The sequence below is a fragment of the Brassica napus genome, unplaced genomic scaffold, assembly GCF_020379485.1.
Source record: "Brassica napus cultivar Da-Ae unplaced genomic scaffold, Da-Ae ScsIHWf_262;HRSCAF=435, whole genome shotgun sequence".
NCBI classification, from domain to species: domain Eukaryota; kingdom Viridiplantae; phylum Streptophyta; class Magnoliopsida; order Brassicales; family Brassicaceae; genus Brassica; species Brassica napus.
Genome location: NW_026015929.1, coordinates 288 through 58,549, shown reverse-complemented (window position 1 = coordinate 58,549; position 58,262 = coordinate 288). Strand labels below are relative to the sequence as shown.

Sequence of the window (58,262 nt, the reverse complement as noted above, 5' to 3'; positions counted from 1 at the left end):
GATCAGGAATCCAGGATCGTGCATATTAGAGGCCAAATAAACTTTCAAAAAATGAGAACCTTTAACCCACGTGAAACAAAATAAGACATCTCAAATGTTAAGCAAGAAAAAAAGAGACACGCAGAAATAAGTAAGTGAACAAATATAATCTATAGTGGTAGCGGCCACGACGATGACAATAGAGATTTGAGATCTTGCTCGAGATGACAACGTTCGAATAAAGACGATACCGTTCCACAGTATTTTAAATACAAAAAAAGATATGCTGGGCATTTTATCAGATACCCGAACCAGTATCCGAACCCGATCCGAAAAAACCGAACCAAAATAGCAATATACCCGAACATGTATTAAATTATGAGAGATTGAATATCCGAATCCGAACGAGTAATATCCGAACCAGAGGCGGACGGAGGTAAGAAAAGGGTGTGGCATGAGCCCCACTCTAATTTTTTTTTAAAGTGTTTTGGTACAAAATTTGTTAAATATCTTTAATCTAATTTGTTATTGCATTATGTGCCCCACACTTTTACTTTAGATATCCTTATACTAACTATTTATAACATTTTGTGCCCCATGTTTTCTAAACTTCTGGGTTGCCTCTGATCCGAACCCGAATGGATATCCGAAGACAACTGTACATATGTATACTTAATTCTATATTTTTAAGTTACTTCTCTTATTTTATTTAAAATATTTATATTAATGATGCACATTGCTCAAAATCTGACAATATACATATAATTATAGACAAAATCATAGCAAAAACGAGTTTGTCCTAGCTGCTTTTTTTCCAAGCACGACTATCGAGGTTACTCGTTCTCCACTTTTCTCTGGCACCGGAAGAGCTCGTGCTCACCGGCGTCGGGACCTATTGTCACATTTTCGATTTATCTTCTTCAGTCTCGTGTTTTATCTCCTTTTTCTTCTGCTGTCTGTGTTCCGTTCTTCTTGGAGGCGTGACTCCATGGTGTCTCGACGGAGCTGCAGTCGGATAGAGTATCCCTCGAGACTCTTCATCCTGTTTCTGAACTCATTGAATTCTTCAATCACCTCTGTTCTCTGTTTCCTGGTTTCAAATCCCGCTGCAAGCTTTTCAGGAAAGAATCACATTTCTTCGCCGCTCATGACGGAGACGGTCTGTTCTGTCAATTTCGCTGCTCTCTTTGTCACCACCGGATCTGCTCAATCTGAGTGCATGCTCACTGGATCTACTCGGCTATCCACCGCCACTAAGCCTCCGCTTCCTCGGTTTAGCGTTTCTCCTCTGGTTCGTGTCAAACCCTAACGAGGAGACCTCTCTTCACCGCGACAATTTGTGTCTTCTTCAGACGAAAGGCCAGAACAGAAGCCTCACCGTCGCACCAGCGAACCCTCACCAACTGGACTATGCAGCTCCGCCGCCGTTTCTGAGCTTAATCCCAACAGATCTTTTGATGTGAGCTTTCATTGTGTTGTAATGGACTTGTGGTCTAGCTCAGGTCTTGATGAGAACTATGGATCCCAATACGGTAATATCGGAGTTCTTTTTCTTAGTTGGATCTCAGTTCGCTTCCCCCATGGATAATAGTCAAGAGTATTGTCTCACCTCGCCGTCGTCTGGATTTAGTATATAGGGTTCACCTCGCCCAAAAATGTGATGTTGTACTTAATTTAAGTCCAATCGTTTTTCATCCATTACAGCTATACTGGAATCCTATTTCCAATTGTAGGCGTCTATGGTATCTATTCCACGGTTCCGTCCGACAACTCCTCTGACTATGCCAACCATTCTGTTCGGGTCAGTGCAAATTCAACAATGGTTTTGGAGAAGAAAATAAGTTCAATTGCCTCACCATCTTGCTTGCCGATAATGTTGCTTTCCGGGTCAATTGAGATTCACCTAATCTCCCGGGTCAATATAATCGGTTTTAGAGCTGATCTCATTTGTTTGATGGGTTCTTTAGCCTCAATCGGCTTCTCACCCCTCTTTAGAACCCTTTCCCCAGGGTATTTCAACGTCGTTTCAGGCTATTTGAAGCACCTTTCGAGTTGTGGGTTCAAGGATACAAGTGAAGATTATATGCAGATCTCTCTACTTTGAGCAAGTATCTCCTTGAAACACTTATATCCCAAGTTATATTGTTCTACTACTTTTGTTGTTCATCTTGCTGTCGAGCATAGCTCCGGTTGTAATCGTGCCTTAGACTTTATTTAATGAAATTTGTGTTACAAAAAAAGACAAAATCATTTGCTACTCACTTAAAATACATATCAAACACTTGTTTCTTGTGTTAACAAAAGTTGCATCCAAATTTTCAAAACCATGACTAAATTAGTATCTTTCTATTTTTAAAGTCTTATCTCCAAACCTATTAATAGTTTAATCTATTAAAAATTAGAAAACCAGTTAAGTTAAAGTATATTTTAAATACAAAAAACTTAACAGTGAATACTTTATTTATTTTTATTCAAACTTTAAATATCTGAACCCGACCCGAAATATCCGAACCCGAACATAAATTATCCGAACCCGACCCAAAGTGTAGAAATACCTGAACGGGTTCTATACTTCTATACCAAAATACTCGAAAATATGAAATATCCGATCCGAACCCGAACGGGTACCCGAACGGGTACCCAAACGCCCACCCCTAGCTCTGAAGGACAATGAAAAACAATCGATTCAGCGGCATAGATCCATAGAGGAAGTCCAATTGATATACCGGAACCAAGAGCAGGCCCAACGCGTTAGATACTTAAAAGGGTATAATAAATAATATTTGTTGATATAAATAGATCAAGTAAGTAAATTTTAAATGATAAAATAATCTTAGCCGATAAAATAATGACAGTTGACAGTAAAATTTCTGATGGATTTCTTATAGTATTTCTTTGAAATTTTGTTTTCATTATCTTCCATCTTTTATGGTTGGTGTTATACCTTGTTCTGAAGAAGGAAAAAGTTACTTGTCCTTTGATGGTTTAGAACGGGTTGGTGTCTTGTGGCTTAGCATGCGTCTGTGTTTGGAGCTTAATAACAAAATTCACCTGAGCAGGAAGCACATGAGCATCTTCATCTCCAGAAAAGTACTTTCTAATTCTACCTCTCTTGAGGCAGAAGCGCATGAATCTTAATTGATTCTAGCAAAAACTGAAGAGTTTTTCCTGTTCAAGATATCTCATATAACTAAGATACAATGGGGTGACAGCAATACAGCTTGCTATCACAGGCTCATTAATGCAACGAGGAAATCGATTAACCATATTCATTACTTGATAGACGACAACAATAGCCGTGTGGAAACTCAGTCATGGATCTTGGACCTTTTTCTTCAACACTCACCAAGATAATGGCTGAGAATCAGACACCTCCTTTGTAAGATGCTGCAGATTTGTCCCTTTTCATGCCTTATCATTGTTCTGAAATCCAGAAAGATACGTTAACAAAGTACTTCTCGAGGCAGGATATCAAGGATGCTTTTTAGCATTAGCAAGAAATAAAACAAGTGGCTCGGATAACTACTATGCAGAGTTTTTCACTGGCGCTTGGAGTATTGTCGGCTCTGAAGCAACGGACGCGATCCTTGATTTCTTCAAATCAGGTTCTATGCTCAAATAGTGGAATTCTACATCATTGATATTAGTCTCCAAGGTCAAAAATGCGGAACTGGATACTGAGTTCAAACCCATTTCTTGCGTTAATATTCTCTACAAAGTAATTTCCAAGCTGTTGATTAAGAGACTTCAAGAGATTCTGGTTCAAGTAATATCGCCTTTTCATTCTGCTTTTATAAAAGGAAGATTATTAGCTGAGAATGTGCTCTTTACTATTGAAATGGTCCATGGGTACAACATGAGAAATATAACCAAGAGAGAAATGCTAAAAGTGGATTTGAGAAAGGTATTTAACTCAATAAGATGGGACTTCATTCTATCCAATCTTTGAGCTATAGACTTTCCAAAAACATACATCAGTTGGATTTCTGAATGCATAACCCCACCAACCTTCTCAATTGCAGTTAATGGTATTTATGTACCTCTTTGTGTTGGCAATGGAGGTTTTCTCTCATCTGTTGTATTCGAAGTTTAATTCTGGGTATATCACGTATGATCCAAAAGCTTTAGAAACTGGGTCATCACACTCGATGTTTTTCTGATGACGTGGTGATCTTTTTCTGATGGTGGGTATACTTCTCTCCATGCCATCACAGAAATGCTTGATTATCTTGCAGGCTGGCCTGGTCTCCATGTAAATAGAGACAAATCTGAGCTATTCTTGGTGGGTCTAAAATAATCTGAGACAACCAAAATAGCAAGGTATGATTATCGTCTTGGAAAGCTGCCAATTAGGTACCTTGGTCTGCCATTGATGCATAGGAAGTTTAGAATCTTTGAATATGAACCTTTACTTCGTAAGCTTGGTATTATATTTAAATCATGAGCTGTTAAGATGCTTAGTTATGTGAGTCGCCTTTAGTTAATGTCCTCTGTGATAAATAGAACAATAACTTTATGGATGACCTCTTTTATCCTCTGTGATAATATAATACTATAAGAAATTATATTTAATTTATGACTAAACTTGTTTTTTACAACAAAAAGACATTCTATTACTCATACTTGAGTTGGTATGAATAATCAAATCAGAATAAAATAGCCAACAAAAACAAAATGTTCCTATGAAAGTATCTCACTGTCCTACCTAAGTGATCTATTCTGTTATGTCCACTTGGGATATAGATGATCTTGAATTCTTTAATCCTGCTCTTGAAGTCTTGAATTACTCCACTGAGAAGCTCAGCAGCCATGACTCAAGATCCTTTACCATTGTTATTACCTCTTTGCAATCTGTACAAAGCATTGACACGTCGAATAATGCATCATGTTATCCACAGCCCATCGAAGCGCTTCTAACTCTGTATGCAATAGAATATCTATTTGTCTTATATTTCTTCTACCAATGATCTGTGTCCGTCCATCACCATCAATCCATGTCTATCCACATCCACTGTATATGGAAGAGGTCCAAGAACCATCGGCCAAGCAAATACTCTATAAGCGTAAGACTTGAGGTGGTATCATAGTCTCAAGCTGTGAAGTTGTGGTTACTGCATTAGCAGTAAACCATTCTTGACCTTTTCCTTCAGAATATCTTATCAACTCCAATGGGTCTCTGTCGATTCCTTTAAATAGCTTATCATTTCTCGCTTTTCAAAGGTACCAAATTATCCATGGATATGGATCCCTGTCCATTTCCAGATCCTCGATAGTATTCATTCGCTAAAAAAGAATTCATATTTTTCTATATGCTGGAAACGGGGAAGATATTTGTATGAGATAGAGTGGCTGCTAGTACCCATGCTTGAAGTGCCGGTGGGCATTCAAAGATCGTGTGAGTTACTGACGACTCATCTGGAACCCACATCGCGGCAAATATTATCACATCGCATATGACAATGTTTTAAATTCCTCGTGAGTGCAACGTGGCCTGTGATTAGTTGCCATATAAGATGCTGAATGTTCTGAGGAGCATTTATCTTCCAGGGAAAGGCCTGTAGTTTCGTAATGCTTGGCTACGTATAAGAAACATCTTCCTGCTCCTTAAGTATGTCTCTTGCAACCCAATACCATGACTTTTGTACCTACCACTCTTGGTGTAGCTCCAACAAAAAGTATCCCTTTGTAAAAATCTGTTTATGGCCAGACTCTTAATCAATGGAATATCCTCTCACGCAACAAAGTTCTCGAGCATTTCCTCGTCCCATTCCTTTGCATTTCCATTTATAAAGTCGCTAACTGTCATTCTGGGATGTGCCACTGGGACATTTGGTCTAGACTTCTTAAGAAATATTCTCAAATTAGCTAAAAACATCAGTAAACATGAATATTTAAAATCTCGTAATTATCACCAAATAAGTTATGGAGTTCAAAAAGTGAAGAATGGTGATTTCAATCTTAAGGGGAAGAATGGTTAATTAAGCATGAAGCTAACATAAGTTATCCTAATGAGTTTAGGATTAGGAAGAAGTGTTTTAGAGTTATCCACTTATGTTTTACTTAATGAGTTTATAAAATTATAATAGATATATAAGGAAGTTCCATGATGTGGTACAACTTATGAGTTGTGGGTTTTAATTTCTGAGATAAGATTTCTAAAGCAATAAAGAGTTTGAGCTTTGAGTTCTTGAGTTTTTGATCGTTGAGTTATGATTGTAGTTTTGGTTTCAATATACTTGACATGAATTAGCATACATTATACCCCATAGTATATGTAGTAAATTATATTTATATCGAAATCATTATTATAATACTGTATTTATATCGCAATTATTATTTATACTTATATGAAGTTTATTATACTCTTCATTCAACTTTGTTATGTTGATCTGACACCATTTATTTTGCATGATTTATCGTTCTCCCATTGTTTTATTAGAGGAGCTACTCTCTCCTTTTTGACATGCTTGTTCTTCTTTAGGCGATGAGCTGTCAAAATTTCAAACAGTTACTATAAATACTAACATTTACTCTATATATTTTATTTTCTGCAAGTAAAATATATTTATAGCTACTATATAATAACTTGTTTTTTATATGGCTTTTTGGGTCATATAAATTACATAATTTAGATTACAATGCAAATCTCATGGGACTGTTTTATTTTATGATACATATATAAAACTCATCCAAAATATAATTAGTTAACATACAAAACACTTGTAATTATATATCTACCAAGAAACTGTATAGCCAATGATAGATAAGACTTACCACATAGAGAAAAGGAATTTGGTAGATTTCCAATATAACTGGATGATATCGCCTGTTTTGAGACCTCTGTCATCTCTGATTTTTTTCCACCCAGATCCGATATGATAAGTAGATTTGTGTTTGTTAAGGTTTACCCAATAGGATTTGTCATTGTCCAGAATTTTCACTTGAACACCATTACGGGGCATCGGAAATCCCATGTTCTTTTCTATGTTCTCCATCTTATTTTTTGGTAAAATCAACCAACCATTTACAGACAGATCGGAGTCTGTTAATACTTTTTCTATCATCATATTGGGATCCATTTTACTAAACTTGTAAAGCTTTACTTTTATAACTAAGAGTTCTTTCAGAAAATGAAATGTTTGGGGAGATAAGATCTCAACACATATATTTATATATAGTTCTCGGCTAAACAATTTTCCTTGTCATCAATGTTTATGTTAACAGTATCATTTTATCTTAAAAATAATTCTCTAATTTAAGTAACTTATATGGATGTATTTTCTACGCCAGCATATTTTAATTTTAAAATTTATAGGTTAAATTATTTATTCTAATTATGCTACTGCAGCAACCGTGATTTTTAATCCTTACAAAAATTACTTTCATTTATACAAGCTAAATATATTACAATATCTAACAAACATTAAAAGATATTAATACTATAACATTTTTATTCCAAATACTTTGTAATTGAACATTTGGTACATACCTTATATTTTTGACATCTGTTTAGTTTTTAGTTATTACAGTTAATCAGTTTATCCTTTCAACATTTATTCTTGACCACCACATGACAAGCCATGCATATTAAACTAATGTAAATGATATTCATGACAACATTTCCCAACTTAGTAATGTTATGTAGTTAACATTACAAACTTAACTTCATTAATCCAAAGAGTGACATGGACGTTGGAAAATTAACTCTTTTTAATTCTCATGTTTGATAAATTAAAATCCGGCCCACCCGACTGTAATTTAACTAAAATTCGATCCGTCATGACAAAGGGGGAAAATTAGTGTTTTGATTCGAATAGTGAGAGAGAAAGGAAATTGGTGAAACTGTGTGGGTTATTGACCAAAATATAGAGAGAGAAGTTAATCGACCCCGAAATCGAGTAACTCATCTCTCTCAAAATTTTGGTCAATAACCCCACACAATTTCACAATTCCTTTATCTCTCACTGATTTGAATTGAAAACCTAATTTCTTCGAGTTTTCCCCTTTGTTACGACAGAGAGACGACGTCCCCGATATTATTAAAAATATTTGTGCCAATTTCAAAATTTGTGGCAAGATTTCATTTTGTTTTATTAGGCTGAATTGGGTCATACTTTAGTTAAATTACGGTCAGGTCGGTCAGATTTTAATTGGTCAACAGGAGAATTAAACGGAGTTAACGTCTCCAACGTCCACGTCACTTCTTGGATTAATAAAATTAAGCTCGTGATGTTAACTATATAACACCATTAAGTTGAAAGATGTTATCATGCATAACATATACGTCATGTAGTTAATTATGAAATTCATAACTAATTTGGTTATAATTATGAAATTTCAAATATTCATGTTTACTACTGTTTCTAGCTAATTCGAGAAGATTTCTTAAGACTTTTGGACGTTAGATTTTCAAGAGGGTTAAATAACTTCAAGGTATGTTCTTTAACTTTCAAAAGTGTTAAGTAACTTCAAAAATATTAAGGCATGTGGCTTAATGTGTCTTTTAGATCATAAGATATAATTTTATAACTTTCATGATATTTAAAATTTCATCTTTCACCTAAAATTCAATTTTGATCTTTTCTGAATTTGACTAAGTTTTCTTGAGAAGTTTTTTCTCTTAGTTTTAGTAAATTTGATTCTTTTTTTTTGTTTAGTTGAGTGGGTAGAATGGTTAAAAAAAATTCTTGGTATGTTGTATCAATGACTTCAATAATATCAAGTACTTTTGGCAAAACATAAACATATTTACGAAATCCTTTTGATTAACATCTCTTCAAACTTACAAAAGAATTCACAACTAAAATAGTACACATACAAATCATAAAACATACCATAAACAAAACTATCACACATTAAGCTAGGTATCAATCCTAAACATAAATAAGTTTGGACTCTACTTGACATCATCCATGTGTACCACTTTGGGCATTAGACTTCAGAAAACTTTTTGAAGACTTTGTGGGAAGTCTTCAAGCATAAAATACATTGGAAGACTTTCCAAGAAGTCTTCCGAGAGTCTTTCAAGAATCTTCTAAGAGTCTTTTGAGAAGTCTTCCAAAGTCTAACTTAGATCTGAAAAATTTGCATATTCAATAACATTCAAATGGATTCAAAATAGAGAAAACTTCAAAAATATTTTTTTAGGCTTAAATAATAAACAAAACAGTTACATTAGGATGAATCTATAACATTTTAGAATCTAATATATGAAACACACAAAATAGATATCCAAAAATTTTACCACTTTTGATATAAGACTTCGGAAGACTTCCTGAAGACTTTGTGGGAAGTCTTCTAGCATAAAATGCATTAGAAGACTTCCCAAGAAGTCTTCCGAGAGTCTTTCGAGAGTCTTCTAAGAGTCTCCTGTGAAGTTTTCCAAAGTCTGACTCAGATTTAAAAATTCTGCATATTTAAAAGCATTCAAATGGCTTTAAAACAAAGAAAACTTCAAAAATATTTTTTATGCTTAAATAATAAACAAAACAGTCACATTAGGTTGAATCTATAACTTTTTAGAATCTAATATATAAAACACACAAAATACATATGCAAAATTTGTACCACTTTGGGGATAAAACTTCATAAGACTTCTTGAAAACTTCATGGGAAGCCTTCTAGCATAAAATGCATTAGAAGACTTCCCAAGAAGATTTCCGAGAGTCTTCTGAGAAATATTTCAAAGTCTGAGATCTGAAAAAAATTGCAAATTTAAAAACTTTGAAATGCCTTCAAAACAGAGAAAAACTTCAAAAATATACTTTTATGCTTAAATAATAAACAAAACAGTCACATTAGGTTGAATCTATAGCTTTTTATAATCTAACATATAAAACACACAAAAATACATATCCAAAATTAATAGACCTTTGAATGAGTGAAAGATGAGAATCATGTAATGAAAAACCTTTTAAAAAAAGATAAATTAGTGAGAAGACATAAGAAAAAAATAAAAAAAATGGATCTAAAGTTTGGTGTTTTGATGTTCAAAGAGATTAGAGAGAGGTTTGAGAGGTTTTGAGTGAGAAACACTATATTTTTGTTGCAACCATTTGAGAGAAAGAAAGAGAATGTGTAAATTTTCTTTATATATGAAGACATAAACTCCAATTAAGTTAAATATTTTTCTAGACAGAAGACTTACCAAGAAGTCTTCTAAGAGAAGATTTCCCAAGAAGTCTTCTAGACCCTAAAAGCAAATAACTAAATAGCAAAACAACACTTCATTAAACTTAAAATCAACTTTTAAAGTGTTTAAATATACACAAAGCTAAACACATATATCTCAAATTTATTTGTCTCTAAGTTAAGATTTAAAAATCTAACCCTAAATATACCAATAATACTATAACTTATGTTACCAAACCCCTAAACCAAGGACTATCATGACTCAATCTACATTCACTTTGCTATGTTGAAAACAATTCAATTTTAGTAAAATTAAATATACATCATTTAGAAATGTTTATATTTACATGATTTGGTTTTTTTCCTATCAAAATATATTTTATAAATTACTTTTAAAATCTAATATATGAGAAGACTTTTGGAAGACTTTGCTTTAGGCGGAAAATAAAATTCTACTAAAATTTAGGTGGAAACATGTTAGAAGACTTCTTGGGAAGTCTTCTGGAAGTCTTTCAAACCCTAACCTAATAAAATAACTACCTAAATAGCAAAAAACAATTCATGAAACGTAAAATCAACTTATAAAGTGTTGAATATACACAAAACTAAATAAATGTAGGTAAAAACAAATTAAGTTAAGATTCCAAAATCAAACCCTATATACAAACAATAATATAACATATGTTATCAAACTTTAAACCAAAGTCTTCTCGGAGTTTCCAGACTCTATAATCAAATAACAAAGCAAAAAAGCACTTCCTTAAACTTAAAAAAAAAAAAATTTAAAGTGTTTAAATCAAGTTATTAGATAAGTCATTAAACACATATAGGTCAAATTAAAAATTATCATGACTCAATCTACATTCACTCTCATCTATGTTAAAAATAATTTAATTTTAGTAAAACTGAATTTTCATCATTTAGAGATGTTTATTAATACATGATTTCAATTTTTCCCTTTCAAAATATTTTTTATAACATTTATTAATTACTTTTAAGATCTAATACATGAGAAGACTTGTCCTGGAAAACTTATGGAAAACTTCAATTTAGGCAGAAAACCTAAATTCTTCTAAAATTTGGACGGAAAACCTAAATCCTTCTAAAATTTAGGCGGAAACCCTAAATTTTACTAAAATTTAGGCGGGATACACTAGCAGATCCTATAATCAAATAACTAACAAAAAACACATCCTTAAACTTAAAAGATACTTAGAAAGTGTCGAAATCAAGTTAAAACCGGACCGACCTAGTGCTTAGACCAGATTCGACCATGAACCGGCCACGTAGCCAGGTTGGGCCTCATAACTAATTCGACTATGAATCAGTCAAGTAGTTGGATTGGATCGTAAAGTTATTGAACTTTATAAAAATCATTAAAACTATCAAAAATATATAAACTACCATATGAACAAAAATAGTTTATATGTATACTGTTTTATATTTGATATTAATTTATATTTTAACTATGCATCATATTTACTAACTTCAGTTTTAGTTTTCTATATTAAAAAAACATTGAACTAGATTATTGAATTATCCGGTTCAGGTTGCGGTCCGTTTTTAAGAGCTTTGTTTAATATATACGCTTATTCATATTTTGAAAGCGAGCTTGAGTACCTTGCTCTTTTGTTTTATAGCGGTGGGAAAACCGAACCAAACAGACTCAACCAAATCTAAAGTGATCTAAACCAAACTAATTATATATCCAATTTATCAATCCAAATGGTTTGGTTCGCCATTAGATCGAACTGAACCAAAAATATCGAAGTATTTATTTAATTAAATTAACTAAATATACTAATAATATTAAGATTTAAAATATTTAACAACTTAACTTAAACAATAAACATATTTTATACATTTTACTTCTACATGAATAAAAAACCATAACTAAGAATAAATAAAATAGTGTGAAGTTCATAATCTATCATAAAAATCGAAAAACTACCTATAATATTTATACTAAATTCAAAATAATGATTTAAAATTATTGAAATACATGTTATTGTACAGTTTTGACTTTACATTTTAATATGAAAAAATAATAACTTAGTGTCATATGATGATTTATTTTAGGTTTTATATATATATTATATTTTTGTAACCGAACAAGAACAAAACTAAAAATCAACTCGATTGAATTGAATAAACACAAATAAACCCAAACTCAAAAGAACCGAACACAAACCAAACTAAATATGAACCAAACTAAACACGCACCAAACTAATTTCGATTGACTTTGGTTAAAATTTTCTAAGACCCAAACAAACCAAAGCGAACCAAACCCAAATTTAAACCGATATGACCAGTCCTACTTCTTTCACATCACACCCTGAATGGATCTTCTGACGTATACCCAAAAGCAATAAGGGCCTCGCTGCTGATAAACTAATCCATACGTAAAATGGAGAATCTACAGCAGCAGCTCGCAATAGTAAACTTAATATGTAGTATTTTTCCGGTAAAACTCGAGCGACAAGAGAATTTAGAAATTTTATCATCTTCATAATCTGTAGTGCCATGGCTAAACTTGTTATATATAGTTAAAGTAAATATAATAAATAGAAGATCAGTTTTTTAAATACCAATTCAAATATACATATACAAGAGCAATTGTTTTTTTTAAATACCAAGTCAAATTTCCGTACGTTAGGGCAAAGCATGTCTATTAGGGTATGCAGATCACATCCAAATCAAATATTTGGGTCTTAGAAATTAGGAGCAAAATTGGAAACGAACAAATATTGGTTTTGAATTTTTGATAGCTTTAAATTTAATTCAATTCCAATAATAACTACAATCTTTTGTTACAGAGGGAAACGCACTCGAGCAAGATGACGAGCTAGAGTCACTAAAAACATTAAGATTCCGAATTTTGTGAAATAAGAGATTTTTATATAGACTCAGTAGAACTCGTAACCGTGGCTTGATGACGAGGTAGAGTCCCTCACGGACGAAGTTGTAGGTAACCAAAACTCACGCATTGGTTCATCGACTGGGTAAGTAACGAGCTCACGGACGTTCATCGGTTGGATAACATTTGGATCGGCTCCAAAAAGAAGATGACCAAAACTTTCTTGTGCCTTCTCTGTATTGTGACGCCCATCGAAGAATAAATAAGATCGTTGGTACTCGCATAGTTTCGAGTGCACGTTGGGGAAACCGCAACCGTAAGCATTGTGTGTCCCAACTCCGCAGCACGATGAGTTCGTTACCAAAAACCCTGTCGCAATAACAAATTTAAATGGGTTTTGTATAGTACGTATTTACTTGGTAAAAAGCACATAAGTAATAGATGTAATTAACCAACTCACTGTAGTTTAAGCTCCTCTGCGTCCTACGAAGAATAACATTGTAGAAGTCAAAGACTGTGAACTGGAAACCAGGAGCAGTTCTAGCCATTTCGTTCAACATGGGTCCGATTTTGTCGTTGTGTTGTTTAGCCAAATTATTAAGAGTTTCATGGCATTGGTCCATCCCGGTGTTGTAATCTTGTCTGACGATCGGTAAGCAACCCAATGGTGCTAGGGTTTGGATAACGAACTTACTAGCTCCTGATGCATACAATAAGCTAATATCGTTCTTTAACTTGTTGGTCACGGAAGTGACAAAAGCTTGTTGGGCAGATGCATCGGCGATAGGGTTGTTCTTGGTGAAGTTCAAGTAATCGTTAGCACCAATGTATATCATAAACAGCGACTTCTTGACGAAGTCATCGTTCCAGTTTGACGCTTTCATTTGATTGAATTTCCTCACTTGTTGATTAAGATTCAACTAAAAAAATTATAATTAATATTACAATTGCACATATTAAAGTGAAGCTTTTATTTATTTTTGGTCAGATATCGTGTTATGTGTTGATGAATATAATAGATTAGTGGATTTTTTTGATAAATATTATATTAGTGGATTTACTAATGTAAATATATATTTGAAAATTTATGTACACTTTGGACTTACAGATTCCACAGGAGCTCCGAGAAGAGTAGCATCAGCGACAGCGAAACTAGCTCCACGTGAAACATTGACGTTCGGTTTCATCGCCGCGGGGATTTCGATCGGAATGCCCATGAATTTTGCTGCATTCTTAGAATATCTGTAAAGTATAATAGAATAAGTATATTATTGTGTTGTGTTTAATAAGAGAATACAATATGCATATATATAGTGGTAATATTAACATAATGTTAACACTAGATAATGCTAACTTTCCTAAACACTTAATGTAAATATGCTAGAATATCTTGAGAGTAGCTTGTTCTTCAAGTCTTTCCTTTTAGTCTTGATGGTCTTCATGGGTTTCATGGGCTTCACAATCTTGGTCCGTAAGATACACATCTTACGGCCCACATATCTCTAATACTCCCCCGCACGACAAACGTGGGATGCAACACGCAAATCTGCAATCACAAAGCAGACCACGTATGTCGTGGACACTATGTCGAGGAAAACAAATCAGTAGGTTTCTCCGAGAATAAACTTCATCTTTAGACAAGGAGGGATGAAAACTTCAGTTTTTCTTTGGTCTTGACAATGGGAATACATCCCGTGGGCGCAACTACAACTCCACAAATAATCGTCCTTAACTCGGACAGTCCATAACTCGAACTAAACAACTTGACCTAAAAAAAAAAAATTGAGCGTTCTACTAGAACTCTCCCGTAATGGTTAAACTATAACCAATAAATCCCAAACTATGGGAAACAAAACACTCTGAGAAATTCTAAACTATAGAATAGATCTCAAAAAAATAAACAACCGTGAAAACCCGATCTTTTAACCTAAGGACCTTTTCAAACATCTCTCAATAACCCCTAGACCAAACCATAAGAAAAAAAAAATCTAAACAAAAACAAAGCAGGTAGAACAAAACCTATTGCACTTAACTAAATATAAAAAGAAAACAAAACCCTAATAACACAAAACCCCAGCGACTCATATTACCACGTCTTCATCGTCATTACCGTCACCATCTTCTTCAACATCGCCAACACCAACGATGAACGCCATCAAAGCTCTAAACTTATAATGCGGAAGTTTTAATTTCGATCCCAAAGAATCGTCTGCTCTGATACCATGTAAAGTATAATAGAATAGATATATTATTGTGTTGTGTTTAATAAGAGAATACAATATGCATATATATAGTGGTAATATTAACATAATGTTAACACTAGATAATGCTAACTTTCCTAAACACTTAATGTAAATATGCTAGAATATCTTGAGAGTAGCTTGTTCTTCAAGTCTTTCCTTTTAGTCTTGATGGTCTTCATGGGTTTCATGGGCTTCACAATCTTGGTCCGTAAGATACACATCTTACGGCCCACATATCTCTAATAATATCTTAGCTTTTTTTATTAAAAATAAAAAAGGAAACGTAATATATATATATATATATATAAAGTAATATTTATAGTTACTTTTAGCTTTACTTTTCTTCATTAGTAATAATAATTCAGCTGTACATATTTTAAATAATTCTTACTGGTTTATCGTTGTGGGCAAGTGTAGGCGATAACTAAAAATGTGTTATAATATTCTTTTAGAATTTGAATCTTTTTTAAATAAAATCCACAGTTATGTGAGAAGTTTAGGTTTACATACGTCATTTAGCTACGGGCTACCCTAACACTAATTTGGATCAGAGTACAGTGTAATAGTTCTTCAAAACAATTACTCGTTTCTACCGTAACTAACCAAATGAACCAGTAGAGAGTATTTAAATATATATACAAAATTACTACTCAAATGTCCGGATTTGTTGACCAAATCAAATACATTAGACAAACAAAAAAATATTTCCATCCGTGAGTTGCATAACAGCTGAAAACTTTACAAAATATGAGTATTTTACTTCATTTGTTTTAAACTAATACTACATGTTTTAAGTTCTTATCTATTAGACTATTAAGAAGATTGATTATAAATACATCATTATTAAATTCTAATAGTTTTTAACTAAATTTTTATTAAATTTAACAATTTATAAATAATCATTATCAATTAATAAAATATTTAAATTTTCAAAATGTATTTTAATAAACTTAAAATATTTATCGATTCAGAACAGACAAAATACATACATTTTTATTAATTGTTAAAATACATCTTAAATGTTTTATTTATAAATTATATCTTTAGATATTTGGTTATTTGAAAACTGAATAAAACTATATATATATCATATTTTGGATATCAAATAATCAAAAAAGCTGAATACCAAATTAAGATATTTTAAATCTGAAATAATAAATTGAATCAGAACTGAACTAACAACAGAATTAAAATACATATACATTTTGGTATTTATAATTAGGTTCATTTTGTTATATTCCGTTTGGTTATTTCATTTCAAAGGTACCCAATCGGCCAAAACCCATGCCTAGTTTGTAGCGTGGAGATTGGATTTCACGAGACTAAAAGTCAAAAACTATTCTAAAAGTGAAGTCATGTGCGGTAGCAATACCTCACCATACCCACTAGTAGTGGGGTCATGTAAATTCAAGAGATTAACTTCGGTTATAAAGATTTTAAACGTACCGACGAAGTCCGGAGCGATGAATCCGTCTGAGAATTTGCCGTTAGGGTCGTCTCTGGATTTTCCGTACGGCCAGAAACCTTGTGGAACGTTTGCTTTGGTGAGACTCTGTTTATTTCCGGCGTCGAAGTTTGAGTCACCGAACGTAAATAAAGCCACCGCCGGAATACTTTGTCCGGCAACAGTGATCGGGTTATGGAACAGTGTGAGCACCAAAATTAGCCCTAGAACAGTCGCTAAACTACCGTTTCCCGCCATCGTATAGAAAGTGAGAGAGGACGACAGTAGAGAGAAAAGATTGCTTGTGTAAGTCCAATTCATAAAGACCGATTCGTTATATATAATATTACCAAGTATGACCTTTAGTATTTGTGGCGCTGATTATTTCTTAAATAAATGTCTCGCGCAAGGTTACAAATTCTAATGTAAGCATACATCTATCCAATTGAAAAAGTGAAACAAGTAATCGTTTCTTGATCAATCATAATGCTAATATCAATTAAATATTCTAAAACATGGAAAATGGAACCTCTTACGCGTACCCACAGGAAGAAAAAGTTAGTAGTTTTTCAGATTTTAACTTGTCAGTGTTTTTTTGTCGTTAGTTTTTTGTTTAAAAAACATGTAACGTTTAGTTGGAATCCTCTAATGACAAAAGTCCACCAAATTGGTCCTATTTAAAAACAAAAAGGTGTAGAAACTATGGAATAAACAACAATTTACGTGCGGGTGGAGTATTTCCTTATGAAGCGTGCATTTTTACTCATCTATAGGTTGATGGTCTGCCCAAAGCGGCAGATCATATGTATCGGTTGATTTTTTTCTTCACAAACTGTTAAACCATCGACCATGTTTTGTAACAGAATTAGAGATGATAAAAACGCTGCAGATATATTTTTGGACTTCAAAATATCTCATTCCGAGAGCGCAAAATGGAGCTCGGACTCTTTAGCTAAGATTGCAAGATCTTTTTATCGAAAACTTTGTTACATTGCTTGTTCTATTACGGTTTGGTTATCCACACCACCTCAAATCTTAGTAATTGAATAGTATCGTTCATTGTAAAAAAACAGTTAAACCATCGGTATTTTTCTATTTTTCTTTTAAAATAAAAAATTCCACAGTACAGATAAAGTTTGAAAATATTTTCCTGTTTTTTTCTTCAGAAACTGTTAAACCATCGGTATTAAAAACAGAGATTTCTTTTTTGTCTTCTTAAATACAAAAGTAAAAAAAATTATTTTAGAAGAAGATCGAATAGCAATGCATTGGAGTAAAACTGCTTATACATGCTATTATAAACAAAATTTCAATGGGTTGGAGATGATGCTCTTAATCTCTACACTTTTCTTCTTTTGTTGATAATCATTTCTTTGTTTTTCTCTAACCACTTGTACTATATCTTTTATGAATTTTCATAACTGAAGAGAAAAAAAAAATAAAAGATACTGAAGAGAAAAAAAAATAAAAGATATTAAAGTACATTAAGTACATTAAATACATTAAAGTTAGTTTATACAAAACCAAAACATTTTACAATAACCAAATGAACATCCACAAAAAGATTTATGCTTTCTTTATTTTTATCATCTTTATTTTGTTAAAACACAAAAAAGTAGAAAGCTGAGAAATATTTTTAAGAAAGAAAGTTGGCGAAAAAAATAATCCCTCAACATAAAAGCACTATTAAAAACCATATAAAATGATTAGTATTTACTATACTGATTATAATCAAACAACATAAGTTCACAATAAAACAAATCGACTTAAGAATGATTAACTTGAAACTTAGATGCAAACGATCCAAGTGCTCATATCAATACACCAAAACTTTCTTATAGCTAGAAATTTGATACTTATCAAAGATGCCCGCGGCCAACCACTAGTTGATGGAATGAGTACAATTATCGCTTGATAGAGGCTTAAATGAAGACACTTAAACACATCATCACTGAGCATAAGGGAAGTTCTTGATGGTATATATGAGTACAATCTAAAGGCGCCAAAAACAACATATCTAGGATAGAGATCTAGGTCAAAAATGAAAATAAAGTGTTAGTAGGCAATCCGCTCGGTTGATCCAAAAAAATCTAACACATCCAATTTCGCTATATTTCTTGATCAGCCATATCTAGAAAGTTGACCATAAGAAGTTCATAATTACATTAAAAAAATTATCAAAAAAAAGAGAGTAAAAAGTCATCTTTTGGTGTTTAAAATATTGGGAACCGGGATGATATATCATGGTTTTTATGAGTTTGACTATGATATAAGTTCTATTTAGAGTTTTTATATTACGTTTCAAGTATTTTTCACAGACTTTGCAGGTTTAAGTATGTTTTGGATGACTCTGAAAATTCTGTAGCAATTTGGAGTTTGAAGAGAATCGAAGTTGAAAAGCTAACGTCGGAGTCGATCTTTAGGTTGGTGTCGATCGACACCCTTGTGACCAAGCCAACTAGCGTCTTTAACAAAGTTTCAAAAATTGCACTTTGATCCAAAAATCTTCAGCATTTATAAATAAGTCTCAAACATGTTTGTGTCTATATTAACTATTATTTGAGCCGTTGTTTAGGCGATGCTTTAAATTATCTTAGAGAATTTATGGAGAGACAAGACAGAACTCTTTCTGAGAGAAGATTTTGAACTATGTGTATCTCTTACTTTAATTTATTTATGCAATTTATTCAGATTATGTTTTGTGTCAAAGTAGTTAATATTCTACTCAAAGGTAACAGGTTTAACACCACTTAACATCCCCTTTTTTTGTTCTTCCAATTCAAATTTTAAAAAAGGTTTTCAGGGCTGAGCCTGATTACATTTATAGGTATTATTGGAGTTTTCGTTTGCTTTTTCAATAGTGACAAACTGTGTATAACTACACGATAACCTAAATCTATAAATAAGTGACTTTTTATTTTATTATTTTTGCAAATTTTTATACACACAAGATAACATTTTATTCAAAGATTAGGTTGCATGTCGTTTGTTTTTGCTAAAAAATGGGTACAACACTTAGTTTAATCCTCAAAAACGACAAAAGGTTCACCAAATTGGTGCTATTTAATTAGGTAAAAACAAAAGGTTTAATAAAAACAATTTCGCTTACGTGCAGGTGGCGTTTACCACTTTAAATTATGTATAGACGGCACAAGAACCAGATCAGATGTATATTGTGAACCTTATATATATATTTTGCTTATATATATTCTATTTATTCTAGAAAAAATAATTACTGATACATGGAGTATTAGTCATCACATGACTAATCAAATTAAACTAACTAAGCGAAATATATGTTATGCATGATATCATTCCTTAATTTAATAATGTTATACAATTAACATCACGAATTTAGTTTTGTTCATCCAAAAATTAATGTGGATATTAAAAACTGTTTAATACTTTGTTTCATCAATTAAAATATGACGATCGTAATTTAAGTAAATGATATTTTAACCCACATTTTAAAAGCGTAAGAATATTTTTAACAAAATCTATTTTACAAAATCAATATGTTTTAACATTTTTTGATAAGTAGTGTTTTAATATTTTTATTTTAGTATATTTGAAAATATAAAATAATATTATTTTATTATATTGAATATGAAAGTTATATAAGATACTATGTAATTTGTTTTTAATTATTTTAATCCATTTTCTTATGAAATTTTAATAAAACTACTGTAATTCGTTTGATTAATTGTGTGATATATACTTATTTGATACATTTTTAAATGGGTGCAATTTTGTTTATGAAAATACAAATAAAATAATTCATTATTTAAATAATTTTATATCAAACAAATAAAATTAAATTGATCAAATAAGTTTTATAATAAAAATTGATCAAATAAGTATATTTCACACAACTAATCAAACGAGTTACAGAAATTTTATTAAGAGTTAATAAGAAAACAGATTGAAATAATTAAAAACCAAAATAAAATAATATCTTATATAACTTTTATATTTAGTTAAATTATCGTCAAGTATATCATATTTTAATTGATAAAAACGAGAGATTTAAATGGTTTCTGGCATTTACATCAATTTTGGATGAATGAAAATAAACTCATAATGTTAACTACATAACATTATTAAGATGAGGGATATTACCATACATAATACATACTTCGTATTGCTAGGTATACATTATTTTAGTTTACAGTGATGGGCAATACTTCGTATAGTCAACTATCTTTTCTTGTTTTTATTTCAAAATAGATTCCCTGAGAAGGGAGTGGCTACCTACTAGAGCTTCGACCAAGCACTCCCGATTCTTCTTAATTATTTATTTATTAAAAGCATAGCTAATAATATACATTATTATATTAATAGACATTTCTACTAAATTAACATTAGTCATTTTATGATCTGATAATTTATAAGTATCATACATATTTTTTTCCACATTGAATGTAATTAATTTATATGACAAAATATTAAGTTTCTGAAACCTATATCTAATATTTGATTATATTATATTAAAGGAGAAATTGTATATTGAGTACCTTCTAAAATGGTGTGTGATGTTTTCAGATTGCAAAACTGCTCAAAATTTCTAGATACAAAAAAAAAATTAGGATAAATAAAATTTAAATTTATATAATATATAAATAAATAATTATCAATTTGTCGACTAATTAAAATTATAAATTAAAATATTGATAATTGTAGATTATTTATGGTGGTAACAAATTATATAGCAAATTTATTATATTTTTTAATTTTTACAAGATTTCATAACGTTTTTTTACCAAATACAATTGGATGATCTTAACACAATAATCTAAGAAACTCCAATCGTATATCATAGATTGCAAAAATACGAAAACTAGAGATGTGTTTTTAAAATATATATACGTCTTAGAAGGAATTCTCTATACATTATTTAATAAATGATTTGTATACGTATCATCACCACATTCAATCTTAGGCTACGCACATTGAAGCTGTTGAATGATTTTTTTCAACAGTTGGAAAAACAAGAGGCAAAATAGTGGGGCTGTCGAATGCTTATTTGGATTCAACCGGTTGAAAGAATTCAAATGTTGAATAAACACCAAGTGGGACCCATTTTTAATATGAGTCTCTCTCTTATTATTAGATTATGTATTTTTTATTCTTATCTCAATAATTCAACAACAATTATTTACAACAAAATTTATATATCAAAATTCGTAATTTTTCTACTTTATAAATAAAGATTTGGTTCATTTGATTTGGATACAAAAAAAAACTTCAATTTCTACTATAGTGGATCCTAACAATAATCCGTCTAATAACCAAAATGGATCCTAACAATAATCCGTCTAATATCCAAAATTCTACAAATTACCTTTTTAACTATCCAAATACCAACAACTATCAATTTCAAAATTACTCTTTATGTAAAACTTTTTTCAATTATATAATTTAAAAAGTCTATTTAATGATCTCATATTTTTTTTATTTTTGTTTTTTGTAAAAATGTAACTAAAATAATTTATTTTATTTTATATTATTTTAATTAAACTAATTGAAAACTCTTAACAATAAAAAATAGATAGAGCGTTAAATTTTATTAAACAAAACTATTGTATAGTATAAAATGAATGGGTGTTGAATTGCTAGGTGGAAGAGAGAGATGATGATGTGGAGTGTAAAAAGTAGAAATTAGAGTGTTGAATTTTTAAGACAAATGATCATAATCTTAGAAAAAATGATGATGTGGCTATTGAAAAATGATGACATGACATACACATTAAAAAATGTAAAGAATGATTTGTAACAAAACTATTATATTTATCAACCAGTTAAATTCTGTTGATAAAAATATAATATTTATTTTAACAAAACTATTTAAATAAATTAACTCATATATAACTATTAGATTAATATGTTATTAAATTTAAAAATAATAAAATAAATATAATTACAAATATATTTTTACATCAAGTTAATAATTATACTTTGTATATATATATATATATATTATCAAAATTAGTTATAAATGTGCATATACAAATACAAAATTAAAGCAACACTAATCAAATAATGTTTTGAGAAATTGCTTGAAATAAGCTAAGTCGGATACCACTTTTCAAAATACACCGGATAAAAAACACTAACATTTGAGTTTAAGGTTTAGTAGTTATTGTTTAGGGTTTAGTATTTGGGATGAGGTTGAGTTTTTAAAGTTCTATAACTAACTATTAAAAATTTATAAATGATTTGAAAATGTTATTTTTTCTTTTTCATAATAAACTTAAGAAATTTATGAAATGGTTATCATATAAAACTAAATTGAAAAGTGATATCAAATTTGAAGTAAATTAGAATTTCCAATAAAATTTTTGATAGTTTAATGAATAAAATTTCTTTTAAATTTATTGGTTCATTATTTAATTAACAAATTTATTTTACCAATTTAATTTACCCCCTTTCCACCTAGATAGAAGCCCACCATAAATCTTCAAAAAACCTACACAAAACGAAGCCTCGTCGATCGAAACCAAATACTCAAACATCCGGACACAAATTGAAATGATAAGAGATCAAAGCAATCACCAAAACAGGAAAGAAAATTTGCAAAAGAAACTGTCAAACACCATATAGATTGAGAAGCACGGTGCCCGTCAAACCACTAATACCATAAAATCCGACAACATGACACAAGTGGAAAGATCCAAAAGTTCCACCAAGAAAGACATCTACTGATCTTGCAACAAGCCAGCAAAACCGCACAGGAACAAGCTGGAGCCAAGACACTGAGGAGGAGAGCAATGCTCGACCATCCTTTCCGGAATAGAGAAGTACAAATCTGACCCAAATCTGTTTCATTTAGCAAGCGGAGACTGAAATCAAAGGTACCTTAGACTCCCCTACCCAACCTCGCTTTGCTAGTGCTCCAGAGAGGCCACAGACGTCTGTAGCTTCGACTAGATTCACCAAAAACTCAGGCGAAAAATCAGTAACACCAAACAAAAAAAAAAAGAGAAAGTGAAGAGGATGAGGCTAATGGAAGAGGCTAAGAGGATCAAAAGAGATGGCTAGGGGTGGTGACCGGAGCTAGAAGGCTATTGACCCCGTAACAATGAGTACGCGGTTAAACTCTTTCTCTCTGTTTTTATAAATTTTCATATTCTTTTTTTTTTGAAATATGATTTTTTTTGTCGATAATAGATACTATAACATTCTTGATTCACAACTTGATCTAGAAAAAAAATGGTAGAATCAATAATTTAAAAAAAATGAATGTTAAATTTAATTCAAAAACCCTATTTACATAGTGTGTAACCAATTAAAAGAAAATTGATCCTACTCTTTTATAACTCATCCACTAACTAAAGCATCTTCGTTGAAAGAGTCTCTCCACAAAATACCTCATATATATATATAATAATATATTTTATTTTTGTTATTAAAGTTTAATTTAAAATATATGTAACCAGTAAAATAAAGACAACTAATCAATGAGTTTTTCACGTTTTTATTGTTGGTCTCTATGCAAAGAGACGTCTCCCAACATTTATGTGTCTCTTTTCTCTTTTTTCATTTTTTAATTACTACAATTTTAAGAGCTTTGTCTTTTTTTTGGTGAGCAAAAAGAGTTTTGTTAAGCAAAAGTTCCTTAGTGGTCTTGTAGCAAAGCAGAAGGCCATACTTCCTTCAATTCAAAATTTTTCTCTTTTCTTTTTCTGAATAATGCTAAACTTGTTCCTCATGTTTTTTATCAATCAGCTTGATCAGTCATGTTGCTGGTGAAGGCAATTGGTCATGCCTTCTTTGGTTTCTTTCTCTCTAAATACTGTGGATTGTTGCCTGAAATATATATCTTAAAGTGAAGAGCATCAATTTATTCTTCGAAAGAGTCTGTGATGTGGGAGGCCAAGAAGGATTTGCGAACTCGCTATATACTTGTGCCTTAGTACTCCTTTTGTCAATGTCTCCCACACTTGTGCAGACTATTGACACTCAAAAAGACATGCCCTGTTGTTTCCAAAGGTGCTTGGCAAAGAGCACATGTAGCATCAACATTCACGTTCCTTTACGGTCTCCTGTTGAAAATATATCGTGTATAGCAATCTATAAAAGAAAAGAGTACTTTGGTATTGCATATTGCAACCACACAGCTTGGTACCAATTGCAAACCTGGTGCTTTTCCCGGATTACATTCAATTTTCACAAGAGGAAAAAGCTTTTTGTACTTATCTTGTCCATGCTTCCACAAAGATATATTTTCCTCCTACACAATGTTAGTTATGCACTTTTCAGTCTCTATTTCAAGCCTGTTCAAAAGTGGGACTCTGTAATACCATCAATAATTAATAGAACTGCAATTTTGAAGTTTGAAAACAAATATGATTTCGTTTGCTAGTTCGTAATCCTGGACAAAGAGTTCCATCTCAGAATACTTTCTTCTTTGGTTTGAGAGCTTGTTCGCAGTTCAATAACAGGGCCAGCTTACTAAGGGGGACAAGCGCGCGGTGCGGTCGCCCGTGGCCTAAGCTCAAGCTCGTGTCCCCCGTATATTAATAATTAAGAAGCCCATTTTTTTATAAATTTATATTTTATATATAAAAAATTATAAATATAATAAATAAAATAGAAAATGGTCCAAAATTATTTGATATGTATATAGTTTTGTTTTCATTAAAAAATATTACTAAATAATTTTAAAAATATTTTAAACATTACATGCATATAAATTTTAGAGATTAAAAAAAGAACTTGCCCTAAGGCTCATAACAGTGTTGAATCGGCCCTGCTCAATAATGAAAACAAGTGATTATGAATCAATCTCTTAACCGAAGATAAGCTTCGGCGTTTCCTAACTCTACGGAAAAGACCATGTGGATATGTTCATCAGTTTGTTTTGTGGTTCATTAACTAGGTTCTCTCTTATTTTTAAAATTATTGTACTGTCCTCTTTGTTAAGATTTATACATTTTTATTAGGGGCTTATTGCGTTTCACGCGGAATATTTGCTTAGTATTGTTATGTATAATTTTGTGGATGATGTAATTATGTGGTTGTCTTTATTTGTTAAGAGCATTGTTTGATATTTTTATTGTGTTATGTAGTAGTAGGTGATATCTATCTATATCTTATATAATAAATTAGAGTTCAGTCTCTCCACAATCATCCACCTCAGCATATAGAATGGGGGAATTAGTGACACGTGGCTTCTCCTAAATTTATAACTTGCTTTTTCACAAAAGCCTTATGAACCAAACGACCAATCGCTGAATTTGTCGATTGGCATTTTTTCTTAATGTTGAAACCTAATGTCTATTTACTTTATTTTCCAAGTGTTTAATCAGACAATTGAAGAAACAAAGCTCGGCTCCTAGCTCGAAATTGATAATCCTCACCATTAATCATCAAATCAATCAGATCTAGGCTATGGTGAGTTTATGGTTCAAATCAGTTCTAGGCTACGGCAGGTTTAAGGTTTAATCAGGTTGGAAGAAGATCTAGGAAGTGGTATGGTGGGTGCTCTCTGTGATTGTTTTTTTTGTTTCTCTGAGATATATCAGTTTGATTTATGGTTTTGTTTGTTTCTTTTGAGTAATATCAGTACTCTTACATTATCTTATGTTTAAGGCGTTTTTAATTAAAAAAACACTTTTTTAATATTTTTCAGGCTTGATTCTTCTTTCATCAGCTTATATCTGGAGTTAGTTATTGTCATGCGATGGTATGTAAATAAAATGTTCTTTCAGCTCAAGGACACATGTTTTATTTATCTTGATGTTTGATGATTGTATGTGTTTGCTTACACATATTAATTGCCAGACATCTACTCTTCATTCATGGGACTAGATACTCAGTTAGATTTAACCACTTGGAAGTAGTTGAAGTTCCAGCATGAGGTCTGGCAAACCTTATTCAGTAACGAGCTTCTTGCTACGCCAGTATCCATATATTTTTAAGTTAGTACAACTTTGTATTGCATAGCTTTACTCTGTTATCCTGAGATTTTTGTTGTTATCTAAAGGAGTAAACTTCACGGATATGTTTGGATGTCCATTCTACATTTTTCCTGAAGTTCTGACCAAGCATTACGATCCAGAAGCAGATATTTCGAGCGCAGGCGTGATGGTTTATGTTTTACTCTGGCTCAGCTCCGTTTTGGGAGGTAACTTTCACAAACTTTTATACGTCTTTGGATGTTTCTCATGTGTGTTACTAATCTAAACATAAACAGAAGAAGAAAGCTTTCAATGTCAGGTTTGATTTGAGTCTGCTGGTGCATCAAGGTTTGTGATTAGGCAGTTTAAAGGGGTAGAGATATTATGTCAAGACTGTAGCTAAAACTTTGACAGGAAAAGAACAGCTTTGGCGAAGATGGCTAAAATCTGAAAGGCTATGACCTTATGATTGAGACTTATATGGACTGTCATAACCCAGACATGTAGATGAGACTGAGATACCTAAGGAAGAGTCTGAGGAGCAAGAGTATTTTGAGCTCAGTATCTGTGATGAGGAGTGTGGGAAAGATATTTTCTATATACATGTTAATGACAATATATTTCATTGGCTGTTTCTGATTTGAAATTCTTATTTTCCTGAGAATTGATTTTTGTTTATTTGATGTATGCAGCAAAACAACAGTACAAAATGGCAAATTTAAACCCGAGGATACTCAAAAGATAGCTTCATATGAAACATATTTGGTGAGAAGTAGCACAATTGCTCGGAGTTGGGAAGCTAGAACTCGGGTGTAACAAAAGAATTCACGCATATTGTTTTATTTGTTGAAACCCGAGGATACTCAAAAGATAGCTTCATATGAAACATATTTGGTGAGAAGTAGCACAATTGCTCGGAGTTGGGAAGCTAGAACTCGGGTGTAACAAAAGAATTCACGCATATTGTTTTATTTGTTGAACCAGGGAAGCTTGACGATCATCTACCATCGTGCCTTCTTCAAATGGAATTACAAAACAGAGACGGAAATTCTCAGGTATTGATTGCTTCGACCTCCTCCTTCAAATATTTAAGCTTATCTGATGATTTTTTTTATTTGCTTTGTTCCTATCTGTCAGAGACCCGTGGACATCATCATGAGGTGGTAAAGATGAGAGATCGGCCGGAGAAGAAAGAGCGAGATTCAAAATTGTCACGTCAGACATTGAGGAAGATAGAGTCGGTAACATTGGCTGAGCTTAATTCCTTTGTTTTGAACGCCTCCCCACTGGTAAACACAAGATAACCTTTGCCTCTCTTAATTTACATTGTTGTAGAACGTTAAGTTCCTATGCACTGGGGTAGTAAGTGGCATTGATACCATCTACTGATGGTGCTACATTTCGTGCACTAAGATTTTTCGCATACTGTAACGAGGCTTCTCCTCCTTCACTTGCGTTTCATGTAATAAAGAGAATTCAATTGGGGTTGTGAGGTAATGTTTTATCAGCACAAAATTCTTCCTCCTTCCAGCTTTGTTGATAGTAAACTTTTATAGACATTATATGTCACATTCTGAAATTGTTAATGTGACAGTCTCCGATGCATCTGACTCAACTGAGTTTGTAGCTTTTGATACTGTAATAAGTTAGTTGACAAATACCAGGGTTGGAGAGGTCTCCCAACAAATGGTAACACTTACCAACTTACGCACATTTCTCTGTCCGTATTTTACGTAAACTGCATATTCAAGTAACTGAAATATTATCCCTCACCAGAACGCAGGGCTCCAAGACCCCCGGAGTTCGGCCCTTCTATAATGCATCAAAAAAAAATTTCGGCCGCACCTTCACCTTCCAGTTGAAGGTTTCTCGATTCAACTTCTCATCCAAACAGCAGAGCTCATATACAATTGTCACTAGCGCCCAGCCCAACCAAATTTTGAGAATCAAGTCAGTACATTAACTTCATTTTGCTATGTCGGGAAACTACGAAAGTTTTTGATCATTGTTTAACATTGTTAATGACAATGATCAAAAACTAAGGTAGCAATGACAACCCGGTGATTACATGTCTGGTGGTGGAGCTGTGAAAAGAAGTTATCCATGTGAGAACATGAGGGACTCAGACATTAGAAGAAGCACTGCTGATGGGAATGGTGATGGGCAAACAACTGTTCTAAGTGAACCAAATGAGTCACCTGTAGCTGACAAGAATACATGAGAGGATGCAGCAGTTCTGGAGGAAGGGCGCTCCACAAAGAAGAAGAGAAACAATGATATTATTAACAAGTTTGATGACTGATTGACTACGAAGATGCGTTCACATGAACATTGCATTGAAGACTTAAAAAAAAAATCACTTTGTATAAACTAAGACATTTTCCTTAAACCATGTCATTGTTTTAATAAGTTAAGTTTCTCCAGCTAATCTATGTCCAGAAATATTTTTTTAATACAATGAATCGGCTACATCATATAAATCCACAGTTTAAATAAAAATGTATACGTTGACAAAAAAAATTGTATAGAATAAAAGGTAAAACAAACATATAAAAGGAAAAATAATATATGCTAACACAATCGACCACAATTTTTTTAATATAATTCTTATTATCTTTGTAAATTTAGAAAAACATTTCAAAAAATTAAAACAAATTTGTTTTCATGAAAAACAATAATGGTCGAACAAGTATATAAATGAAAAAATAAAATAGATAGTATTTTTTGAAAAAATAACAAATAGTAAAATTTAATACTATTTTAAATTAAAATAAATGAAAATTTCATAAATTTATTAAACTTCAAATAATATTTATATTATTTGCTTTTTTATTCACCCCCCCCCATAGGTACTATATGTTACTTAAATAAAATAAAATTTCAAATGACGTTTCGTCTATATGCTGTCCACATGGTATTAAACAGTATAAGTATGTTTTCTAAATAAAAAATCAACTCTACTTTATGTTTAAATTTCAACTAATTAACTTTGTTACGACAATAGTTTTTATTCTACTTTTATTAAATCAATTAGTCACAACCACTTATGTTATTTCACTTTGAACTAATCAACTTCAAAATAAATTAACACCATATAGTCGCTAACCACTATCAAATTGATCAGAAAAAAATATCATTCTCTTGCAACATATTTTTATTTTCATATTTTGAACATATTTTATTTACTAAGACCATAAAATAAACTGTAAATTCATGTAAAAATAAAATATACGAATCCGGCGCGTAGCGCCGGAATACCACTAGTATAATAATAAAGTTGAGGATACTCTCTCTTTCTTCTGCCACCTTAGAACACCCTATTCCAAATGACAACACGTGGGAGGACTTGAAAAACTTTTGATTTTTGTTTTCCTGGCGTGTTGTAATAGATCTGGACTATGGACCGTTATATGATTAAGTAGGTGGACTTTCACAACTTCACAACTCATTAATTGATTTGTACCTTTCTATGATAGTCTTCATCTTCTCCAATCATGTAATCTCCATGCTCTTGTCCTTTCTTGCTTTTTTCTTTTGTGAAATTATTAGTATTTGTTGTAGATCAGATTTATGAATTTCCAGTTGTGAGGTTGTTTCTCACGGCGTTAATATTGACTGCTCCTCTTCTTCCATAAATTTTGGCTGATGTTGGGTTGGGTCAGAGTTAGTCATTTTTGATTTTTTTTCCTCGTCGTTGACTTGCTATTGATAGTCCCTACTTGTCTTCGTTTTCAAGATCTGGTTTTTGGTGATGTGACTTCTAAGCTCTCTTTCATAGCTTGGAGACGACTCCACGGTTTTCTGGTTTCGTTTTTTTCTCCCCTTCCCTTTTTGTTCTTTCATCTCGTTACAACTTTCATCGCTGTTCGCGTCTCTGGTGGCGCTTCCTTTCGTCATATTTACCCCTCCAGGTTTGGATAGTGTTTTCCTTTTGCTCGAAGGTTGTTTCTGGTCTCAGCTTAGGCTTTGATTTCTCGGTGGTTGGGTTCTATTATCCCACCCTCAGTTGTTTCTCTTCTTTCATTGCTTCCCTTGGTATAGGTATGCGGAGTAAGTTTCTTAGAGCTTTGGTCCCTTCTATCTAGAGCTTTGTGGTTCTTCACTGGCATAGGTGTCTTGTATGTATTAGTTTAGTTTGTAAGGTGCTTCTTACCTTTTAGATGGTGACATTTATTGAGTTAATGTTACTTAAACATTTTGTTTTTATCTTTGATTGTAGAGGTTTTAGGTTTTGATTATGTATTGGTGGTCTAGTTTCTTCTTAATTTGGTTATTTTATAATTTTTAATAGCAAAATAAATATATAATTTGTATATAAAATTATAGAAATTAGTAAAAAATAATAACATAGTGAAAGTTTAAGTTATTTTAGTTGTGAATAAATTAAATATTAAAATATATTTATATTATTGTACTTAATTGTTTTATTCATTTTAATTTTAGTGACCAATAAAATAGATTATAAACTTCAATATGCTGATGTTTAATGCGAGAAGGATTAGATAATTAAAATTCTGAGATCAATCCTATCTATCAAATTATATCACGTTTAGTTCAGTGGTTGATATTAACATAAAAATAGGCATTTACAAAAATAAATGCTTTTTTAACTACTTTTCTCGCTTTGATACTCATTTTATTGGTTTTTCCAAAACTCATATAATTGTACCTTTTATTTTAGAGATAGAGAAAAATGGGAGTCATTTGTATGTAGACCAATTTGGTCCAGCACATGTGATGCTTCATATTTTTGATTATTTTAGTGCTATGATTTATATCTAATAGACATTTGTATGTAGACCAATCCAAAAATAGCATAAATAGAAAGTGCTAGACTAAATTAGAGTTTCTATAAGATGAAGGATCTAAAATATATAAAAAAAACATGGAACATATCAATTAGGAGCCGAGCTTAATTGTCTGATTAAACACTTGGAAAATAAATAAATAGACATAGGTTTCAACATAAGAAAAATGCCAATCGACAATTCAGCGATTGGTCGTTCATAAGGCTTTGTGAAAAAGCAGTTATAAATTTAGGAGAAGCCACGTGTCACTATTCCCCCATTCTATATGCTGAGGTGGATGATTGTGGAGAGACTGAACTCTAATTTATTATATAAGATATATATATACATAATAGATTGGGCATTATTTTTGTAAACTTCTTCGTTTTAGGCGTTTTATTTATGTAATTTATTACGGATTAGACAAATAATTCCACTTCTAAAAGACTAACCACGAAAACCAGTGAAAAGTATTAGAAAAAAGAAAAATACTAATTAAACAAATAATTCCACTTCTAATAGACTAACAGTGAAAAGTCTTTTAATATTTTTGTTAAACAAATGCAAAAGTAAATCATGTGGTTTATCACCTTAATACAAACCAACGAACGACTGTAATCTCAGATCAAACAAAACGACGGCGCTTCACCCTCTTTCAATGGCGAATCCCAAATCTCACCTCTTCGCTCTTCTTCTACTCCACTTCTCAACCGTCTCCTTGGCCCAGACGCTCTTCGTCTTCGGCGATGGTCTTTACGACGCCGGCAACAACAGTTCGTCTCCTCGAATCGCGTCGACGCTAGCTTTCCTCCGTATGGAATCACTCTAGGAGAGGCTACGGGACGGTGGTCCGATGGTCGCATCGTTCCCGACTATCTCGGTAATGTTGAGATCGATGGCTATAGGGTTTCATACTCGTTAGGGATTTGATTTAGTCTGATCTTCTCGCTTGTTGTAAGCAGCTAGTTTCATGGGTATTTCTCAAATCCCTCCGATTCTCCGTGCCACGGCGGATTTCTCTCACGGAGCTAACTTCGCCATCGCCGACGCCACCGTTCTCGGGGCCCCTCCGGAGTCGGTTAGCTTTTTCGACTGATCGTTAAATCTCACTCTAGAATTCAAATTTTTATATAAGAAGAGTTTTTTTTGTTCGTTAATACATATGAATTTTGATTTGTTTTTTTCTTTCGGTTTTTGGTTTGGTTTGGTTTGATTGAATAACAAAACTAGGAACATGGTAATATACTAACAAAATCTGATTTAGTTCAGTTCAAGTGTTATGGATAATTTCGAATCATTTAAATAAAACTATAGGGTAATTTGAACTTTTAGAGAAATTATTGGAAACAAAATCAAAATCTGATTTAGTTCAGTTCAAGTGTTATGGATAATTTCGAATCATTCAAATAAAACTATATGGTAATTTGAACTTTTAGAGAAATTATCGGATGATTCTTTCTTCGAATAAAAAAGTCAAGTAGTTTGGATAATTTTAAATATTTTAGATAAAACATTCTAATAACATGATTTTTCAAAAAAGAGAGGCAAAAAAAAAAACAGAGAGAAAAAGAGCAAACCAAAGACCACCGTGTTCTCTCCGGCGCGTACGCGTCACTGCGACGTTGCCGGAGCTCCTTTCCTTCCTTTCCTCCTCCGTTTTTCTTCTTTGCTTCCTCTCCTACCTCCCTTTCTCTCTCCGATATACTGTTTGCTCTGGAAGAAGAGACATGCTGGCAATGGAGTAGCGACCAGATCCAGTTTTCGTCTTGGCTTTCTGGTGTCGACGTGAGGTTGGAGTGGAGAGATGGATTGGAGGTCGGCTTTTAGAACTGAGGATTTTGTCAGATTCAAATTTTCCACTTCCAGAGTTTCGACATAGCCTTCACGACGAGGGCGCGTGGTATAGGTGAGACGTCTCCTGGAGCCTGGATCTACCGTACTCTGCGATGGTGAGATGGCAGAAGGAGTGTGTAACGGGCGATAGAAAGAAGTTTTGGTCCTTCGGTGTTCGAAGACAAGCTCAGCAAGGAGGCTCGAAGAAGTCGTGGTCAACCGAAGAAGAGGCCTTTGCGCTATGGTCTCTGCACTTCTTGAAGTCGCTATCAGTTAGGTCTTGTTCCATCGCAGTAGTCAAGGTTCGGTTTTCATTCCCGACTAGTCTGTTCGGTTTCGGGCTTAGGAGCGAGATGCAAGTTCTTTCGGCTAGAGGCCACTTATGATGACCCTGTCTATCCTCTGAGTGTTTCCTTTGCTAAGGTCTGGACTTTTATTCTTAACGTTTGTGATGACCCTGATATGGAGGTGATGTTCTATTGGTTGTGGAACCGGATTATATCAGAGGGTTGTGAGTCCCGTGTTTAGTTTTTGGGTTGGTGTGTGACAATTTCAGTTGCAGAATTCTCTTTCAGTTGGTGGTGCAGTGATTTATGGTATGTGGTCTGTTTTTGAATGCGTTTGTTATGGGAATCAATTGACGAGGCTTGTTTGTGTGGAGGTGTCTGGGAGACTTCTATCTAGGTTAAAGTGGACGTCAGAGGAGTGCGTTCAAACCGTATCCGAAAGTTGCTTGCTTGTCGGGTTGTGAAGTCTTGGTTCTTGATTACTAATGGAGGATGGTATCGTTTGGCAGGCCATAGGCGGCAACGATAGATCCGGGTTGAGAAGATTGAGGGTCTTTGGGTTTTGAAGCGGATGGAATCGTTGGTTGGCCGAGAGCAGCTTCGATTTGTCCAGATTTCTGCGGTTCTATATTGGAAGGTCATGTGCACTGAAATGTCAGTTTGTCTATAGATTTTCATGTTTGTAATGTTTTAGTTATGGGTGATTGGTTTTTACCCGTATTGTTTATGTGTCTGTAAATCGTCCTGCTGTGGGCTCAAGTCGCCCCGTTGTGGGCTCAAGTCGCCCCGTTGTGGGCTCAAGTCGCCTTTCTTTTGGGCTTTAGTTCCGGAGATTTCATGATTTCTGCCAGCCTTTGTAAGAGTGTTTAACTATGAATGAATGAATCCCTTCAGACGGAAAAAAAAACATGATTTTTCAAATAGCTTTCCATATTAGCAAAAAAATATTTTTTTGGCAGCCAATATTAGGTAAATATAATCATTATATATGTATTTATATTTAAGAAATTTGTTTATCTTATATATTAAAACAAAAGTCACAATCTTGATTCATGTATGATTTTTTTCAAAAATGGATCTAATGGACTTATTCCTACAAAGTAATGTTACATTTAAATTTTGGGTTTACAAGAAATTTTTGTTGGCTATCAATAATTGAATTTAACAATAGATGACCCATTTGATTTATAAATATAATTTAATGTTGTAATATTATACCTCATATGTTAGTTATTTAAATATTTGTCGATGTTAATTTTAAAATTATAAAAAAAATTAAATAGAAAAAAATCATATATTTAACAATGATTGATCTTTACTACCTTAAACCAATGAAAAAAATTTAAAACTATATAGCTTATTTTAAAAATTAAACAAAAACTAAAATTTTAGTTATTTACGTGATCATATAAATCTATTAAGCGAAAATTTTAATTTTTTAAAACTTTCTAAATTTGTGAAATGTTGCAATTTCTTTAATATGACAATAAAATAATATTTTACTAATCTTTATATATATAGTTAAATTTTAATAAAAAATAATAATCTAAATATATATAAGAAGATATAAATCATGTGAAAGTTTGAAACAATCTATTCACTGAAAAATATACTGTAAACTTATTATATTTTAAAAATTGATAGACACATCTTATATATTAAAACAAAAGTCAAAACTTTGATTCATGTGAGATTTTTTTTATAAAATGAACCCAATGAACTTATTTCTAAAAAGTCATGTTACATTTAATTTCTAATTTTATTATTTAAATTTTTGGTTTACCAAAAATTTTTATTGGCTATCAATAATTGGATTTAAACAATAGATGATCCATTGGATTTATATAGTATAATTAATAGATATAATTTAATGTTGTAATACTATACCTCCATATGCTCATTATTTAAATTTCGTCGATGTTAAATGTTAAAATTATGAAGATTTTTTTTAAATAACAAAAATCATATTATCTAACAATGGTTAATCTTTACTACTTTAAACCAATGAAAACAAATTTTTTAAACTATATAGTTTTTATTTTAAAATTAAAACAAAAACTAAAATGTTTAATTAATTTACCCTACGTTACTAATATAAATCTGTGAAACGAAAAGTTTAATTTTTATAAAAATTAATTTGTGAAATATTCCAATATTTTTGAATATGATAAAAGAGCATATTTTTACTAATATTTATATATATATGTTACGATCTTCTATTTATTAATTATTTATTATTATATTAATAAATATAATAAATAATCATATTATATATATATTTATAATATAATAGTAATTCCCTAATGTTAATGAACATCACTTAATGTTTTGTTTATTTTATCTAATCTTATTTTTCATAAAATTATAATGAAATATCTTGAAATTAGTTTTAAAAAGGATGACATATATATTATTATACATATATTCATGAAAGAAACACAATGTTTTTATATAAAATATAGAAATGAACAAAAAATCTGCGGCGTTGGCCGGATCGAGATCTATTCTTTATATTGTATTATAACATTACCAATTTCAATATTAAATTAAAAACAAAATGTTTATATGAAATAATAGGGTGTTTGCTTACAAAAATCCGCGCGGTTTTCACGATCGCATATCTATTATTTTTTATTATTTTTAATTTTTGTAACTTTCTTTTTTTTTTGAAGCAATATGAATTGTTTGTTTTCAGATAATTGGGTTTTTTTGTATTTTCTGTTTGGTTCTTTGGTTAAATTTCGGTTTTAGTTTTACATTTATTGATAGTATGGAATATTTATGAATCGGTTCTGGTTTGTCTGGTTTGTTTTTGTTCCGTTGTGTTTTTCGGGTTTCGTTTGGTAACGGGGAATAATGTTTGAAGAAAGTTATTAAGAATTTATTTGTTATTTGTAATAAGTATTTTTGTTGGTTTTGATTAAATATATTTTATTCATAATTATTTTTTTCTTTGATTATTAAATATTGACATGTCCATTTTAATTGATTATATTTTGTATAAAAACAAAATATATAGTTTCACTCTGTTTGTTGGTATATATTTTGTGTCTACAGTTTTTTCCTTTTGTTTGATTGAACTATAATTGCCAATTGAACAATGGAATCCCTCTTTTTTTTAAAAAAATTTTTTTTGTTGGTTGTTTCATCGCTATTATACAAGCATTTAAACGATATAAACACTTTAGTTTTTTTTTTTTTCTTCTTTGATGTTTTTTTTTTTTTTTTTTTTTCTTTTTTTATTTTACTTTTTTCATTTTTTTATGGGTTTTTTGGTTTTTGAAGTTTAATAATTCTAAATTTCTATTGTAGAGGATTTTGAAGCTTTAATTGCCTTTGTTTTAATTAAAAGGAGAAAATGAATAGACAATGATGGTTAGTTCCTGAATAATATGAGTTTTTTGACCTGCACTTGCTTGCTCATCTCTCGTCTGGTTATGGCTCTTGAACATTCTTGAAGTCGATTTGTCTTAGTTTCTTTTTTGATTATTATGCTTTTTGCATACTTGATGATATAATGTCGATAGGAAGTCATATTGATAGACAGAAACACACAGTGATTGCATACGGTCCAACCGACGCAGGTGACCTGAAAAAAAGTTCGCCAGAACGGCACCGGGGTTGACCCAAACAACGAATGGCAGCCAGGACCGCTGAAGCGAGCAGAACAAGAAGCTGGCTCTCGGGAACTCTCACGAAACTCAGTGGCCAGTACTCGTTAACCGCTTCTCGCCATCCAAACAAGAGCAAGCTAAACGACAGTAAGCTTTTACGGCACCACAGACAGGCATAAGATAGGGAAAAGGGGACATTATCAGGCGGCAGCGGAAAAATGGCGGCGGGGAACCGCGGGCAACCAGTTGCTCACTACAAGATGCGCTAACCTGAAATTATCCTCTTCACGACATTTGACACAAGAGGAACCTTAGCATTTGATAGGACACCGGAAGTGGTGGACCAAACAGCTCAAGAGCTTCTAGGCCGACAACAGCCACCTTAAATAGACAGGAAGCTAGGCCGCTACAATGCCGAGGCAGATCAAAGAAAAGTCTTTAATCAAGAAATGGATCGAGATGAGAATCAATGGCTTTATCAGGTTGATAAAGCTACCTCCTTTCTTATCTAAAGCCAGAGAGTTAAAAAGGAGCTACTGTAATAACGAACAAGACAAGAAAACTGAGACATCTTTGTGGTTTATAATAAAACAATCAGCCTTGAGTTTTAAGATTATCCCAAGCAGTTTTAAATCTGTTGTGACATTCAACTGTTATGTTTTGTTGACAGATTATAAGTACTTAACTATATATTTTCTATATTTCTAAAAGATGTATGTTTTTGTATTTTTACACAAATAAATTTTGATAATAAATATATATTTAATGTTTCTTTCAAACATTTAACTTTCTTAAACATAGGATCATTCATGGTCTGGATGAATAGAAAAATGTTGTAGATAACTAGAGATAAGGGCAACCACAACCGTGTACCGCATAAAAATCCTTTAAAAAAAGTGTTTTCTATTTTTTTAATTATTTTTTTTAGATTTAAAAAAAAAACTAATCAATTGTGGGTCGCCATGTATCAGTGGAGTCCACGAATAGTTAACAGACTCCACCGATGGAATCCTTATGGAAGAAATTTAACAGCTTAAACCTACACAAAAACCTAAAAAGCGTGGACTTTATATGATTTTATAATAATTTTTTTTTAAGGATTCCAGCTACGTACCGCCGTTGCATGTGCTCTAAGAGCATCTCCAATGTATAACTCTATTTTTTCATCCAAAATAGAGTAAAAGTGAAAATAAAGTAAAATTGCTCTAACCCTATTCCATTTTTCACTTTATAATGGAGTGATGAACAAACAAAAAATAGATTACTCAATTTATGGAGTAAATTTATTATGAAATGAGATATGAAGTTGGGTTAGAGCATTCCTTACTCTATATTCACGTTTACTCCATTTTAGAAAAAAAATTGAGTAGGGATGGAGATGCCTTAGCAATCATATCATTTATTGGACACATGTACAATTATGATTCCACCGACGACAGTTTCCAAGCCGCCAACACACACAGTACATTATCTGATTTAATTTCACAAACCTTTTATTGGTACATATATGATATTTATCACACAAACAGAGCTTGAAAGTGAAGGCATTGAAATTACGCGGAATTGACTGCGTAGAAGTAGAGCTCATCGGTTCGGTTGTTTGTCGGAAGTTTTCCTCCATGCATGAGGAGACCTTTCTTTCCATATACGGTGGCAGTTGTGTACGCCGACCAACCTCGTGTACTCGGTTCATCTCCTCCTCCAAACCTCTCCCACACCAGTGTTTCCGTATCCAACGCGTAACCCTCATCGGACAACGTTCCTGGACCCAAATGGGCCCTTGGGTCGGGCCAGGTCTCACCTCCAAATATAAGTATATATTTTCCGACAACTGCATGCGCAAACACGCTCCTCGCAGAAGGTTTCTCTCCTCTAGTCTCCACTTCGGTCCATTTTGAGTAACGGGATCATAAAACTGCACGTGATCAGACTCGTAGTCATTTTTCCCATTAGGATCAGGAGAAGTCGCAAACCCATAAACCACCCAAATCTTTCCTTGCACCACAAGGAATCCAGCTCCTCCTCTTTTCTCAAACCTAGCTAGCTGCTCTCCCGGATCTGGTAGCTGAATCCATTTCCCTTCAGCTATGTTATACGCCTCGATGGTTCCAAACCGCACGGGAGTTTTATTCGCCCCGCCTTTGCTCACCCCACCGAATACATACACGTGGTTATCATCCCAAGCCATGGAATGGAAAGTACGAGCCTCGGTCCTCCCACTTCATCCAGCTTCGTCAGGAACTTCCACTCCTTTTTCACCGTGTCGTACGAGTAAAAATCGTCGAACTGTTTATGCTCATCGCGGCCTCCGAATATATAGAGCTTAGTTCCCACGGGCACCATCCGGGTGCCTAAGGCTTTGACGTTAGGGAGGTCTCCGCTGCCCGTTTCGATCGACCAAGTGTGTGTTTTGAAGTCAAACACGTACAGGTCTTTGTCGATGGAAATATTTGGCGTTAACTCGCCGCCGAAAGAGTACAGCTTGTCTCCGACCACGGCTATGCCATGTGAGCTTCTTGGTCCTGGTCCTTCTCCTCCTTTCTGCTCCACCTGTTAATCGATCAATGACCAAGATAACTTAAACCCACGATGATGATTCATGATAACTATTAAACATATATTGATGAGTCGGTAATTATTCAAATACGTGACAGGCTAACACAGTTGGTAGTTGAAGGATAATATTTTATTTTTATTTGAGGATGATAAAAAATCTTAGTACTCATTACTCGATTCAAAGTTCATGAATATCTAGGTCGAAAAGGAGTGGGGTCACGTGAATACGTGATGAGAACACAGAAGGACTATCAGTGTCAATGTGTCATATGCTGATAATCGATGTTTTTCTCGTGTAAAAGTTATGTATTTGATGGAAATTAGATTGAAGGCTTACCTTGATCCACTCGCCTTGCAAAGTCGGAGTCACAGCTTCAATATCCATTTTTGTTTATTTGTTGTTTCTCCTCTTTCTACGATGTTCTATTTATAGGACGAAATCTACGCGTTAAGATATACTCCATATCACTTAAACTTTAAGTGGTGTTTAAGGGAGGTGAACTGAATTAAGGGTTTTAGGAAATTTTGGAATTTTGTTAAAATCTCCTGTTATTGAATTAATAATTTTAAAAACTCTTTTCAAATCAACTGTTATTTAATATGAGATTTGTGCAAAGTCATTAAAACTCATTTAGAATCACATGTTATTCAATTATTAAGAAAATATAAATATTTATACAATTTATTTTGGTTACATAAAAATAACATTAAATGAACAAAGTTCAACCAATAAAAAAATAGTATTTTGTAATTACAAATTTTAGATGACATTAAATTTTATCTTGAACAGTGAGAATATCAGTTATTGTAAAACAAAATTAAAAATTTTAAACACCACTTAAAGTGATACCGAAAGAATATTTAATTACGTGGTTCTTGTGAAGTGGTGTGACCTTGTGGGTATTTTCGTCAAACAAGAAAATAAGAAGATAATATTTGTCTTAAAAGACCAAGCCTTGAAGAGCAGTTAGACAACATGGATGGTGCTCAAAGAGAATGTCGCAAAGTCATGACGGTAAGCAGGGCCGGCTTTAGGATAGGGGCAAACGGGTGTGGGCCCCGGGCCCCATTTTTTTTTGTAAAAATAATATTGGAAAAAGAGTCCAGTTTTTTAAAAAATTAGGAATATGGGCCCAAATTTTTTAAAATTATCGACAATACATGTGAAAAAATATTTAAATTTATTTTGGCTATGGGTCCATGATATCTTTGAGCCGGTCCTGACGGTAAGGAGCATGGAAGCGAGGCATGATAAAAATGATGCATGTGTTTCTTTATTTCCGCCATAAGAACATGGCTATTGTAACTGAATTTTTAGCCGCAAGAAATAACACTCAAAAGTAAAATTATAAACTATAAAATTTCAATAATATATGCAACTGGTATCATAATAACGGTTATATATTACTTGTGTGACTTGTTATTTTCTTAACGCAATGAACCTTTTTTTTTTGAACTTTTAACGCAATGAACCTTTTCATCGTAAAAAATACAAAATACTGATGTAACACCTATAAGACGAAATTCGTGGAAGATCATGGATTTGGCCACGCACTCACGCAGTTGTACCCTTGTGGTCTTGATGTTATAAACTTATAATCAATTGCGCACATATTAGACAACAAAATTTGGATAGGTCTTCGTTGTCCTTTGTAAATCCAGGTAACATATTTCAACTGAAGAAAGTAGCTATGGTATTTTTTAATAATGACATGTTTCAAAAATATTTTGAGCACCGTATACTTCAAGCTTGGTGCTACCGTGCTATATTTATTTATTTTATTTTTATATGGTTAATCAAATCGAGTACTTTTTTTTTTTTTGTAACACTTTTTCATAAATCAGGAATCAAATCGAGTACTTATAGATCAAAACTCATACATCTCTTGTTGTAACAAAAAATCTTTCTCAAACAACGTTTAAATCATGGTTTCTGGAACTTTTCTCCTTTAAATATTAACAGCGACATATAAAACAACTATGTTTTTATATATTTTCACTTGATATCTGATTTGATCCATATAAATAAAGTACAATTTTAACATACTAAAATTAGTGTAAATAATATTATTTATTTTTAACATAAAAATTATTTACTTATAAGACTCTGATAACTAAAATAATCAATTTAATAAATAAATATTATAAAAGTTACATAAGATATAGTAGTAAATAATCATTTATGTATATATAAATTTTTAATATGTGTATATATGCATATTATGGATCGAGTCAAATATTTGTTCCTAAAAAATATTATTATTTATGATTTAATTCATTTTATAGATATTATATATGATTTTACTTTGATTTTATAATGTTATATATATATATATATCTGATTTTTTTATTCGAAAAAGATAACGAATCAATCAAAATTTACGTATAATTTGTCCACTCCTAGAATAAACTATAGATACACAAGAGAAACTAAGTTAATATAGTTTTTTTTTTGTAACAGAACTAAGTTAATATAGTTAAAACTAAAGAATGTATAGGTTTTAATATGGCCTTGTTTGGAAATAGTGATAGAGATAATGATATAGTTCCCTAATTATGTACTAGGCCCTATGTTACATGGAAACGGAAGCGGGTACGTGGAAGCGGAAGCGTAAGGAAGTGCAGAAGCGATATTTTTTAAAATATTAGGAAGCGGGTACGTGTTGGAAGCGTATATCCATATATATATATATCCATATATATATATATATATATATATATATATATATATATATATATATATATATGTAATTTTTTAGAAAATTAGGACTAAAAATTATATGATTTAAATTTGAAATAAAACATTTATTCATTTATAATAATTTTGAAATGATTTTATATTAAAACTGTAAAAATACACATAAATTATGTTTACAAAAAATATTATATTAATTATTTTTAATTTAAATCATATAATTTTCAATATGTGCTATATCTTTAATAAAAAATCTCAATGCATAAAGATAATTTATAGTATTATTTTTGATATTTGTATATTTATAACTCAATATTCATTACTATTAATTTTTTTTATTTTATATAGATTAAAACTATGGTTTTATATTTTATTGATATACATTGTATTTATTTTTTAAACGGAAGCGTGATTCCAAAATGGAATCATAAGCTTCCAACAAGTTTTTAAAGAGAATATTTTAGAAACGTTTTGGAAGCGAGATTCCGCAAGCTTCCACAAGGTTCCGATTCCGATTCCGATTCCGAAGCGGGAAGCGGACGTCCGATGAAGCTTCCGTGCAACGTAGTCTAGGCCGAGTGTGTAAAGGAAACTACTTCCCTACATCAAACTTTTTTTAGAATGAACAACTGTTGTGCATGATGAATAGTCTAATGATTGCTATAAAATTAGGGTTTTTTTTTTTTTTGTCAACTCTGATTTCATTTCATAAGCCCTCAGGCTAAAGATACATGAATCAGGTTTACATTAAAGCCCAAACAAAGATACCATTTACAAGTTAAATTAAAAGGCCCATATCCAATTCAGCAAAGTTTTCGGCCATCATTATCATCATAACTACGCGTCCATCCTTTAGGGCATGTTACAACGCGTGTTTTAACACGTGTCCCTCATGCACAAAGGTGTATTCTCCGATGACCGTAAGCTTTCCGCCGCCTGGGCTCCTCCGCGAAGATGGATGCATCTTTGTCTTTTCCATCACTTCCCGATCCCATCTTTCTCCAATCCTCCGCCCAAACCATTGTTTATAGCCTGACTTCTGCATCGCCGATTTATAAGCTCTGGGAAAGACTCGAAATTTGATCCAGGGAAAGACTTTTATCGGACCATCTTCAAGATGCCGATTCAACTAAGCCTCCGAGAAATCACTCGAGATAAATCCAATAACTCATAATACCTTGTAGCAAGGAAACTTTACCCAATCGCCAATCATGGCTCACATCAGAGTGAGAGTAAAGATTGACTCCTATAAATAAAGTATATGGGGATAATCTTTGGGAGAAGAAAATCAGACTATAAACTAAACGGGATTTGAAGTAGTTTGCGAAGGGGGAGATTGAAATCACCGATCAAAACAAGATCGGATCTTTATTGATTCAAACCAAATCAGAAATAAGAAGAGATTTGAAGAACAAAACTGATTTGATTTGAACAAACACAACAAAAGTCGCCTAACGAAAGTCTAATCGCCTAGGGAAGATGAAATCGATCACTTGATCGAAGATTATAATACAGAAACAAAAATCGAAAGTCTCATCTCCTTCTCCGTGAAAGGTCGTAGTGAGAGAACGGAGAAGAGGAGAGAGACTTTCTAGTGCACGTTTTGCTATAAAATTAGGGTTAAGAATTATTTTTTGTACAAGGATAACTTTTAGTTTTCTTATTAAGAAATAAGAAGTTATGGGTCGGTGAAACCAAAACCACGTAAAATTGATTTTCCTTTGGTTAGCAAATAATTTGTCGACAGCTTTTTTACCTGTTTTGTGAATCGCACTAATTTTGCAGACATGTTCTTCTAATTTTGCTCAAAAAAAGTTCTTTTAAAGAACAATATGACACCTCATCATAGGTTCATAGTCATATATCACCGCTCCACTGTTTACTTGTTTAGGAACCTTTATTGTTTAGTTGTCGCAATATTAGGCCACATGGTACAAATTTCCATGCGTTCATGTACACATACATGCACTTGGACTAACCAAGTCAATTTTAATTTTTGTAACCAACTCAAATTGTTTTTTGTATTTCTTTTTTCTTCTGAACACCTAAGTGTCTCAAAATCTAATATAACAAATTTCTAAGTGTGAAATTTTAAATGATTTGAATTTTGTTTTTCTACTGAACACCTAAGTGTCTCAAAATCTAATAGAATAAATTTCTAAGTGCTGTTTACAAAAGAAAAAAAAACAATTTCTAAGTGTGAAATTTTAAATGATAAAACTTAATTTCCGATTAAAAACTGAACTAATTTGAAAATAAAACTGAACTAATTGTTTCTAAAAGGAAATAAAATTAAGTTAATAAAAAATAGGAATTTTTTTTAGTTAATTAGAATTTTAATTTATATGGTTGTGATTTGTGAAGAAAACATATACTACTAAAACCTTGATTGGTACAACTGAAGACAAAACATTAATAGTATGCAATAGAAACTGTATGCTATAGAAGTAATATATTCTCATAAATATATTTAATAAAATAATTTTTAAAGCGGTAAATAATTTGTGTATGATCATGATGTATAATTTTTTAATTTCTAAATAATATAGATATGTATATATTATTTATATATTTTATTATATTAAATTAATTTTTAGTATATTTTAAAAGTAAAATATTATTCTTTTGAAAAGTAAAAAAAAACTATTTTAAAAATAGAATTTTTTTTATTGATAAAAATATAGTTTTCATTTTATTAAATAAACTAAAATATTAATAGTATATTTAGGAAATTTTTAGTTAATTAAAATTTTAATTTATGTGGTTGTGATTTGTGAAGAAAACATATACTACTAAAACCTTGATTGGTACAACTGAAGACAAAACATTAATAGTATGCAATAGAAACTGTATGCTATAGAAGTAATATATTCTCATAAATATATTTAATAAAATAATTTTTAAAGCGGTAAATAATTTGTGTATGATCATGATGTATAATTTTTTAATTTCTAAATAATATAGATATGTATATATTATTTATATATTTTATTATAATAAATTAATTATTAGTGTATTTTAAACGTAAAATATTATTCTTTGAAAAGTAAAAAAATATATTTTAAAAATAGAAATTTAATTTTTAGATAAAAATATAATTTTGATCTTATTTAATAAACTAAAATAGTTATGTTAAATTATTTTAATTTATTTATATATTCTAAATGCAAATATTTTATCAAAAACCTCATATGAAAGCATCGAACAAAGAGAATTTAACTCCTTTCTTACAAAAAAAAGAGCATTTGGAGATCATTTATTTTAAATGTTTTTCTAATAATTATTAATTGGATAACAAAAAACATAAATCTTATGTTAATGCTCTCCCGATCAAACCCTAAAACATATTTGTATAACTGAGAAACAAACCAATTGTAGCATTTGTGGAACTATTACTATCCATTAACATCAAATAGTTTTCTACATAAATGTTTGTACGTGTAGTCCGTTAGTTTGATTTTGTTTGTTGATCTTGTTTATCTCAACAATTTACATATCTTCTATTATTTTTAATGTTCTATTATTAAAATAAATTAAACAATCATATTAACCATATAATAAAAATTTAGATTCTTCACATATATTATATTTTGAATTTTTAAAATGAAAATTACGAAAACTTTTAAAAATCTCACTTTGTAAATTTTATGATCTATAGTGTTAAAAAATTGTTATAATAAAATACAAATGATCAAAAAATTATACGAGTAAAAATCACATTTAATAGATATTCAGATTAATATATATAGGTCTTATCACATGATATAATTACGGTTGAATGGACAAAATTAATATTTAACAAGTATCAGAATTTACATTTTATTTTGCACATGTGCGCGGATAATCAATTAGTACTTCATTATTATGCATTATAAATCAGGAATTGTGACATCTCCACTTCCTTTGCTGGTTTTGGAGGATCTGTATATCAGATGGTAAATAATGCATATAAAGAAAATTTACCACTAGGTGAATAGGAAGGAGATAGATGAGAAGAACCCAATTTGGACGCCAGAAAATTTTTTGAAATGTTAGATGCAGCTAATCAACCATTGTATCGAAGATGTATAGATGGACATTTACCTTTATCATCTGCAAGTCGATTGATGGTGCTAAAGACTGACTATAATTTGCCTGAAGAATGTGTGGATGCGATTGCGGATTTTGTCAGAGATGTTCTACCTGAGAATAATTTTGCACCTTGTTCATATTATGAAGTTCCAAAATTGGTCGCTGATCTTGGTTTACCTTATCAAGTGAAAGATATATGCATCGAGGTATGTCTTTTGAAACATATTTTCCGCCTAAAGTAGTCATATATATTTGAGTCAACTTATATATTTTATGCTATTTTAGGTTTGTTATATTCGTTATCTGCGAATTAGGCAAAGAAACGATCCTTGGATCACTATCACGTCAATAAATCCAAGAAGCCGATTACAAGGAGTATTTGATTACAACAGCGATTAACCGAAAAGGATGTACACTTGGAATCAGAGGACGAGATTGGAAAGTATGACGAAAACGATTCAGCTTCATGTTCATCATCAGATAATGCATCTGCTTCAGAGTAGATCTTGCATAATTAAATGTATTAGAGAATTGCTTTTAAATTTTTGTAGATTTCTTTTAAAAATATTTAAGAATATTTGCAAATTTCTTTTATATATATATATAATATCTGAGAATTACTTTTAATCATTGTAGATTTCTTTGAAAAACATTTTAAATATTTAAAATTTATTTTATATATATATTAATTACTTTTAATCTACATACATGTCACCGGATCGACTGATCTTTGTCGATTTTATATTAGGTTCCATGGAATTATATTTTTGAGGAAAGAATGGTTTCTATGTTTCTATATGTTACGACTATAATTCTAAGCAAGTTAATAGATTGGTAAAAAGAAAAGTTAATAGAATGGTAAGAAAAAATAATACTTTGGTAGCAAGCAATTCAAATTTGCGAAGGAAGGCACTAGCAATCAGAGCCGGGCCTAATATATTTTGCCCCAGAAGCAACAAAAACATTTTGGCCCATTTTTCTGAAATTTTTTTACTAAAGACACCTTTACAGCATATCGAACCCACATCAGATAGAGGCATAGAGCTATAAGCCTATAACTATGGTCGTGACCAGTCAAATTACGTAATATTAATATTTATAAGTATTGTTGGCCCTTTGAATACTCCCTCCGTTCCTAAAAGATGTATGTTCTAGAAAAAAATTTGTTTTAAAAAGATACATTTTTTAATTTTCAATGTATGATTTTATGAAAAATTGTAAGTTTCAAAAAAATTAATGGTGTTTATTGAATTTCTATTAGCTTAAAGTTATGGAAAATTGTTATTCACAAAAAACAATGCATATTTAATGAGTTTTCTTAATATATGTGAAAAGTCTAGAATATGCATCTTTAAAAAACAGAGGGAGTATTTAACTTCGTTGGGCCCTGAAGCAATAATGCTTCATCAGCTTCTACTGAAACCCGGATCCGCTAGCAATGGTCGTATAAACATTACTTATGGAATTCGATTTCACTTTTGGTTGAGATGGAAAAGAAAAACATCTTGCCAACACTCTGCTTAAAATTTGTAAGTTTTTTCTTTTTGTAACTGAAAAGGGTTAAACCCGGGTCTATTAAAGACACAGACTTAACCCCGGGGTGGAGGTACAGCCCACGGATAGACCCTCTCCTGGGCATTCAAATGAGCCGAAAGCAATAGCTCATATCCGTGTGGCCAGCGGGATTCGAACCAGGGTTCGCCGTATTGGGTTTTTAGTCCCGGAACTAATAAAATTTGTAAGTTTATTAGTTATATTTGAACATAACTATGATATGTCTAAACATGAGGTAAAAAATGATTAATAGTTTTTTTTAATTAGTTACTATTATTGTACAGTATTTGATGTAAGATCTAAGTACAATTCGGAACTCTAAACTTAGAAAACATAATTACAACACAAAAATTTGGAAGTAAGTACCTAGAAGAATAACATGTATCCCTTATTGGCATCCAGTATATGCTTTTTGTGACAGTGTTATATTTTGTCCTTGTATTTTCTTTTAAATAATATGAGTGTATACTAATCTCCTAAAGGCTTGTCCACCGGTAACATAGAAATTCTGTCGTTATACATGGAAGTTAGATATTCATGTCATTTAACCACACAGGCGAGTAAATCTAAATGGTGGATTTCAAAACCTAGACAGTTAGCACTTTTCTCAGTTTACCGTACTATACCTGTGTAAAAAAAGTATATATATATATATATATATATAGAAACACATGTGGAAAATTTATTATTATATAATATGATTTTCTGTATGATGTATCTATTGTTGTTTAATACTTTTCCACTTTTCTCACATGTAAAAGACTAATTTATTAAAGTATGATATATAAACTAATAAATGATTTCATAAGTATGATATATAAACTAATAAATGATTTCATAAGTTATTAAAACAATATTAAAGTATGATATATAAACTAATAAATGATTTCATAAGTTAATATACATATTTTAAATTAAAATATTAAAAATAATTTAATATTTTTATCAAGTATGAGACGTGTAGAATGACAATATTTAATTTGTATAATAATTCTGACAAAAAAAATATAATAAGAAGATAAAATTTTAAATATATAAAAATTGAAAAAAATGTACTATAATTTAAAGTTTTAAAATATAAGTAAAATTGATACGAGGCAGGTTATATAAATTAATTATCTTATTTTCATAAAATTATATTTATGTAAATTTTAATTTTATTATATATACCTTAAAAACATATGTTTTATAAAAAAGAAACATATCTATAAAATTTCTAATTTTCAGTAAATGATTTTTTGTACAAAAATCCATCTCGCGCTTTAAAGTGCAGGTCAAAATATAATAATAAAGATTATTATTAGATATATAATAACAATTTATAACAAAATGAAAAATAATAAATATTAAAATGTCTAATATCAATAATTAAATTAAATTAGAAATTTAAAATAAACCAAAAACAAAACATCAAAATTTCTAATAACACGTGAACAATAGAGTAAACTAAATAAATAAGTAAGCAACTATATTTATTTCAAACTTAAATCACTAAATTGTAATATCCGTACACGAATCGTTGATGCTCTAATCTATTTCTGTTTGAGTATGCATTTTCTCAAATATTGATATATCTTAAATATTGATCTATTACGCTTACAGCAAAATGATAAATTAGTTTGCCTAAAAATTTGTATAGCTAAGTTTTTTAAAATTAGAGCATCACTTTCATAATATATCCACCATTCATCTAAACATTCATAAATTAGAATACTTTAAATTTAAAAATTTAAGTCAAATTGTATTACATAATGGGTCACTCAGTTCAACCGGTAGCCGGGTCCCAGATATTAGCGGCTTTTTGCGGGTTTTATAGAATTTTAAAATACAAGTTTAAAAAAAACCGGATTACATATAGAGTCATCAATTGTGTCAGTTTAACCACGGGTCATGCTTCAGAACAATGAATGTAATGCCTCATGCAGAGGCGAACCCACATGGAAGAAAGGTGGGTCAGCTGACACAGGTTAACTTTAAATATTTTGTTTGTAAGCTATATCATGTACTCGCTAACAGCACAATTGGCTATGTATTTCCTCCTCTGACACTCCTTTCCTGGGTTCGAATACCGCTTCCTGCACCCCTTTTTAAAAAAAAATCCATGCTTCTGTTTGTGCTTTTGTTATAGTTTGGGTTTAAATAAAAGTTATGACCTAGGTAAAAATATATCATGGGTCCGCCACTGGCCTCATGTGTAACATTTAAGTGTAGATACATAATCAAAAATGCGAATTTATATTATATATAAATTTGGTTTATTTCGAAAACATAAACATTATGAAAAATCTACTTAAATAAGGTTGTTGCACTCTTTCATTTGACTAATAATATTTTTTGTTTTAGCTTAAATTTTGACTAACAATATATTACCATATATTTCTGTAACAAAATGTAGTCAATTTAATAGGTGCTATAACTAGATTTCCTAAATTTTTGAGATTTTTCTGAGATAAAATATTTTATTTTTTTCTACATGAATCAAAACCATTATATATCTCTTAAAACCTTTAAACAACTTCCATGTTAGTCTTACTTCATGTTTCTTTGAGATCTGATGTTTGCAAAACTATGTTAATCTTCTCCATCTTGCAGCTTTTCTTTTCATATATTTTCTTTTTCTTTGCTCTTTTACATCAAAAATTATAAAGGGTATATGGTCATTGTCAAATGTCAACGTAAACCTTAATTCTAATAACTTAAAAACACTCATATTAGTTTGCATTTAACCAACCTGCAATTAATATTAGAAAAGGGTAAATTACATGTTTACCATTTTCATGGTACCACTTTTCATTTTTACCACCACGAAAGAGATATTTTCAAAAATACATTCTTCATTAAATGGCAAAAGACTCTTATGCCATTGTTATTTATATATATACTAAATTATTATTTAAATACAAAAATTTAAAATTTAAAAAATTGAAAAAAGTAATTTTTTTTATGTTTTCGAATTATACTTTTTCAAATTCGAACTTTTTATAAATTTTTTTTTGAAATTTTCTTTTTTCAATTTTTTTTTCATTTTTTTCAAATTTCTTTTTGAAAAACGAAAATTATGTTTGAAACTATTTTTTCAAAATTTTTATATTTTTTAAGTATTTATTTATATATTTATTAGAATCCTAAATTTCACATTCCAAAAACCCTACCCACCCCTCAACTCTAAACCCTAAGTCTAGATTAGTTAACCCTAAGGGTATAATTGTTTTTTATCCTTCATTAAAAGTGAAAATAAAAGTGGTTGGTGTAAACATGAAAAGTGGTACTATGAATGTGTTATTTGTGGCAATTTCCCATTAGAAAACCCCACATATTAAAATTTGTAGTTACAAAATCAATATCATTATACAACACCTAAAAGTATCCATATCAAATATATCAATCAATAGTGAATGGACTATTAAAGAATCATAAATTATATAGTTTATTTAAATTTATGTGCTATTAAAAAATATATCAAAAATTGAATCATATTCTTTAATATTGTTTTATGGGTTTTTATCGTGTTAACAAATAACGAATCGCAGGTTAATGACAAGTTTTCTGATTTTTACCAGGTCTTCTCTCATTTTAAATATTGTATTTTAACTGAATCTGAACTGGATTATATACGGATCACCAGTTTTACTAGTTCGACCGCATGCCAGGGTAACGAAAACATTGCTAAAAATTATTAAAACCCATAAAAATCTATACTATTAAATTAGTCCAAAATCTACCAAGTAAATCTTACGTTTAACCAATTCAACAAATGTAACTCTTATAAAATGCACATAAAATATAAATATAATATTGTTACATAAGAGAGTGTATATACAAAATCTTAAATAAACTAATTGATAAATTATATAATTTTAAATAAAAAAAAATCGTTTCGTTTTTTTGATAAAATAGGAAGTTGAAACTTAATACTACATCCCAATAAAATCACTAATTTAAATCAAATTTCATATTAGCCGAAAAAAATCTGCTCTGCACTGATCAAATCCTAGGTATTTGAAAAACAATTCAAATGGTAATAGTAATAAGTACCATAGTATCTTGGCACTAATAAATTAAACTACAATTATACCATGGAAATGTACACGTTGCTATTATATTTATATGGGTTTTTATTAATAAAATTCTTCGACTAAAAATGGATCGTAAAAAACCACTCAACTAAAAATTTGAGAAAAAAAACTCTCATGTTTAGTTCCGTTAACGTCTCATTTTCCATGTCTCATTTTCCATTACAGTATTTCTGACAGAGGATAACATGCATTAACATAATTAAAGTGGAGGATTTCTTTCATCAAATTTTTAGTTGAAAGATTATTTTTCGATCCATGAAGAGTTTTATTGTTAAATGCGATTAAATAGTTTAAAAATTTTAGTAACACTTATGCATTATTTAAAGAGAAAAAGACTAGGATAGCACAAAACTAAATTTTTGTTCCCAAAGTAGCACTCAAAGCTCAAAGTCACAAAAATAGGTTTCATTAAAGAGGTAAATATACATTTATACCCATTGGGTTAATTAATCCACACCTTAGGGTTTAGAATTAAGGGATGGGGTTTTGGAATTAGGGTTAAAATTTTACAAAAAATAAATACTAAAATAAAAAATAAAAAATTTTAAAAACAATTTCAAAAAGTATTTTTAAATTATAAAAAGAAAATTTGAAAAAAAATAAAAAACAAAATTTTGAAAAAAAATAAAAAAAAAATTATAAAATTTCGAATTTGAAAACATATAATCTGAAACTATAAAAAAAAATTATTTTTTTCATTTTCATTTTTTTATTTTTATTTTTTTTATTTTTATTTATTTTGTTTGTTTATTTAATTTTAAACCAAGAGTATAAGAGATATTTTACCTTTTAATAAATATCATTTTTGTGACTTTCTCTTTCTAGTGCTATTTTTGAGACATAAACTTCAAAATGTGTTATTATTGACAATTGCCCTTATTTAAAACTATTACGATCGATTTATAAGCCTTTAAATTAAATTATAAATTCTTATAGAATACTTTATCAAGTTTATTATAACCGATTTATAAAGCTAAGGGTTTGTCTTTATTATCTAGTTATTATGTTATTAAGGGAAAGTGTGAAGGGCCATTTCGTCAATTTGCGTATCGGGTCAATTAACGGAGATGACGCATCCGGTGACCTTATCCCTTCGCCGGTCAGAAAAAAAAATCTCGGATCTCCTCTTCCCAAAACAACTTCAGATCTGAAAAATCCATGGACGAAGAAGACGAGACTCGGTCCCCAAAATCTCCTGGAGATTCCTTGTCACCTGCACCTTCCTCTCCTCCTCCGATTTTACCTACCAGCGACGTCACGGTTGCCTCTGCGACGAAACCGCCTCAATCTCTAGCTTTAGTGGTTCACACTCCTTCCGTTGTTGGAGGTAGCAGAAACGGACGAAGCGGAGGCGGCGGAGGAGGAGGAGGGAGAGACGATTGTTGGAGCGAAGAAGCGACGAAGGTTCTAATCGAAGCGTGGGGGGAGCGATTCTCGGAGCCGGGGAAGGGGACGTTGAAGCAGCAACAGTGGAAGGAAGTAGCAGAGGTGGTGAACGAGAGCCGTCAATGCAAGTACCTCAAAACAGATGTTCAGTGTAAGAACAGGATCGATACGGTGAAGAAGAAGTATAAGCAGGAGAAGGCCAAGATCGCTTCTGGTGATGGGCCTAGCAAATGGCTTTTCTTCAAAAAGCTCGAGTCTTTGATCGGTGGTGCTGGTGGCAACAGCACTAAGGCTCCAATGGGACGACGTCAGGGCAATAAAGGAACGGTTTTGAAGAGAGGCTCTGATTCGATGAGGTGGCATTTTAGGAAACGGAGTGCTTCCGAGACCGAGTCTGAGTCTGATCCTGAGCCTGAGCCTGAGCATTCTCCTCCTGACTCAGCTGAGAGTCTCCCACCACCACCACCACCGTCGCAACTGGTGTCGAAGCGGTTGAAGATGGATGAGTTAGGAGGGAGTGGAGTTGGAGATGTGGCGAAGGCGATTCTTGGATTCACCGAGGCGTACGAGAAGGCGGAGACTGCTAAGCTGAAGCTGATGATGGAGTTGGAGAAGGAGAGGATGAAGTTCGTTAAAGAGATGGAGTTGCAGAGAATGCAGTTCTTGAAAACTCAGATGGAGATGACTCAGAACGATCGAGAGGAGGAGAGGAGCAAGCCAAGGATCAATGATGATGATGTCAAGAATAATGGCGATGTAAGTAGCTGACAATTGAACACACAAAATGTTTTATTCTGATACTGCAATGATTAAAAACCGTCTCTAGATTGCTGGATTAGGATTTGATGTTGCTGTTGTTGTTGTGCTTTATGGTATGTGTAAATGTAGAACTCTGATCATCATCGTGCTGTTGTTGCTGTTGTTGTTATCTTATCTTGTCTGAAACAATTGGCAAATAAAAAACAAAACTTTGAACTTGAGTGTCCTGAAACTTATGTTTTCTTAGAAACAAGATGACACACACCACCTTATAGGATATTCACCATGTCTAAAAGTACAACGAGATTAGAAAAAACCTTAGGAAGATACATGTATTTGATTAGTCAGCATATGTATCCATAATTAAAACATCCTTAATTAAGGTAAAGCTAATAATTAACCTCACTAAATATATTCTTTCTCACCTCTCTACCTCTATAAAACCATTTTCCTTGCATAAGAAGATAAAGACAAAAAAGCCAAATAGTTTGTAAAAAGATATATCTTGTAGCTATATATTTTTGGATAACATTTAGATCGGATGGGGTTCCTACACAAGCTGTGGGATGATACGGTGGCCGGACCGGCGCCGGAAAGTGGTCTCGGAAAATTGAGAAAGCTTCATTCTTTATCCACCGTCCGATCTCCTCTATCCAGCATTACCAGGCGAATAACAATGTCTGTGGACTCGGGAAATTGAAGATGGATCCAGGTCTTGTTCCGGATTCTCCGACCGGGTCAAGCATCAACCCGGGGACGCCTTTGACCCGTAATTATTTCTCCTCCTTCCTCTAAAACTACACAAAAGAAAATGTTAAAAAGACGAGTGATTATTTCCATTGTATTCATTTTGCATGGTTTCAAGGTGTTACGTAATGATAGATTTTAAATAGTTTTTTTTAAAGCATATCAATGTCAAATTAAAGAACAAAAGAAAGAATATTTTTTTTAATGTTCGTCATATGTACCTATATAGTATAAAACCCATTGTTATTTCTTAATAGTAAACGAATGGTATGTTCTATAAATATTTACGAAGGTCAACTCATATTTATCTTATACTAGTATAATTTTATTCTAAGAACACAATGAAAAGGTTTATAAACTATCTATGCAGCGGGAACACCATGTGATAACTTTGGACCATTCAGCGCCGAGAAAGTCCCTTCCGCCGGTGAAGCCGATGCCGCAAGTCTCACTTCTTATGAATGGTTAATATAATCAACTCCGTCACCTTGTTTTGATTATACGTCTCTTGTATAATTGCAACATTGCTTACATATGGTCTCATTTGCTTTGTGTTTATACGAAACTACAGGATTGTGATCAACGCATGCGCATTGGACCGTTGAAAACGACGAGAAAGAGAGAAAGTGCTACGGGTTTGTATATATATTATTAATAACCTAAGCATGTAACTATGTAAATAACAATTAATTTGTACATAAGTTTTTATACAAAATACAAACACTACCTCCCTCTCAAACATGTCTAGACCCCAGCAAAATTTGGAACCCCAAACAAACTCCCTTTTATTCTATGTTATTTTTATTGCTTGGCTTACAGTCCTCGCAGACCCATCATAACATACAACCTAAGCAATATAATCAACGGCTTTAAATGAGAGTCACATACATGAGATTCCGACAAGGTCTCGAAAATGATTAAAAAAAAATTAGGTAGAAGAGAAAAAAAAAGGCATCGCACAGAGTGAAGAGACCAGAGTAGTTTTTTTTTTGGTAAAGACCAGAGTAAGTTTATTAGTACATTAGTTTATTAGTACCTGAGCTGCTGATGTGCCTTGACAATCAGAGCGTCTCTAGGCATATCTTCCTCACCTTCTCCGGCCATTTTCACTCACTAACAGCGAAACACAAGCCATTAGGTACAATTTGAAGCTCATGAGCTTCAGAATAAGACGGAGAATTAACCTAGCTACAAAAATCATCAATGCCAAGATTCGAACAAAGGATCAAATCAACCGTAGATACGGCAATAGATATCTAACACAAGACAAAGTCGATGGAGTTTGGTAGATGCACGCCGGAGGTTAATGAACGGCGGCGAGTTATCGCTCTCTGCGTCTTTATGGGGAGAGAAGAAGTAGAGATCTCTTTTGTTTCGGTCATCTATTGCGTTTAGCGGTTAAACGGTGGGCCCAATGGGCTTTTGAATTTTACTCCTCGATTGGCCTCGATTGGCCCGCTAAAGTGAAACGACGTCGGATAAGAATCTTGTTATTATCGACCATAGTTTTCCTTAATTTTAAGTGTATTAAGGCATGTTCGTTTGTACATCTAGAAGATGCATCCAATGGTCCATCTAGATGTCTTATCCAGATGCTACATCTGGGTGTCGTTTGCTTCTTTATTTCGTCTATGCATCCAGATAGATCACTGAATGCAACTATGTTCGTTGTTTTTTCATTTATTAACTTTCATCTGCATCCAGTGGACTTGTTAATAAAATGACTAAATATATTTTGTTACGTTTCGACGGAAAAATAGCATTTTTACGGTTTTGGCTGAAAATATTTTTTTGCGGTTTTTGAGGAAATATTGGTTTCGAGAAAAAGTGCATTTTATGGTTTTGGCGGAAATACGTTTTATGGGTTTGGCGGAAAAATACGTTTTTGCGGTTCGGACGGAAAAAGTTGTTTTGAAGTTTTAGCGGGAAAAATGTTTTTTGACGAAAAAGTTTTTTTCACGATTTTTGCGGGAAAAGCATTTTTGCGATTTTGGCGGAAAAGCATTTTTGCGGTTTTGGCGGGAAAATACATTTTCCCGGTTTTGGCGAAAAATATATTTTTCCAGTTTTGGGGGAAAATACATTTTTTCAGTTTTTGGCGGGAAATGCTTTTTTACGATTTTGGCGAGAAAATGTGTTTTCCGGTTTTGGCGGGAAAATGTGTTTTTCCGGTTTGGCGGAAAATGTGTTTTTTTTCGGTTTTGGCGGGAAAATGTGTTTTCCAGTTTTAGCGGGACTGTGTTTTTTCCTGTTTTGGCGGGAAAATGCTTTTTCCGTTTTGGCAGGAAAATGCGTTTTCCGTTTTAGCGGGAAAATGCGTTTTTCCGGTTTTGGCGGGAAATTCGATTTTCCGATTTTGGCGGGAAAATTACGTTTTCCGGTTTTGGCGGGAAAATTATGTTTTCCAGTTTTGGCGAGAAATGCGTTTTTTTTCCGGTTTTGGCGGGAAAATGCGTTTTTCCGGTTTTGGCGAGAAAATGCTTTCTGCGGTTTTGGCCGGAAATGCTTTTTTGGAGTTTTGGTGGGAATATGCGTTTTTGGGGGTTTTGGCGGGAAATGCGTTTTTTTGTTTTGACGGAAAAATGCGTTTTTTCGATTTTGGTCGAAAAGTGCAGTTTTACTAGTTTAGCAGAAAAAATGTGTGTTTATGAAAATGTGTGTTTATGTTTTTTTTTGCGGAAAAACGCATCTTACGGTTTTGGCGGGAAAGTGTGTTTTTCAGTTTTTGCGAGAAAATATATTTTTTTGGTTATATCGGAAAAATGTATATGCAAAAAATAGAATTTACAGTTTGAAAATAATATTTTGATTTTAAAAGGTCATTTTTGTCATTTATCATTTTGGACTGAACTAGATGCATCTGCATCCAGATGCCCCATCAAGACTCACCTTCATTTGGGTGAAAATTTGAGATGAGTTTTTAAAAATTCAGCTGGGTGATTCATCTGGATGTAGCTTATAATGCACAAAACGAACATCAATTTGCATCTTCACCTAGGTGATCATTCACCCAGATTCAACCTGGGTGAGCAAACGAACAAGGCCTTACTCTTTGATTAATTGAATGCAAGTCTTCTAGCATTTGTGTATTTCATAGGATAATGGTATTTGTAATTAACAATATAGTTTGACAATGATATGAAAGTTACTTCAATGTAGAGTTGAGTGAAGTTGCAGATGATGAGATGATAGAAAACAACATAATTTTTAAAAGGCAGAAACTTTGTAAAGAAGCAAATAACACTTTTATAGCCAAGGATGACTTCCCCTTTTCAACTGGAGCAAGATTATGACTCTCACGTCCCTGACATGAGAGCTGAGACATGATGTGTTGATGGATACC

General features: G+C 31.8%; 2 protein-coding genes, 1 long non-coding RNA gene and 2 pseudogenes across 3 annotated transcripts; 3 read left to right on the top strand and 2 right to left on the bottom strand.

The window, feature by feature from the left end:
* Positions 1-12,862: 12,862 nt before the first annotated feature.
* LOC125601691 (inactive GDSL esterase/lipase-like protein 23) lies at positions 12,863-17,005 on the bottom strand. The gene is made up of 4 exons (XM_048773733.1): positions 16,658-17,005; positions 14,075-14,193; positions 13,429-13,888; positions 12,863-13,337 (listed from the first exon to the last, which is right to left on the bottom strand). Exons 1-4 carry the CDS (start codon positions 16,974-16,976, stop codon positions 13,018-13,020), a joined length of 1,218 nt encoding a protein of 405 aa, XP_048629690.1. The 5' UTR covers positions 16,977-17,005; the 3' UTR covers positions 12,863-13,017.
* Positions 17,006-25,526: 8,521 nt separating this feature from the next.
* On the top strand, positions 25,527-29,284 carry LOC111209462. Its single transcript, XR_007334368.1, has 5 exons — positions 25,527-27,448; positions 27,539-27,609; positions 27,692-28,243; positions 28,331-28,504; positions 28,598-29,284. It is a non-coding gene; the product is annotated as an uncharacterized LOC111209462 (long non-coding RNA).
* A 9,155-nt stretch (positions 29,285-38,439) lies between these two features.
* LOC125601690 lies at positions 38,440-40,031 on the bottom strand (annotated as a pseudogene).
* A 13,037-nt stretch (positions 40,032-53,068) lies between these two features.
* Positions 53,069-54,393, top strand: LOC106436488 (trihelix transcription factor ASIL1). Its single transcript, XM_013877453.3, has one exon. It carries the CDS (start codon positions 53,186-53,188, stop codon positions 54,179-54,181), a length of 996 nt encoding a protein of 331 aa, XP_013732907.2. The 5' UTR covers positions 53,069-53,185; the 3' UTR covers positions 54,182-54,393.
* A 320-nt stretch (positions 54,394-54,713) lies between these two features.
* On the top strand, positions 54,714-55,638 carry LOC125601676 (annotated as a pseudogene).
* Positions 55,639-58,262: the final 2,624 nt, after the last annotated feature.

Excerpts from the sequence above, each read along its gene's own strand:
- LOC125601691 (XM_048773733.1), bottom strand. The coding sequence starts at position 16,976 with ATGAATTGGACTTACACAAGCAATCTTTTCTCTCTACTGTCGTCCTCT. Across the intron at positions 13,889-14,074 it reads TCGGAGCTCCTGTGGAATCT|TTGAATCTTAATCAACAAGT; the intron begins GTAAGTCCAAAG and ends TAATTTTTTTAG. Across the intron at positions 13,338-13,428 it reads GCAGAGGAGCTTAAACTACA|GGTTTTTGGTAACGAACTCA; the intron begins GTGAGTTGGTTA and ends TTATTGCGACAG.
- LOC106436488 (XM_013877453.3), top strand. The coding sequence starts at position 53,186 with ATGGACGAAGAAGACGAGACTCGGTCCCCAAAATCTCCTGGAGATTCC.